General features: G+C 41.7%; 1 long non-coding RNA gene across 1 annotated transcript; it reads left to right on the top strand.

The window, feature by feature from the left end:
• Window positions 1301-48892, top strand: LOC108636645. The gene is made up of 3 exons (XR_001918506.1): window positions 1301-1407; window positions 3007-3069; window positions 48822-48892. It is a non-coding gene; the product is annotated as an uncharacterized LOC108636645 (long non-coding RNA).

The raw sequence follows: 72089 nt of genomic DNA on the forward strand, positions 1-72089 counted from the left end.
GATGATCCCCTGAGGAATTACTTACCAAACTCTCAAACAAAATAACTCGATAGGCAAACTACAGGCTGCAGTGGAAGATCTTCCCTCCAGATCACTGATGTGACTGGGGAGGAACAGGAAAAGATCTCAGAGAGACAACAGCATGAGGAAAAAAAAAAAAAAAAAAAGTATGTCACGGACTGTCTTTCTAAAAGGTAGTCATAAATCCTGAAAACAATTTATTCCATTTTGCAACAGCACACCCACAGACATTCTTTCCAGTTGACTTTTTGATTTGAGGGTTTGTGGGTCATTCACAGTGTGTGTGTGTCTGTTATAAGCTTGGTTCAACTAAAAATAAAGTGGGGTCAGAGTTAACAGTCTCACAGGCAGCCTGAGAGGCTGGGGCTGGAGCTTGTGATTAGTGGTCAGAACTGCTGTCAAAGGAAACTGACCAGGTCATCATCTCAGGAATGCAGATGCCTCAGTAGAAATAAAATGCAGGGCTTTCTCTGGCCTTTGGTATTCCTATTGTGTTAGGTTTTTTCTTAACCTAAAGGATATTTAATACAGTTGACCCTTAAACAACATGGGGGACTTGGGGAGGTAGGGATTGGCAGAGTGTAAGGGTACCAGCCCTTCACTCGGTTGAAAATCCTTGTGTAACTTATATTCAGCCCTCCCTATCCACAGTTCCACATTCCCAGATTCAACCAACCTGGGACCTTGTAATATTGTACTATTTACTACTGAAAAAAAACCACATGTAAGGGGTAGATCCACACAGTTCAAACACATGCTGTTCAAGATCAACTGTATTTACAGTTACTATTATCAGAAACTTCTAAAAGATTATCTTTTAAGCGATCAGCAAACTGGAGTATAAAGAAATATATTAACATGCTTCCACCTCAGGGGTTTGGTCCTCATTCTCCCAACTGCTGGAAATCTGCTTTGCACAGACATCTATTGTACACGGCTACCTGCAGGGACACTCACTGACTGTCTTTCCCCAGGTGTTTCCCATCCTCTTTCTTGACTTATTCTTTTTCAGAGCATTATTGCCACTTAATGCGTTCTATGGAAAATGTGCTTGCTGATTGCCAGCAGTTGATCTAGAAAATTTTTTTTTACAAACTCTGATAATATTCAAATTAAAAACCCCACCAGTTTCCTATCTGATTTGCTCCAGGTGGGAAGATACTTTGTACCAGGAGAGAGAGAAAAAGACTGAGAGAAGGATAGAAAAGGAAAGAAGGAAGGAAGAAAGGAAAAAAGAGAGAAGAGATATAATTGGAGAAAATACTTTCATGGGTAGCCTTGTTCAAGTCCTTCTAAATGAATCTCAGAGGACACCTTGGACCCAGGAAGACATCATGAATATTCTTGGAAGAGGGCAGAAAATATCTTAAAAGCTTTGCTTCTCAGGTATTCAAAAGTCTAATAACATTTTTCCTGCTCTGGGGTCATGTTAAGATATAATTAAACCAAAGAGCTTAGCCTGGAGGATAAGTGGTGGTCACTATAGTGAAAAGTACAAGGTTGTGTGACTTTGGAGCTAGCATGGGGGACAGGAAAAAGAACATATATTTTTATAGATCGGGCATAATTCTGGTTAAGAGGTGATCTAAAGAGCTGTACTTGAAAACATCCTTACTTATAAAAATGAATGAACTTCCAATAAACACAACAACATGCATAAAGCTCACGTGAATTATGCTGGGCGAATGAAGCCAGACACCAGAGGCTATGTACTATAGGATCTCATTTATCCAACACTTGGACAAGATGAAACTATAAGGACAGGGAATTTCCTGGTGGTGCAGTGGTTAATCTCTGCATTCCCAATGCAGGGGGCCTGGGTTTGCTCCCTGGTCATGGAACTATTAATAGATCCCACATGCCTCAACTAAGACCTGGCACAGCCAAACAAATAAATAAATATTTGAAAAACCAAACAAACTGTTCTCTAATAGGTCAGTGTTTTTACCAAGGTCAAGAGAAGGTGGATGTTGTTACTGCCCAGATTAGTGGAAATCTGTAGATGATGTGGCTACGGGACTCAAAATTAAGGAAACTCTGGAGTCACTGGTACAAGTACTACCAGAAACCTAAGAAATCAATGGTAGATATGCAAGGGTCTGGGGAACAAGAATGAATATGGGGCCCATGCCCTAGAGTTGGCACAAGGATGACAAGGCTTGGCAAGAGACAGATGCTGCCACTTACATGAGATTGTTGGGCCTCATCTTAAGATTGCTTATGGGTTTAAAACTGTGGTCTTAAATTCATGAAAGCCCAATCAGAAAGGATATTAAATTCTGTGGATTCTTGATTACCTGGGGCTGAGTTAATCATATGTGGATTATTCAGTGAGGCGCCTCTAATCAAAGCTGTTCTGCCACTGCCTAGTGGCATGTACTTCACTGCAGTCCATCTGCTCCTGGATAAGGGGCAGCAGTTACGTTTTCTGTCTGAACCATAATGCAGGGTATCTGTGGCCACCACCCCGTTCACGCGGCACCCTGGTCAGCAGAAAGCCTATGAGCAAGGGAGTAGAGAGTCTGAAGCAACTTCACCCTGACCTGGGGAGATTCAAGGTATACACTTGGCAAGGGGTGACTTTTGAGCTGAAACTTGGAAAATAATGTTCTGAGATGGGGAAGACATGGACAGAAGGACCTCCAGAGTAGGAAGCTGCATACTCTAGGGTAAACACGTAATTACGAGGCTAAATTTGGAGCACTTTGAGAGAGATGGTCTTCCCTGGTGGCTCAGAGGTTAAAGCATCTGCCTGCAATGCGGGAGACCTGAGTTCGATCCCTGGGTTGGGAAGATCCCCTGGAGAAGGAAATGGCAGAGAGATATCTTGTGTGTGCGTGTGTTTGTTCACAATGTAATTTTTAAAGAATATAAAAGTGGTGGAGAGATAGGGTACTTGGGGAGACCACGGGGGAACTTAATTACAATCCAAAGATTGCAGCTGTTTTTTTTTTCTTCCTTTCTCTGACACTTCTCTCATGGCAGGCAATAACATAATCAAAATTTTGCTGATGTTGCATGAGATGGAGCACCATCAGTTGTTCAAGGGTGAGTAAACTGCTAATCTAATGCTGAACAGCAGAAACTTGTTTTATGACTGTAATGGCCAAGAATCAGGCACACAAGGTAAGACATATGTTAACTGGGTGAAAGTTGCTCAGTCGTGCCCAACTCTTTGCGACCCCATGGACTATACAGTCCATGGAATTCTCCAGGCTAAAATACTGGAGTGGGTAGCCATTCCCTTCTCCTGGGGATCTTTCCAACCTAGGAATTGAACCCAGGTCTCTGCATTTCAGGAGGATTCTTTACCAGCTGAGCCACCAGGGAAGCCCAAACATACATTAAGTCAATGTCATTTTTTACATGGGCCAATTCTTAATCATAGCCACATTTTAAATGCCTATGTGTCTCTTCCCCAAGTTAATTAAAATAAGCAGTGACTCACTGACCATCAAAGGGATTCATAAGCTTTAAAAGATGAGCCATTAATTAAGGCTTCTCTGTATCAGCTTCAAATTGGTTTTTCTAATCTTGGCTCTTACATATGCAAGCATGAAGCAAGAGAATCACCATTTTCCTTTAAAAAAAAAAAAAATCCCCAAATCAGAACTGGTTTAATTCCAACATGATTTGGCAAATTAAAGAGAGTTAGAAATAAAGAAGGAGTATCACTGAATGTGAGGATAAGAAATTAACAGCTTGATTTTATTGAGGATGATTCCAAATTGGCTTATTTTAATCTTATATTCCAACCAAGGCAACAAGTCCATATGAAACCAGTTCCTGGTATGAAATTCCTTCATTTGGTGTTATTTCCAATTTCCAAGGGCCGTCCTGTGAAGTGTGGATGGGGAGTTTTCTGTTGAAGTGCTCTGAGTATTGCTTGTTACAAAATTATAACTTAATAAAGACTCATATCCAAATTTCAAAACCAAACTTAATGCTCATTACCTGAGCATCATCATAAACCTATAAGTTGAATCATTCCCATTTTACTGATGAAGAAACTGAGTCCTAGATTTAATTCTCAGTTATCCTAGGAGGACAATGTCCATTTCTCCTTCATAAGAAGTCTATGGTGCTGCTGTTCTGTTTGCTAATTTTTGGCATCTAGTCCTTAAAATGTATTTCCTAAAAGATCTGTTTACTGTCTGTCTTCCCCATTAACATAAGTATCCCCAAAGAAGGGCACTATGTCTGTCTTGCTCAGGGCTCCATGCCCAAAGCTTAGGACAGTGTCTGGAAAACCGAAGGTTCTCAATATCTGTTGAATAGGTGTATCCCAAAATGTCTTTTAAAATCAATTTGTTCTCTTCCTAGCTACTTCAGTTTTTCCTACTATTTGGACGTTTAGCATTAATCAAATGGGTCCTTATACCTAGATACCCATTAACAGGTTTTATCTCTAAAGAAAAGCAATATAAACAAAAGTCTGGATAGTTTTGCTTGCTCTCCACACTGCAGGAATGAGCAAATTGGTGTGTGTATTCTAAAGTTTCCATGAGACCTGAGTTTGCCTGGAGATGTAATTACTATGGTGATACTAGGCTCACACAGCTACAGCTGGGCTTATGGGAGGAGAGACTCTGAAAGTGTTGGTTGGATTCCACTTGTCTGAAGATTGCTGGCATGGCCCCACCATCACCTTTAATCCTCCCTTTGAGCTGATCTGTCTTGAAGGAGGAAAACTAAGCAAGGAATAACAGCTTTCTGTGGTTGAGTATGAGAAATAGGATCACAAGGCAATTGTGCATTTCCAAGTTGTAGAAAGAGACTCTATCTCATACAGTTAAGGAAACATAAGCCTGGAGTAATTAATTTTTCACTAGGAATGATCTTGAATCCTTTTATTATCAATGAAATCCCCAATCACAGTTGTGTATGAATTTAGCAACAAACATAAGTTTAGTTTAGTTTCGTTCTGTTTTGTTTTTTTCAGTCTCAGCTTTACTTTCTGAAACTGTCTTCCAAATGGTCAGAAAGGTCTATATGTGATTTTTTTCACGTACAGAAAGGAAAAAACACCGAAGGGCTTGTGTCTTGAGACAAGTTTAGTGCCTACTGGCTGAGTCCCGTAAAACACAGAGAAGCCACTAATGGTGGACTGAAAATATAGAACTTTGCACCTTTACTTCAGTTGGGTTCATGTATTTAATTTATTTAGCCATCTGGACAAGGGAATTTAATCTGTTTATGTGCTCACTCAGGGATGTGCCATGACCTAAATGCAAGGAGAATATTTCACCGATTAATTCATGTCTGAAGGCAACATTCCCCTTCCTTCCGGTGGTCATCTGCCTTCACTAGTGTAGACAATACACATGATACTCTTAACCCCATGCCAGGGACTTGCTAAGCACTTTACCAGTAATGTCTCACAACCACCTTCCAAGTTTTCTATTTTTATGATCTCAATTTTACAAATGAGACACTAAGGCCAAGAGAGATTAATTTCTCCCAAGGTCACCCACTTATTAAGTGCTAAAGCAGAAATTTCGGTGTGTTGAGTTCCAGAACTTGGGTCTATCATCATGATTTTGCACTGCTCTGTCTTTCTAAGCATGTATTGCTCAGAAATGGGGGCTTGTCTAGTAGCTGTACCAAAAGGACACTGGAGAGACGATTCTCTTTGGACAGTGACAACGATCTATCTAAAGCTTTTACTTCTGTTGGCTCATCATCATCTCTAGCTAATAAAACATGACTCCCCTCAAAATGTTCTGTCTCTCTGGCTCACCAAAGGGATAACTTATAAGATACAACTTATAAGATAACAGCAAATATGCCTTGCTAAGAAAAGTAGGGCTGTCAACACAATCAAATACACTCAAGTTGATAGCTTAATTTTGCTGTAAAAATTTAGAAGCCAAAATCCCTGCATTTGGGCTCAGGATACCTATATTTTGATTCTAGCCCTCTAACTTTAGGATCTTATCCCTCCAGAGCCTCAGCCTCATTTATTCATATGTGCAATGGGGAATAATACTTGTTCTGCCGATTTTCCTTTAGTTACTATGAGGGGAAAGAAATTCCAGCAACAGCAAACACCAAAGCTTAGATCAATGTGCCATTCACTCAGCCATTCACATAACAAATAATTTCACTGAGTGTGTACCCTGTGTGGGCACCATGCTATGTCTTGGGGCTACAAAGTCTTCACCCTGAGGGAGGGATATTCTGAACTGAAACTCAGTTTGGCTTGTGGAGTGGCTAATAGTATGAACTTTGTTGGATTTCTTTCTAGGACTAAGTATGTATTAATATAAACAGAAATGAATATTTTGGAAAGTTCTGGATCTCTCACCTTATATTTGGCTGCAGAATGCGTGGAAACTAAAACAGAAAACCAAGCAACCGAACAGGAATGAATGGAGCCCAGCCTGGATGGGGGGCACATCACAGGCGATCTTGGCTGTCAAGACAGCTGCAGTTCCCATGACAGCACCACGGTTGCTCTGTGATAAGAGAAGGAAAGCATTACACTACCTGAACTCCGTCCCAGTGCTATATGGCCCAGATGGTTCTGCGCTCCTTGAACACCTACTCAGATCTGAGACTAGCCAGTTGGTCCTAGTGCCTGGTGTTTATGGGGCGGTGGAGGGACAGGGGCAGGCATAGGCTTGCTCCATAGAAGGCGTTAGCTTCTGCCTCCCATAGCCCTTCTGGAATCCTTCTGTTTCCCCTCATTCAGAGGCATGCCTTTCTATGTGCTAGATGAGTTTTCTAATTTCTGTGAAGTTCGTGGGAAGACAACCACCACCATAAACATGTAGGTTGGCCAACTTAATTGGGAACAGGGCCCTGCTCTCAGGAGGGTTGCTCTTAAGAGTTCAATACTCTGAAGATGCCATCTTGCAATTCATAACAACGTGATCCTCGACTTTGTTTTATACAAGTCTGATGCCACAACGGGGCTTGTGTTGGATCTTGAAAGGTTTTTCACACAAGGAAGCTTCCTGCTTCCACTTTGCGACACACTCTTAGCCTTCTCCTCTCCACTCTCTGGAGCACTGGGTCTTCCCCGGCCTCTTCCAGCTCCCACCCAGCAAGTGCCTCAGGCAGGGAACTGGGTACAAGAATGGGGGCACCTGGGGTGTCACATGATGGCCAAGCCGGCAGAGGGCTCACCGAGGTGAAGGACAGGAGGAATTCCGCACGCAGTAGGCTGCGCATGCGCACGTGCATATGCATGCTCTGCGGGCAGGTCCCTGGGAGTCCCTGAGAGTCTGCGCCCAACTCAGGGCATTCAGGTGCCCAGGGGGCGTGCTGTTAACTGGGAAATTAACACCAAGGCAGATCGAAAGAGGCCAAAAAAGAAAGGAAACTTGCTGTTTTAACACCTTCCACGGCCCTGTTTGCAACAGAGCCTTGCACTTTCATTTTGTGCTCGGCCGCCTTAAACTATGGAGGGGCCCTGCTGGGAAGCTCAGATTCCAAGGGTAAAGGCTCACTCACTTTTTAACACTCACAGATTAAAACAAAAAACAAAACAAAGAGCTAACCAAAAGGACCCATCTCCCCAGTGAAGGGGAAAGGGAAAACAGAGGGAAAGTTACATTTACAAATGCCCTTCCCAGGCTGGAATGAGGCTAATGCTGTACTGACACCATCCTTTAAATCCCCGCAGAGAATCCGGTGGGGAAAGGTGGGGGAGGGATTAGCTTCATATTCAAGATGAAACAACAAAGGCTCAGAAAAGTTAACTGACTTGCCTAAGAAAATGCAGGGTCAGAATGCAAACCTGGGTTGCTGGGTGCAAAAGCCCACAAGCTCTGTGTTCTCAGACCTGGATACAAAGTTACTGTAAAAGGAGAAAAATGCCATGGACCTCAGCTCAAATCATCCTTATTATGATGTCACTTAAATGTGTAAGAACGTAAACCTAGGTATTAACTTTTTAGCTTTAATATAAAGTTTTCAGGTTAAATACAAAGGAAACTACACAATCAATTAAATTTGAATTAGCAACAGTAACATAATAGATGGTGTTTTGCTCAAAGCTAATTAAATTCAAATTAAATTTGAATTTATTAATATTAAATTTAATTGTGGAAAGATGTATGTTCATGGCTTATTCAATATTTAATTTCTAAATTTGACTTTAATTATCCATACATAGGGAATTCTTGAACACAAAAGCATATAGTATAAAATCATATTAATAATTCAAAGGTGTTTTTATTATTTTATTTTATTTCATTATTACTACAGTATTTCCAGTTGAAGGTTATCTGACCTTATGTTTAAAAATCACCTCTCTTGATGGTGAGTTGTTTGGTCACATAAGATCATACTGTTCATTTAAAGATAAATTTATCATGACAATATTAAGAAATCTGTTCCAGTTATTTCTGGACTAGGAATTAGAACACTTTATTGCACATTAACCACTACATTTTCTGCTAACAAAACGTTGTAAATAGTTGAATGGAAATGACAATGGCTATTAACCAATAGGTATGGAGATATTTCAATATTTTAACATCTGGTTGCACGATACTAGCTCAGTAGTAGCCATGACTATTACAGAAGCTTACTCTGCCCTTGGCCATGGCCTTTCCAACCATTGCTTATCAAAGAAAGCATGTAAATATGTGTTGCTTATGTTCCTATAGTGTGTAGGATTGTGTGTGTTGAGTACCTATGTACAGATCTATAAATATATGTTTGTGAATAAGTATATATGTACATGTCAGGAAATCTCTGCGCCTAGGGGGAAAATATGAAGCCTCATATTTTATCCTTGTTATTGAAGATATTTGCATATAATGTTGCATTGAGTTTAGTTCAGTTCAGTCTCTCGGTCGTCTCTGACTCTTTACCACCCCATGAATTGCAGCACGCCAGGCCTCCCTGTCCATCACCAACTCCTGGAGTTCACTGACTCACGTCCACCGACTCGGTGATGCCATCCATCCATCTCATCCTCTGTCATCCCCTTCTCGTCCTGCCCTCAATCCCTGCCAGCATCAGAGTCATTTCCAATGAGTCAACTCTTCACATGAGGTGGCCAAATTACTGGAGTTTCAGCTTTAGCATCATTCCTTCCAAAGAAATCCCAGGACTGATCTCCTTCAGAATGGACTGGTTGGACCTCCTTGCAGTCCAAGGGACTCTCAAGAGTCTTCTCCAACACCACGGTTCAAAAGCATCAGTTCTTCAGTGTTCAGCTTTCTTCACAGTCCAACTCTCACATCCATACATGACCACTGGAAAAACCATAGCCTTGACTAAACGGACCTTAGTCGGCAGAGTAATGTCTCTGCTTTTGAATATGCTGTCTAGGTCGGTCATAACTTTCCTTCTAAGGAGTGTCTTTTAATTTCATGGCTGCAATCACCATCTGCAGTGATTTTGGAGCCCCCCAAAATAATGTCTGACACTGTTTCCACTGTTTCCCCATGTATTTCCATGAAGTGATGGGACCGGATGCCATGATCTTCATTTTCTGAATGTTGAGATTTAGGCCAACTTTTTCACTCTCCTCTTTCACTTTCATCAAGAAGCTTTTTAGTTCCTCTTCACTTTCTGCCATAAGGGTGATATTATCTGCATATCTGAGGTTATTAAAATTTCTCCTAGCAATCTTGATTTCAGCTTGTGCTTCTTCCAGCCTAGCGTTTCTCATGATGTACTCTGCATAGAAGTTAAATAAGCAGGGTGCCAATATACAGCCTTGATGTACTCCTTTTCCTATTTGGAACCAGTCTTTGTTCCATGTCCATTTCTAACTGTTGCTTCCTAACCTGCATATAAGTTTCTTAAGAGGCAGGTCAGGTGCTCTGGTATTCCTATCTCTTTCAGAATTTTCCACAGTTTATTATGATCCACACAGTCAAAGGCTTTGGCATAGTCAATAAAGCAGAAATAGATGCTTTTCTGGAACTCTCTTGCTTTTTCCACGATCCAGCGGATGATGGCAATTTGATCTCTGATTCCTTTGCCTTTTCGAAAACTAGCTTGAACATTGGGAAGTTCACGGTTGACGTATTGCTGAAGCCTGGCTTGGAGAATTTTGAGCATTACTTTACTAGCGTGTGAGATGAGTACAATTGTGCGGCAGTTTGAGCATTCTTTGGCATTGCCTTTCTTTGGGATTGGAATGAAAACTGACCTTTTCCAGTCCTGTGGTCGCTGCTGAGTTTTCCAAATTTGTTGGCATATTGAGTGTAGCACTTTCACAGCATCATCTTTCAGGATTTGAAATAACTGGAATTCCATCATCTCCACTAGCTTTGTTTGTAGTGATGCTTTCTAAGGCCCCTTGACTTCACATTCCAGGATGTCTGGCTCTAGGTGAGTGATCACACCATCGTGATTATCTGGGTCATGAAGATCTTTTTTGTACAGATCTTCTGTGTATTCCTGCCACCTCTTCTTAATACCTTTTGCTTCTGTTAGGTCCATACTACTTCTGTCCTTTATTGAGCCCATCTGTGCATGAAATGTTCCCTTGGTATCTCTAATTTTCTTGAAGAGATCTTTAGTCTTTCCCAATCTGTTGTTTCCTCTATTTCTTTCCATAGATCACTGTGGAAGGGTTTCTTATCTCTTCTTGCTATTCTTTGGAACTCTGCATTCAGATGCTTATATGTTTCCTTTTCTCCTTTGCTTTGCTTTTCTCTTCTCTTCTCTTCACAGCTATTTGTAAGGCCTCCCCAGACAGCCATTTTGCTTTTTTGCATTTCTTTCCCATGGGGCTGGTCTTGATCCCTGTCTCTGCATATAATGTTGCATTATCTGCATATAATGTTTTTGTTCAGTCATGCTGACTCTGTGACCCCAGCATGCCAGGACTCTGGCAGCATGCCAGGCCTCCCTGTCCCTCATCATCTCCCGGAGTTTGCTCAAACTCAGGTCCATTGAATGAGTTATGCCATCCAACCATCTCATCCTCTGTCATCCCCTTCTCCTCCTGCCTTCAATCTTTCCTGGCATCCCAGTCTTTTCCAATGAGTTGTCTGTTTGCATCATGTGGCCAATGCATTGGATCTTCAGCTTCAGCATAAGTCCTTCAAATGAATATTCAGGATTGATTTCCTTTAGGATTGACTGGTTTGATCTCCTTGCTGTCCAAGGGACTCTCGTGAGTCTTCTCTAGCACCACAGTTCAAAGGCATCAATTCTTTAGCACATACTGCTACTGCTGCTGCTAAGTCGCGTCAGTCGTGTCCGACTCTGTACGACCCCATAGACGGCAGCCCACCAGGCTCCCCCGTCCCTGGGATTCTCCAGGCAAGAACACTGGAATGGGTTGCCATATCCTTCTCCAATGCATGAAAGTGAAAAGTGAAAGTGAAGTCGCTCAGTTGTGTCTGACTCTTCGCGACCTCATGGACTGCAGCCCACTAGGCTCCTCTGTCCATGGGGTTTTCCAGGCAAGAGTACTGGAGTGGGGTGCCATTGCCTTCTCCACTTCAGCACAAAAGAGGTACACACGAAAAAAACAGTACTGAATCTTATGTTACCAGAGCATCTGGTGGGAAAATACCTTATATATTTACTTCATTATTATTTATATTTTTCCAGTTTGTCCAAAAGTTACTTGGTGCTTACTGTGAGTAAAAAAAAGAGTTCTAAAGCATTTTATAATATGAATTACTTCATAGTTGCTTTAAGCTGCATTTCCCTGTGATGAGAATTGAAAAGAAGTAGTTTGTTTGGGAGGTGACTCCAAGGAGTTTTCTGGTTGGAGAATGGGATGGGGATGGGAAAGAAGCCAGGTGGGTGCATTCAGGAGCAGTTACCACTGTGGGAAGGTGGGCTTGATTCTGTTGGGGCTCTCTGAGAGAGGATGGAGAACACCTCAGAGTCTCCCCACAGGGGCAAGGAAGCTGGAGTATTTCCTACCCATCTCTTCCTTCAATAGTTAAAGGGGCAGCTCCCAGGTGCCATTAGCTCCACGGCACTTCTGGCCTGCCTCACAGGTGGCTGAGTGGTCAGAGAACCCCTTCCAGAGAGGCCCAGGAGGCTGCAGTAAGAGGTTGGTGATTAAGAGGCAACGTGCCCAGGGGCCTTAAACAGGCCACCAGCATCTGCTGCCATACTTGGAACAATACTCTTATTACACGCATTTGACAGAGAGGAATTGGAGATCCAGGGTGGTTAGGCACATTGCCCCCAGGTCCTAGAGGCAGTGAGTGCAGAAGCTGGGGTCCTATCCCCTGGTTTGGCCATAGTCTGCCTTTTCAGTACTATAAAGGGAATCAAAATTAATTTTATCCCTCTGGATATTTTTCCCTAAAATATTCCACTTCAAATCATAAAGAGGTCTTAACAATGCATATTTTCTAATTCACTGAAGAAGAAATCTGTTGATGATAATATATTCTTTCCTTTTCTATCACCTCTGAGCAAATATTTCTGAATGTGCTTCCCCTTTTTCTTGGCTGGTTCTTCAATGACTCTCCAGGATAAAGTCTGCAACTTTTCTATTAAGAAGGAAGGCAAATTATCTAAAAGGAAAAAACAGCAACTCTTTGAGAGAGATAGGAATGATGTTACAGTCAAGGGTGGAGTTATATGTCCCAGGGATCAGGGGATGGGACTGGGTAGCTCACAAAATATAAGTTGCACTATTTACTTACAACAGTTGCATAAAAGTAAGAGGGAGAAAGGCTCAGAGTCCAGGTGATGGGCCTTGATTGGGAGACAAAGTGGTCCTCCTGGGCTTTCTAGTGTCTCCCTCTCCAGGAACAAGGCTGACATGCCTTTTAGTGAACACCATCTGGAGTCATGTAACATAGAGACTCCATGGGTCTATGACTCATGGATCGAAGTCCTGGAACTAAATCACACATTTCAACCTGACTCAGACATGCTCGAAATGGGCCTAGCTCATGCATTTCACATCTGTTTCCTGCGTTCAGTGCTATTTGTCAGATGACGTGACAAAAAGGCACAACAAATGGCCCCAACTGCAAAGAACAACCCGCTATTGCAGGAAATGTATTGCGATATTCTTTTGAGTCTATTCTGACCACAATCCCTTTCCCAGCCCCTCCATGCTTCCAGAGGGACTCCTTTGCCTCAGTGGAGTTTTGTGGCAGAGCAGAAAACTCAAGCTTAGGAAAACAAGTAGTCTGCCTTTTCTGGCCTTTATAAATCCTAAATTGATAAATTTTCCTGGGTATCCTTGAGACAAAGAACTGAAAGGGGTGTATCTTCAAGAGCAAAAGGAGAGAAGCAGAGAGGTACTCGCCACCAACCAGGAAGCAACTGTAGGTATTGAGTTCTTGGGGAAACAGGCACCTGTAGGGTCTCAGCCTCAGAAAAGATTCTGAGCCTCATGTGTGGTCTCAAAACTCAGAGCCACCGTACTATATCACAATGATTGCAACCAAAGGGATATGAGAGACCCTTCCTTCCCCCTAAATTTCAAACAAAAGTGTCTCAGATTCTTAAAAAATCTGGAGAGAAGTCACAGTAGCATCTAAAAATTATGCTGCTCAGTAGGGTGAGGGTGAGGGTTAGGGCTGTTTTAAAGATATTTTTTACTGCTTGAATTTGTTGAGTGTTTCATATTTAATGTGCATTTCAGTGTTCTCCAAGCAGAGTTAAGTACTTTGCATGAATATCTCATACAATCTTCCCAGCAGCTCTGTGGATTTGATGATTTTGCTTTCCTCATTGCACAGATGAGGAAAATGAGGCTGAGAGAGTCTGTGACTTAGCTTAAGCTAAGGCCCCATTGAGTGAGATGTGACCCAGGCCAGCTGACAAAAAGTCTGTGCATTTAACTCAATGCTGTAAGTCTAGATTATAAAATAAATAGGGCATCATACCAGAGAGTACATGGGTAAAGTTTAAGTTCAGTGTTTCAGCTATAAATTTGCAGTACTTTGAAAGAAAGAGAGACCAAGGAAGGCTGCAGACAGGAATTTCAGCACCATGAAGGCTGAAAACTTGGTTGATTTTGTTCAACAGTGCATCCCAGGTGCCTAGAATAGCACCCGGCTCATAGTAGGAACTTAATATTTGACAAATGAATGAATGAATGAATGCCTTTTATGATGAGAGGGGCTTTGAGAATCCAAAGGAAAGTAATTTCGGGTGGGGTAAACCTCACTTTGCTAAATCACTTTGAAATGTTTAGGGATTTGTATGACTGAACACTTCACACATTTACAAAATGGGTTCATTATCCTTGCTTGTCTCCTCTACCAAGCCCTGATCACTTTAGTGAAGGGGAAGGAATTCTTCCTGATTCTAGAATGCAGATAGACTCCATCAGCAAAGTAGTATTTTGGGTAGAGTAGAGATAAGCCGAGGTAAATACCTAGATTAATGACAACAGATCCATATGTTTAGCATAGACTTATGTTTTGATTGTCCGTAAGCATAAAACTGCTCATTATGTCCTCATTAAAGAGTTTCAAGGGATCCCGGGGTGAATTACAATGATTAAAAATAATGCAAAGCAAAGAGCTTTTTGGATCTACCTCTCAGAACATAAAGACTCTTAGAAGGAGGTGGTGGCTTGACTCTAGAATTCTCATAAAACAATCTAAGACAAAGAGAAGTCTATAATAGGGAGTTTTTAGAGTAGAAAATACAAGGATGTGAATTCAAGATTCAGTTTTAATTAAAACTATAAGGCTATGTAGCAATATGTTTCAGAGATTCTGACAAGGTATTTATTTCTGTTTTACTACTGGGGCAAGTCAGCCCCAGAGCACTTTAAGGGATTTTCCCTAGGATAGCAGATCCAAGCCTTCTAATACCATCCTCAAATCTATGGAGAGACAGATCGAAGGAGAAATCACCTATTAATGTTCTAGGACAGTCTGCAACCAAAATTAATGGTGAAATGGAAAAGTATATACATACTGCTCATTTCCTATATGAACTCAAGCGACCTTCTGGCTGCTCTAAATGAGAAGTCTGATGTTTCCCTCGGCAATATTGCTGGGGAGATAAGATAAATTGGAATTCCTAAGATGATCTGGGATACTTATCAGTAGAAATGGCTTCAAGGGAAATGCCTGCTTTCTATCTCTTGAAAATTAAGAAACCACTGACAGGAAGAAATTTTGGTATTTGATAATAAGAAGAGGCAGCATGTTCCACGACATTCTAGGGCACATATGCTCAGTGTAAATAGAAATCGGTCTGCATAGCAACTGAGACTCACTGGAACATGACTGCCTGCCAGCTCTTACCTTAGCCACCTGCAGCTTGGCTCCTCTGTCTACCGAGAGCTGCAGTTACGTCAAAGGCCCACTGTCCTGTTTGTGTCCACTGGGGCCACTGTTGCTTTGATGTAAAGACTGGCGCTTCTCTGACATTTGCTCCAGCACCAAGTAGAGCAAGGGAAGGAAATATTGGTAATGACTCTCAGTATCTAGGAATATAGTTTACAATGACAGTGGATCTGTTCCACTTTCTGGACTTTAGGGTAATGTCCCCAGCTGCCCCCACTGGGGCTGCCTATGGGAGTGACATTGGCAGTGTTCCACACAGAATACGTAAACTTTTTGGTTCTTTCCCAAAGTCAAATTTAATCCCCAAAGGAAAACACTCATTTCACTTCCTCACTTTTCTAAGACTCTGAGCTAAAAATTCCAGCATGTTTTTCTGCTGTAAGATTTTAAACTTTTACTGGTTTTGGAGGTGTCAGGAAAGGTACAGAAGAACCCTTGCTTGCAGTACCAGCTTCAAAAATTTTGTGCTCAAAGCAGGAGACTCAAAAGCATCAAGTACAAACGCTATTTTGATTAAGACAAATCTTTTGCGCTTGTGTTTGCATGTGAATTCTGATGGCAGGATTAACATTAATTACACAGAGAAAGATCTCCATGGAGGTGAGATAACTCTACCTGTTTTCAGAGAGAATGGCCAGCATGTGCTGCACAATTGGGCAGTTACAGTGGCCTCTCTGAAACACTAATCTGACTGTGCCAGTCTCCTGATTAAAACCTTGCACTGGTTCTCTTTGACATTAGTGAATAGTCATCAGGATTCTATTGGTAGCAAGGCACAAAAACCTAACAAAACGGTTTAGGTAAAAAGTATGTCTATTGGCTTATGTGGCTAAAAATCCCAAGGTATGGGACAGCTTCCAGAAGGATCTGGGGGTTCAAATGATACTGCCAAGAATTCATCTTTCTCAGGGCAGGGGCAGCAGGGAGGGAAGCTCGGCATTTAGGGTGCAGGTTTGCAGACAACGATGCTTTTGAACTGTGATGTTGGAGAAGACTCTTGAGAGTCCCTTGGACTGCAAGGAGATCCAACCAGTCCATTCTGAAGGAGATCAGCCCTGGGATTTCTTTGGAAGGACTGATGTTGAAGCTGAAACTCCAGTACTTTGGCCACCTCATGTGAAGAGTTGACTCATTGGAAAAGACTCTGATGCTGGGAGGGATTGTGGGCAGGAGGAGAAGGGGACGACAGAGGATGAGATGGCTGGATGGCATCACCGACTCGATGGACATGAGTCTGAGTGAACTCCGGGAGTTGGTGATGGACAGGGAGGCCTGGCGTGCTGCGATTCATGGGGTCGCAAAGAGTCGGACACGACTGAGCGACTGAACTGGACTGAACTGAGTTGTGTAAGTGCTGACCTGGAGAGCCAGGGCCTGCTTACCGGGATTCGCCTTCTTACGCTCGCACCTTCGGCATCTTGCTGGTGTCACCTGTCAAGACCCTGGGACATCTCCACCTCTCAGCTCTTATTTTCACATTAACTTCTTTTTCATGTGAGTTCTTCCCCTGCAGTGACCATAAGGTCCAGGCACGATTCTGTCATTTTAGTAAACTTTTCCCTTTCCACATATGCCTCCTTCAAAGCGCTTTTCTTGTAAATTCAAGAAAGAACAATTCAAGAATTTGGCTCTGATTAACCTGGGTGTGGCAGAATCATTTAATACTATGTGGTCCCCCAATTATTTCCTTTTCTTCCTGGACATACAAGTTAGCTAACCTACATTTCCCAGGTCGCTTGCACCTCGGTTTGGTGATATATAGTGATCTCCACATACCCTCTGTCTCTACTTATTGACTGGTTGGAACAGATGACTTAGGAGATGGTTCCAGGGTCCCAGGGGCTTCTGAGGTCCCAGGATATGACAGAACCATTGTTGGAGGGAGCCTGGATCTCTGGGTCACCAGGGATGGAAGAAACCATCCTGATGAGACACTTGATAATGAATGCTTGTGTTGGGTTTTTGTGAGCGAGAAACCGAACACTGAAATTGCAGGATGTTTGGTACAAAAGTTAGTGATTCTTGTCCCATTTAATCCACTGGGTATGTGCTTGTTCATGAACATATTACTGTTGTCAGAAAGGATGGGGTATTCTGACCAGCTAAGCTTGGGTCATGTGTACATCTTTGGGGCTATGTGATAAACAGTGCCCTGCCCCAAACCACATGGATGTAGAGTGAGGAAGGAGCATTTCTGTAGAGGACAATCAAGATGCTGTTACCAGAATAGAGAGGGGAGATGTTGGACAAACAGACAAACCAGAAGTCCACTACAGACCTGCACAAAACCCTTAGAATTGCTTCTGTGATGTTATGCTATAAGAATGCCCAAAGTGGTTAGTCATTAATTATGTTATCAAAAACCATGAAATCCCTCAAAGCAGGGGTGGACGTCATCATCACTTCATCCCAAACACTGAGCATAGTCCTTCCACCTGGAGGAAATAGGCAGATAAATGAAGAGAGGAATATAGTCCATCTATCCAGCTATGAACTAAATTCACCTTCCCAGAGGATATTCATGGGATATCGAGATTGGCTTTTTCATTTATATCATTAAGTAAGAAATTTAGTAATCAAAAATGATCAGTAGCATGAATATTTCTGAAATCATTTATCTGTTTCACAAATCTTACTATGTTAATCTAAAGGATAACTTTTGAATGTAAGGTACTCATAAATTTATTTCAGAATAGAGGTATTATGATAACTTAGTTACATCAAGAACTTACCTGCCTTATTCATGTGTGCGTATGTGTATTTCAAAGGAAAAACAGGCTAAAAAACAAATTTTAAGTGAAAACTAATTTTGGAAGTAGAATTTATTCTTTGCCTTATTTTTCTTTCGTTTTCCCATTGTTTGGGTCTTTATAGAAAACCAGTATCCAACATATGGCTGATATGAGGATGAAACTGGGAGCAATGTCTCAGATTTTATTGTGATCTTTCTTTCTCTCTTAAAGATAATGTCCTCATTGTCTGATTGAGACAGAAACTCCCCACCTCTCTATTTAAAAAAAAAAAAAAGGCAGCCCTGACCAAGATGTTTCTGAAGCCTCCATTGATAACACACAATGGCCTCTTCTTACAGGAACATTTCACGGCCCTTAAGTAAGTCACTGTTGGCTCATACGATGAAAGAGCGAAAGATAGAAAAAGAGAACCTGAGGGCTCATCAAAGCCTGATCTTGGCAGGGGACTGTGGGTATTAGCAAGAATCCATAAATAGCTGCCTGGGCTAAGAGATGCCAATTTTGTACCTAAATGATGAGGAAAGACAAATCTTCAAAGTAAATATTTTCCTGCATCTTTTAGCTCGGGAGAGGTAAGGGAAGGGAAGGAAAAGGAGAGGACATGAATAAGCATTGCCATGAGTCAGAACCAGTGCTCTGGGTAGCTTTGCCCCTCCTCTCATAGGCTCTCTGATGCCAGTTCCCACTGTCCTGGGCCACAGCTGGGACCATTTTCCATTGCATAGAGGTGAAGGACACTATGAAGACGTGTTGTGCTGAGCTGTATTCGCTAAGCTCCATGCTCAGCATAAAAATAAGATTGCCACTTTCTGTCAGCTTGATTGTCCCCACCCTAATTCCTGAAGCCTGCTGTATTACACAGTTCACCAGAGCTTTTATTAATTCTTTTTTTTTTATATCAGAGGAGATTTATTATTAAATTGGTTATGGGAGATGAGAAATCCTACAATCTGCCATCTGCAAGCTGGAGAAACAAGCAATTTGTTCTTGTTTAGGCAATGATACCCCACTCTAGTACTTTTCCCTGGAAAATCCCATGGGCAGAGGAGGCTGGTAGGCTGCAGTCTATGGGGTCGCGAAGAGTCGGACATGACTGAGCAACTTCACTTTCACTTTTCACTTTCATGCATTGGAGAAGGAAATGGCAACCCACTCCAGTGTTCTTGCCTGGAGAATCCCAGGGACGGGGGAGCCTGGTGGGCTGCCGTCTATGGGGTCGCACAGAGTCAGACACGACTGAAGTGACTTAGGAGCAGCATAGTTCAGTCTGAATCCAAAGGTCTAAGAATAAGGAATTCCGGTGTCCAAGGGCAGAGCACGGATGTCCCAGAAGACAGAATTTTCTCCTCCTCTGCCTTTGTCTGAGCTCACAGCAGGTTGGGGAGGAAGATTTTCTTGCTCATTCTACTGATTTATATGTAATCTCTTCTGGAAACAACCTCATAGACACATCTACAAATCATTTTTTATCAACTTTCTGACAGTCAACTTGACATGTAAAATTAACCATTGTACCTGTGAATAAATTACCTTATATGGTACAAGGGGGCGCTTCCCTGGTGGCTCAGAGGTAAAGAATTTGCCTGCAATGCAGGAGATGCAGGAGACATGAAACAAGTTCAATCCCTGGGTCAGGAAGAGCCCCTGGATGCTGGCATAGCAACACACTCCAGTACTCTTGCCTGGAGAATCCCATGGACTGAGGAGCCTGGGGGGAGGCTACAGTCCATAGGGCTGCAAAAAGTCAGACACAGCTGAAGGGACTGAGCATGCATGCGTGACACAAGCCGCTTTATAGGTGTGCTTAAGGGAGGTGATTCTGGCTTACCCAGATCAGCCCAATTTAATCGTGCGAAAGCCTTTCCTAGCTGGGTCAGAGAGAGAGGAGACAACAGAGCAATCAGAGAGATGCCATGTTTCAGACTTTGAAGACAGTGGGAGAGGCCACAAGCTGAGGACTGTGGACAGCCTCTAGAAGCTGAAAAAAGGCAAGAAACGGAGTCCCTTCCCCCTCAGTCAGAGCTCACAGAAAAGAAAGCCGTCCCGCCCAAACCTTGATTTCCCCGTGTTGAGACCCCTGTCAAACTTCAAATTTGTGTTAAGTCTCTAAATCGGTGGTCATTTGTTATGGCAGCTGTGGAAAACTAGTATATTCTCTAACAACTCTTGAAAAGAACTAGTGACCAGAGGCGAGGGAAAGTTGGTAGTCTGCTTGTCAACCAAGCAGTGGTAGTCGGTAGTGGACACTGAGAAGCAAGCATTAAATTGTGCGTTCTGTGATTCTGCCTTCTAGTCTCATTCTGTTCCATGATAAAAATATGTAGCAAGAGGGGGGAGATGGGGAGAAACAGTCTGGGTATTTATTTACTGACTCAGAGCAGAAGAAGATGCTGAAGGTCAGTGTGAGAGGAGTTATCTCTGACCACTTAGGACGAATGTAAATCTGGACATTCACAGAGTTGTGAAAATTATATCTTAAAATCAAAGTTGGGAGGAGGGAATCAAGGTTGGATTACTTTTGTTCAAGCTCTAGGATTGTAAATTTATAAGATGACCAAATAAGATGCATTTGAAACCTCTTTAAACGTTATACAGTACGCGGTGCAATGAGCTGGATGGTAGCTCTCCAAAAAGCTTTATCCATGTCCTCATCCCTGGAACTTTTGCAGGTTTATTTCAAAACAGTTTTGTTGTGTTTTTTTTTTTTTTTGCCAAGGTGATTAAATTAAGGATCTTGATAAGAGACGCTCATCTGGAATTATCCAGGTGAACCCTAAAGGCCATCACATGTCCTTGTAAGATAAACACACAGAGAAGAAGACACCCATCCAAAGAGGAGCTTGTGGATATGTGACCACAGAGGCAGAGACTGGAGTGATGCGACCGTAAGTCAAGGAATGCCAGCAGTCTCCAGAAGCTGGAAGTCAAAGAATAAAACCTCTCCTTGAGCTCCAGAGGAAGTGTAGCCTTACCAACACCTTGATTTTGGTCCTCTGGACTCCAGAACTCTGTAAGAATACAGTTCTATTGTTTTAAGCCACTCAGTCTGTGGTAATTTGGTATGACAGCTTTAGGAAACTACAACATGTAAGCTTATGGACTAAGCTATAAAGCATAAGTATTGGTAGAGATTACAGCATATACCTTTATTAGTGCTATTATGTTGTCCAGAGACATCCCCATATCACAGAATGATTATCAGCATATGAGCCCCAATCCAATCAATTATAAATTCATGATTAGGTGGTAAAATCCTTAAGGATTCTTATCACCTCCTGTTGCCACCCCCTGCCGTAGACCTGGGTGCCAGAAAGGTGCCCAACAAATATTTTCTAATCTGTATCACATACGAGGAAGGAATTCATCCAGTGAGGAACTCCTTGGGAATGCAGAGAAGTCATATTGCCAAGACAAGAAGTGACTCAACAGGATCCCAGTCCCCCATTTCTCTTGGAAGCTACTGAATTCTCAGGAAAGACCTAAACCAGGTCCAGGGACTTCAGGGTCATCTAAGAAGCACAGTGAGCCCTCTGTAAATGTTTTCCTGTAGCTCCTGATAAGAGGAGTTTCTGGTTGGAGGCCAAAGACAAATTGGCCTGGTGAACCCACATAACAGAAATGAATGGAGGTCAAGTTACTATGGTGATGTGGTCTGAAGCCCCCCAGCCTCAAGGGTGTACCTACCAGGGTCGTTTCTCATTGGCCTCTACCAAACCTGAGTCGTACTGCACTGTGAATTTGAGATGACTTCTCGTCCCCTTGGTGCTGCCTCAATTCTTTTTAGGAATCTCTAGGGAGTATCTAGAATTTCCTTGAACATTTCTAGAAATGGTTGCTTTCTATGGAAATATTCCAGGGTCCTGTTCTGGTTATCTCTGGCTCATGCCCTTCCTCCTGTCATAACAACTCCCTTCTAATCAGCATGACAACCATCTGCCCTTGAGACTGAGGCCAAAACAAATATGATTATCAGGCTATCTTCAAAGTGTTGACAGCACCCTTTGTGCTGGATGAACTTGCAACTCCGGTCACTGTGCCAAGTTTGGTTCCCAGGGACTGCAGAAACTGCGAAAGGAGAGAGAAAGCTATATGCATTTGAATGAGAAACATACTTCCATCAGCCCCTGTTTCCCCTACCCAATTCAGCTGTATGAGAAGTCACTAAAGAAATCTGCATTTTTCATTCAGTTCAGTTCAGTCGCTCAGTTGTGTCTGACTCTTTGCAACCCTATGAATCGCAGCACGCCAGGCCTCCCTGTCCGTCACCAACTACCGGAGTTCACTCAGACTCATGTCCATCGAGTCGGTGATGCCATCCAGCCATCTCATCCTCTGTCGTCCCCTTCTCCTCCTGCCCCCAATCCCTCCCAGCATCAGAGTCTTTTCCAATGAGTCAACTCTTCACATGAGGTGGCCAAAGTACTGGAGTTTCAGCTTTAGCATCATTCCTTCCAAAGAAATCCAGGGTTGATCTTCAGAATGGACTGGTTGGATCTCCTTGCAGTCCAAGGAACTCTCAAGAGTCTTCTCCAACACCACAGTTCAAAAGCATCAATTCTTCGGCGCTCAGCCTTCTTCACAGTCCAACTCTCACATCCATACATGACCACTGGAAAAAACATAGCCTCGGCTAGATGGACCTTAGTTGGCAAAGTAACGTCTCTGCTTTTGATTATGCTGTCTAGGTTGGTCATAACTTTTCTTCCAAGGAGTAAGCATCTTTTAATTTCATGGCTGCAGTCACCATCTGCAGTGATTTTGAAGCCCCCAAAATAAAGGCTGACACTGTTTCCACTGTTTCCCCATCTATTTCCCATGAAGTGATGGGACCAGATGCCATGATCTTCGTTTTCTGAATGTTGAGCTTTAAGCCAACTTTTTCACTCTAGTCTTTTACTTTCATCAAGAGGCTTCTCAGTTCCTCTTCACTTTCTGCCATAAGAGTGGTGTCATCTGCATATCTGAGGTGATTGATATTTCTCCCGGCAATCTTGATTCCAGCTTGTGTTTCTTCCAGTCCAGTGTTTCTCATGATGTACTCTGTATATAAGTTAAATAAGCAGGGTGACAATACACAGCCTTGACGTACTCCTTTTCCTATTTGGAACCAGTCTGTTGTTCCATGTCCAGTTCTAACTGTTGCTTCCTGACCTGCATACAGATTTCTCAAGAGGCAGGTCAGGTGGTCTGGTATTCCCATCTCTTTTAGAATTTTCCACAGTTTCTTGTGATCCACACAGTCAAAGGCTTTGGCATAGTCAATAAAGCAGAAATAGATGTTTTTCTGAAACCCTCTTGTTTTTTCCATGATCCAGTGGATGTTGGCAATTTGATCTCTGATTCCTCTGCCTTTTCCAAAACTAGCTTGAACATCTGAAAGTTCACGGTTCACGTATTGCTGAAGCCTGCCTTGGAGAATTTTGAGCATTACTTTACTAGCATGTGAGATGAGTGCAATTGTGTGGTAGTTTAAGCATTCTTTGGCATTGCCTTTCTTTGGAATTGGAATGAAAACTGACCTTTTCCAGTCCTGTGGTCGCTGCTGAGTTTTCCAAATTTGCTGGCATATTGAGTGCAGCACTTTGACAGCATCATCTTTCAGGATTTGAAATAGCTCAACTGGAATTCCATCACCTCCACTAGCTTTGTTCGTAGTGATGCTTTCTAAGGCCCACTTGACTTCACATTACAAGATGTCTGGCTCTAGATTAGTGATCACATCATCATGATTATCTGCGTCATGAAGCTCTTTTTTGTACAGTTCTTCTGTGTATTCTTGCCACCTCTTCTTAATATCTTCTGTTTCTGTTAGGTCCATACCATTTGTCCTTTATCGAGCCCATCTTTGCATGAAATGTTCCCTTGGTATCTCTAATTTTCTTGAAGAGATCTCTAGTCTTTCCCATTCTGTTATTTTCCTCTATTTCTTTGCACTGATTGCTGAAGAAGGCATTTTTCATTACCAGTTTGGTAATCTTTCATTTATCACCATAGAGTCCCATCCTACCCAGAATATACTTGAGTCGAACTCCCAAATCTTTTGTCTCTCTCATGGGTGAGATCCATAATTTCTTCAAATGAGATTTTCTGTGCCATGTGGCATGGCCACTTCCTTCCGCCTTTAACATTGGCACTCACCCTAGTGTATGGTAAGGACCCTAATGTCTCACTGAAGTAAAAGAAACTGTTGTCTTCCTTTCTCGGTTGAGGTCTAGGACAGCTATATTGTACCACATAGTAGCACCATATCCTGAAGTATTTGAGCTGATCAGAACTAGAACCATGGCTAGCTTCCCTCTCCCCATCGCCACCCTTCTGGGATTTTGGACCTTAGTAAGGAGCAAGTCTTCCCTGGACAGTTTCTTTTCAACTTTTCAGCTAGGTTTGACTTTCAGGTTGCTTTGTGTCTTGAATTCAGCATTTACTGTCTTTTTTTTTTTTTTTTTTAACTTTTTATTTTGTATTGGGGTATAGCTGGTTAACAATGTTGTAATAGTTTAAGGTGAACATCGAACGGACCCAGTCATACATATACACGAACCCATGGACTGTAGCTGACCAGGTTCCTCCTTCCATGGGATTTTCCAGGCAGGAATACTGGAGTGGGTTGCCATTTCCTTCTCCAGGAGATCTTCCCGACCCAGGGATTGAACCCTGGTCTCCCACATTATAGGCAGATGCTTTACCATCTGAGCTACCAGGGAAGCTCTCATACATGTATCCATTCTCCCCTAAACTACCCTTCCATCCAGGCTGCCACATGACATTGAGCAGAGTTCCATATGCTATATAGTAGGTCCCTGTTGGCTATCAATTTTAAATATAGCAGTATATACATGCCTGGAAAATCCCATGGGCGGAGGAGCCTGGTGGGCTGCAGTCCATGGGGTCGTGAAGAGTCCGACACGACTGAGCGACTTCACTTTCACTTTTCACTTTCGTTCACTGGAGAAGGAAATGGCAACCCACTCCAGTGTTCTTGCCTGGAGAATCCCAGGGATGGGGGAGCCTGGTGGGCTGCCGTCTATGGGGTCGCACAGAGTCGGACACGACTGAAGTGACTTGGCATACATGTCTATCGCAAACTCCCCAACTATCCTTTCCTCACCATCTTTCCTTTCAACAACCATAAGTTCATTCTCTAAGTCTGTGAGTCTTTTTCTGTTGTGTAAGTAAGTTCATTTGTATCATTTCTTTTTAGATTCCACATATGAGGGATGTCATATAACATTTCTCCTTCTCTGCATGACTTACTTCACTCAGTATGTCAGTCTCTAGGTCCAGTGCTGAGACTCATACGTAGTGGCACTGTGGTCCTTGAATGGGGTAAGGTGTGTGTACTGTTGGCCATCCCTGCACTGTGTCAGATGACATCAGGGTACTCATGCAGGGTGCCCACAAAGTTCAGCAGACCGTGGAGGAAGACAGGAACAGGCAAGGCGAGCTCTTCTCTAAGATAAAAGCATCACTCCAAAATGAGTCCTGGCAAACTATCTAATCTCACTTCACCTTCCAAACAGGGCTGTGGTGAAGATGGAATAATAAGATGACATGTAAAAGCATGCAGAAACTTATTTATCAGTGAAAGTCAGTGTGTGCTCTAAGTACCTGCTTTATTTTACTGGTCTCTTTATTTTTCTGCAAAACGTGGACAAGTTGCCATATATAATGTAATATAACATAACTAATCTGGGATATATTTGCTAATTCCCCTCTTTCAGCCAAATGGTTTGCCCAGATGGACATGGAACCAAGAGGCAGATCCAATATCGACTGTGCCAAATGAATAAATGGAAATAGATTTGAAAGGTGGGAACTTTGAATGGAAAATTTTTCCCTTTCCTTACTTTGCAACCTGAGTTCTGCTGAGAAGTGTTAGAGAGCTCTTGAAATTCCACTGCGGGAAAGCAGGATTTCAAATGGAAAATTTTATTTTAAATGCCAAGAGCTTCTCGTCTCTAGGATAATGTTTTGTTTTTTCTTTCTTGAATTCTCTGACTTCTTCCTTTCCTTTGATGAACTATTTCCAGCCAGCTTACTAATATTTATCTATTGTAATGGACACATTTTGCTTTGGAATTTTTACAGGTTTTTTTTTTGTGTATGTGTGTGTGTGGGCATGTAAAATAAGGTTAAATCTTGTACTTTGTAAAATTTATCCATACATTCCACAAGAAGAATTTACCACCACCCTCAAGGTTGGTGGTAGGGAAAGGGAGGCTGGCCTTGGTTCTTATTCTGGTCAGCTCTAATGCTTCAGGACATTCTCCTTTTCTGGGGTTTGGAGCCTTGGACATTTTCTTTACCACTTTTTGACTAGGTTTGATTTGCCAGTCATTTTGTGTCTTAAACTCAGTATTTACAGTAAGTAGTCACAGTTGTGCTGAACACTTCACATTGGAGTTCAAGTTGTAGCTCTCTTGTGTAGTTACTGGATGTGTTTATGAAATAATTCATGCTGAACATTATATATGCAGCTGGTTTCAAATTAGCTAGCCTCACACAAAAGGGCATGGCTATGTAAATATGAGAGAAACAGGAAATCTTTAAAGTTAGCACTGGTGTCCAACTCACAAGATTGATACACTGGAAAGAATATCCATGCCAAACTAATCTTTAGACCCCTGGGAGAAGATCTTCTCTTGTGGGCTCTGATATATGACCATTTGTGACTTCCCAGAGGGAATTATCTGGATGAAATGGTGATCTTCATATAGATTACCAGGCAGTTATTCTAGTGATCATGTAAGGAAAAGGCTCACAGACCAAATTAACATCTTTGAATCATACAATACATTAAATCAATTTAAAATATACAGCCAGAAACAAGAGATGGGGTAAGAATTTAGCATACTTATGGTTAAGGGCAGAAGGACCACACCTCCAGAATCTTCTGTTATGCAGTGTTTTTACATCCTGCCTCTCTCTTCCACTTTGCTGCATCAGCCTTCCCATGACAGGCATGTTATAAAGGCCAGAGTTAAGGCTTCAGTGAGGGGGCCCAATGAATGGAAGGGCCCAGAGCCAACAATATACTCTTGATTTATTGAAGAGATGCAAGCTATGCAGTTAGCCTGATAAGTGACTTTGAATTTTATCTACCTTTCTTGGGGACAGGACATGTGGGGTCATGTAGGATGTCACTAACAGGTGGCTGATGTAAGACTGAATAGTGAGTGCCTGTGTGTTTCATGTATATTTAGTATATTGTAATTATGCAAAACTTTATATATCTCATGAATTTATTTGATGTCTCTTAGTCCTATTCCACCTTTCTATCTTTATTGAGTATACATACGCTCTTCTCATTACATATACATCCCAGATTGCCATCTTACCTATATTTAACACATTTCATGAGTTCCATATATTTCTCATGAGCCCATACATTCATCCCACTGATTTTCTTTTCTTCTATAGTGTAGTGAAAGTTGTTCAGTAGTGTCCGACTCTTGGTGACCCCCATGGACTATACAGTCCATGGAATTCTCCAGGCCAGAATACAGGAGTGGGTAGCCTTTCCCTTCTCCAGGGGATCTTCCCGACCAGGAATCGAACCTGGGTCTCCCGCATTGCTAGCAGATTCTTTACCAACTGAGCTATGAGGGAAGCCCTGTAGTGTAGGGAAAAAGCAAATTAGCCAAGATGGTGGTGGTCAGGCTCTCTCACCTCATGTCCTCTCACTCTCTCCCCACATTTTGTAGCTAATGATGTAACAGCTGAGATCATTTATAGCACGGTGCATGCGCCTCATGACCTATATATGCACACCTGAAAAACCCCTGTGGCTGTGTCTGTGGGGTCAACCACAAGAGAATGTAGCATATCTGCTGCTGCTGCCTTGCTGCTATGCCAGCCAGAAGAGAATAAATATGTTTTCAGTTTACAGCTCCCCGCATCTTCTTCCAGCTTGCCTACTGTGGGTTCAGTGAAGAAGGAGACATATAGCAAAATCAAATATTCTCAAATACCATAGCAAACACAAATTATAGCAACATTCAGAATTGGTTGAATGGTGTAGTAGGAAAAAACAGAATTAGTAGACATTCAACAAAACATTTATTGGTAGGAGATTTTTTTTAGACAAAAACCTTCCTATTTCCCACAGAAACAATGGAATCCCAGAAATCTCTGAAAACAATTCTCTCATTTCGGTTAATAGCACTATTATTTTCCCACTGGCTCAAAGCCCAAATTGTTGTTGTTGCTCAGCTGCTAAGTTTTATCTGACTCTTTGCGACCCCATGGACTGCAGCATACCAGGCTTCCCTGTCCTCCATGTTCTCCCACTAATTTTGGAGTTTGCTCAAACACATATCCATTGAGTTGCTGATGCCATCCAACCATCTCATCCTCTGTCATCCCCTTTTCCTTCTGCCTTCAATCTTTCCCAACATCAGTGGGCAGGCACTGTTTGAGCCAAAGCATTGAAACTTCAGCTTCAGTAACAGTCGTTCCAATGAATACTCAGGACTGATTTTCCTTAGAATTGACTAGTTTGATCTCCTTGCTGTCCAAGGGACTCTCAAGAGTCTTCTCCAAAACCACAATTTGAAAGCACCAGTTCTTCAACACTCAGCCTTTAAGATGGTCCATCTCTCACATCTGTACCTGACTACTGGAAAAACCATAGCTTTGACTATGTCATCCTTTGTTGGCAAAGTGATACCTCTGCTTTTAATATGTTGTCTAAATTTGTTATAGCTTTCCTTCCAAGGAGCAAACATCCTTTAATTTCATGGCTGCAGTCACTGTCCCTGTGATTTTGGAGCCCAAGAAAATAAGATCTGTCACTTCCTCCACTTTTCCCCCTTCTATTTTCCATGAAGTGATGGGACTGGATGCCATGATCTTAGTTTTTTGGATGTTGGTTTCAAGCCAGCTTTTTCACTCTCCTCTTTCACTCTCATCAAGAGGCTCTTTAGTTCCTCTTTACTTTCTGCCATTACAGTGGTATCATCTGCATATCTGATTGATATTTCTCCCGGCAATCTTGATTCCAGCTTATGATTCATCCAGCCCAGCATTTTGCATGATATACTCTGCATATAAATTAAATAAGCAGGGTGACAATATACAGCCTTGTTGTACTCCTTTCCCAATGTTGAACCAGTCAGTTTTTCCACCTCCAGTCACAACTGTTGCTTCTTGACCTGCATACAGGTTTCTCAGGAGACAGGTAAGGTGGTCTGGTATACCTATCTCTTTAAGAATTTTCCACAGTTTGTTATGATCCACACAGTCAAAGGCTTTAGTGCCATCAATAAAGCAGAAGTAGATGTTTTTCTGGAATTCCCTTGCTTTCTCCATGACCCAATGACTGTTGACAATTTGATCTCTGGTTCTTCTGCCTCTTCAAAACCTAGCTAGTACATCTGGAATGTTGTTTGGCCATAAAAAGCAAAGAAGCTCTGACATATGCTACAGTATAGATGAATTTTGAAGACTTTCTGTTAAGGGAGACAAGCTAGTCACAAAAGACCACACATTATATAATTCATTTATATGAAATGTTCAGAATGGGCAAAGCTATTTATCCAGAAAATACATTAGTGATTGCATAGAGCTGAAGAGGTGTGGATGATGTGTGGACAAAAGGGAAGCAATAAAGACAAGGTTTCCCATTGTGTAAATGAAAATGTTCTAAACTTGACTGTGGTTTGTGCATATCTATCAATATACTAAGAGTGAATTCTGTACTAAAATTGAGTAAATTGTATGGTATAAGAATTATATATCAATAAAAATGCCTGTTTTATTTATTTTTTTTTTTAAAGTATGGTCAGTGGGCAGGCACCATTGAGCTATCTGGGAGTTTGGAGAAATGCAGACTCTCATTTTCTCTCCAGATGCACTAAAGAATCTTGTTATGAATCCCAGCAACCTGTGATTTAACAAGTCCTCCAGGTGACTTTTATGTGCAAAAGTATAAGAAATACAGAAATAAATTAAAATGACAGTTCCATAGTAGCAGGTTTATTAGACCCTACACAACCTTTTTTCTCTCTCTGACGGCAACTCTCATCCCAGCCACACTACCTCTCCTCCATGTCATCAACAGGCCAAATGACTTCTCCTCTTTGGGCCTTCGAACACTCAACTCCCTCTACCTGGAGGACCTTCCCTGAGACCTTAATATGTCCAAATTCTATTTGCCATTCAGTTTTCAGCTTACATGTTATTCCCCCAAAGAAGGCTTCCTGGACCATCCTAGCTTAAATTGGCCTTCCATTCATCTGGTCACTTCCCCTGTTATATTTGTTTCATCATACTTATAACTGTTTGCTATTTTCTACTTTACTTGTGGGCTGTCTGTTTGCCTTCCTGGAGTATAAGCAGGTCCATCTCTCCCAGTCAGTCAGTTCAGTCGCTCAGTCGTGTCCGACTCTTTGTCACCCCATGGGCTGCAGCACTCTAGCTTTCCTGTCCAGCACCAACTTCTGGAGCTTGCTCAAACTCATGTCCATCGAGTCAGTGATGCCATCCAACCATCTGATCCTCTGTCACCCCATTTTCCTTCTGCCTTCGATCTTTCCTAGCATCAGGGTCTTTCCCAATGAGTCGGTTCTTTGCATCAGATGGCCACAGTATTAGAGCTTCACCTTCAGCATCAGTTCTTCCAGGGAATATTCAGGACTGATTTCCTCTAGGATGGACTGTTTATCTAGTAGGCATTCAATCACTGTTGAATGGATGAGGTAACACACCGAACCCAAGTGTCCTGGAATACACACCTTACCATTCACTCCCTATGACCCATGCCTAGTTTCAGAGCCCTGTGTATCTTGCCAACAGACTGTGTTGGGAATTGTTCCATCAAAATTAGTAACATTTTCTGGTAACACGAAAGGCCACCCTAAAGACTTAGTTATAAGCTAAGGATGGCAGACAGAGATAAGTGAAATGGATGAGGAAACTATTCTTCACCAGACTAAAAGTTCCTCAAGAACGGCTCCAGTGACTGCTATAAATTAAATGTCCCTAATATATTTCCCAGGGGCTTCCCACGTGGCTCAGTGGTAAAGAATCTGCCTGTCAATGCAGGTGGTTCAATCCCCGAGTCAGGAAGATCTCCTGGAGTAGGAAATAACACCTGCTCCAGTATTCTTGCCTGGAAAATTCCATAAACAGAGGAGTGTGGAGGTGCTACAGTCCATGGGGTTGCAAAGAGCTGGATATGAGTGCGTGACAGGGCACGATATATTTGCCCAACTCTTGAACTAAAAACTTGGGAAGTAAAAAGTATTTCATTCTTGCTTTATACCAAACCAGACCCTTAAGAGATGCTTCCTAGACTCCTCCAACCCCTTGCAGAGTCACCTAAATACCCTGTTCCCTGCCCCCTTTTCTCATCCTTTCTATTAAACGAGATATTTGTGTTTTAAATGAAATCCATTGTTGACCTATCACTAGTAGAAAAGGAACGGTGTGCATGCGTTCCTCAAGTAATAAGAAATAAATCCCTTAAGCCTATAATTTGCTCCTACTGGTATAGGATTTTGAAGCCCAAGAATGCATCTGCCATCGAAGAGGTTAATTCTGGGGCTGCTGGCTCTGCAGCTATGTATGTGGCCATTGTTCACGATGGAGGAACGGTCTGGAGGAGATCAATGCTCTGTTCTCATAATGAACCTTATGTTTCTAAACACAGGTGCGTTGGGATTATAGACATTTGTGTCATTAAATGGGGTAGGGGAGAGAAAGAGCACAAAAGCAGCTCAGAAACAGGCCCCTTGGAAATGCAAGATGGTATTATTGTAGTAGCTCTTATCAACATGATCGTTGTTTCTTTGATGATGTATCATGGTACAGAGATAGTGGTGAGAAATCCAGTCTCTCACCACCACGTTTTCACCATGCCACCTTTTACTAAGGGGTGAAGGGAACTCTTGCTAGAATTCACCCTATTGAAAAGAGTTGTCAGAGGGTCCCTATTCCATTCTGCAGTCATTTCAATATGCTTTTTATTCCAACTTTGTGTTTCATCTTTGCTGTTTGATGCATAAAAATGAAAGAGCTCCTGGGAAATGCTTGCTCCTGATGACTCTGATAAGACAGATGTCCTAGGAAACTATCAGAAATGTGCAGGGCAAAGAAAGGAGGGCTATCCAATGACTCATCATCATTCTGTTGCTCCCATCCACCACTAATTCAGCATATATGTGTCCTGCATCACAGTCCCAGGATTCCTGCAAATCAGACATTTATAGGTATTCAAGACAACCCAACTATCATGACAACTAACGTTCTTTGCCATGTTACAGTCACATATGCAGTGGGAATTTTTGAAGTTAGTCATATGACATGCTTTCATTTGCCCTTATTTCATCTTGATGAATATTTTAAAAAATTATGACAAAAGTCTACTCCAATATCAGTAAACAAAGTCAGGTTTAAAAAGATATCTTAGATGGGCTCATTTGACTAAAACAATCTCCAAGATTTTTACTATGTGTAAGACTGTGAGTGCATATAATGTCTCAGTAAGTTGTAAATGTTGTGGTGACATTTTACTGACTGCCTCAAACTTTGAGCTGGAGCTGCCACTAATAGTCATCTGATCTAACAAAACAGAGTTACAGAGAAGTTGAATGATGTGCAAAGTGCACAGCCAGGTGACTGTGAAGCATCCAGGTGGCAGGGTGAGCATCCGGTCTCCTGACTTAAAGTTTCTTGCTCTTGAACCATGTGTATCTATCAGGGTGCCATTAGGGAAGCAGAGCCACCAGGAGTGATATGGACTGAGGTTCAGGCCCTCCACAACAGTGTGAGCTGGTGACTCTGTGTCCAATTTGTGCCTAAAAGGACTGCAGGTCAGGATGACTTGAAGTTGGGATGGAAAAACTGGGTGTCAAGTGCAGAAGACCAAGAGCAAACTGGAGTTCATGAGGACAACTCTGACCTGCAGCTCATTCCCCACTTCCAACCTCAACGATGTGGGCGACATACAGGAAGAAGTTGGCAACCTTCTACGCCCAACTGCACATGTACTTGGTCGAGGCCACAGAGCGGGGAAGAAGAGAGGAGCAGGAGCCGAGACATCGGAGGCCCAGCTGCGGCCTCTGACACGGTGGCGAACGAGCAGATCTGCACCCGCAGGTCAGTTGGGCCCCTGCTGTGGCCCTGTGGGTGTAATGGCTCTCACTTCACTGCTGCTTTCCAAACCACACAGAAATGTCTTTTGCAGTCAACTCTATCTAACCCAGATTATTAATAGATAAATTAAAAGCCTAACTAAGCAAAAAGCCACCATAGCGCGTTATAGCCTGGCAATGTATTTGCAGATGCCTTTGATTTTTCTTTATGACACGAAATGTAGAATAATTCAAATATACAAGAGAATTTGAATTCAGAAAGTTTCTATGGTTTCTTTTATGGAATGGGTGATTTTCTTCTGCCTTGAGTACCCAGTCATTTTGGTTTATTTTCTTGCCATGTACTTTTTGAAATGAATTAAAATTACTGTAAGAAATAATATTTATATATTATATATATGAAAATTTGGATCTATTGATTATCCTTGCAACAATAGCAGATACTCTAATGTGATGTATGTCATGTAAATGAGAGTTAGGCAAACTTCAAGATCTATTTGTCACTATTATCTCTACATCTGTGCGCATATGTATTTATGTATCTGGGTAGTATATTTGTGTTTGATCTATCTATCTACCAATTTCCTTGGAGAAGGAAACGGTAACCCAATATTCTTGCCTAGGAAATCCCATGGACAGAGTCTGAGTCTGGTGGGCTACAGTCTATGGGGTTGCAAAGAGTTGGACACAACTTAGCAACTGAGCACACATCTGTCTATCCATCTGTCTAAGCAGGTAGTGCTATAGAGACTTAATAGTTTTGATGAGTACACAGACAGATATTCTAAACACTGAGAGCTGAGACTGAAATACTGGTGTTGTAACTTCTGAGTAATTGTTTCAACCACTGAGCACCTGTCATTAATCCAGAAGTTAAAAGAACTGACAGTTATGTAAACTGTTTCTTTACTTGGCTTCTTGAGATAGCTCTATCCTAGTTTGGCTTCTAAGATACAGACAGGAAATGCAGAAACAGTTAAAAAATATCTAACCACATATGAGTTTTGAGAACTTGCCGTGCTCTCAGACTTTCAGCTTCTGCTTCTCTACGTACTTCTTAGATTCTTTAGCCTTGTAGTTTGTTTTACTTCTCAGAGTCAAGCCCAGCAGTGCTGCTTTCCTCTGCTTTTGCTTTCAAGGGGGGAGAAAAAAAACAAAGTTAAGACTATGGGGGAAAAAATTCAACAAATAAATACAACTTTGTAAATATGTTGAGATAATAATCTTTCCAGGCTTTACCATCAACCCAGGGAAAGAGGTGAGACAAGTGGTTTCCAAATATTTGATAAAATACAGAGGGTGTTTGGGGGTAGAAAAAATTCTGGTTTTTGGATCTAGAAGAACTGGATTCAGCCCATTTATCCATCTGTGTCCTCTTTAGTATTATTTAACTTATTAGCATTTATTTATGTTTCCTCTGCTGCAAAATGCCTGTCCTCTATTTGCTTCCCCGAGAAGTTCCAGGGTTGAACTGTCCACCTTCTATCTTCCTTCACCTTACCTGCCATGACTCCATCCATCTCATATGACTGACATATACAAATGGTATTATGAGTGGGGTCACATTATTTTTAAATGTTAGAGAATTAAGTCTTTATTAATAAACTTTAACTTTATTGAATAAGTGGAAATGTTAAAAGAACTTATATTTTAGTCTGAAGACCACTGTTTTTCTTGCTTAACTGAAAAAATTGAAGCAGCCAATTTTTTTCTATGTCCTGAAAAAAATGTAAAAGACTTTGAAATGGTGAAAAAGATCACTGGGTGTTCTGTATAGGTAACCCTTCTGGGTTAGTTATGACTTTTATTGTCTTGGAGCTTTTCTACAACTTGTAATCTGCACACAATTAATGCTAATGCTAATGCAAATGATTCTTCTTGAAAGACAAACACAGTCAAGTCTCATTAGTCACGGTAGTTATGCTCTATAAAGTGGCCGTGAACACTGAATTAGTGAACACAGAGCCATGGCTTTCAGGGAGAATACAAGTTTAGGCTTCTGAGACATTCTCATCACAATATTTTCATCAGCCATCAATACATAACCTTGACTTCTGTGTGTTTCTGTTAAAGACAGCTTCTTTAATATAGCTGTGATTTTGTTAACATTGAATTCAAAGTCCACAGTATTATAGTTCATGCCTAAAAGAGCTGACTCATTGGAAAGATCCTGATGCTGGGAAAGACTGAGGGCAGGAGAAGGGGGCAACAAAGGATGAGATGGTTGGATGTCACCACCAACTCAATGGATGTGAGTCTGAGCAAACTCAGGGAGATAGTGAAGGACAGGGAAGCCTGGCATGCTGCAGTCCACACACAGGGTCGCAAAGAGTTGGACACAACTAAGCAACTAAACAACAGCAGATCAGCAGATAATGAGAATGGACTATATGGTGTCCAGTGGATACAGAATTGATTTATCTCCCCACTTTCCTAACAAGAAGCCAGTTTTGCAGCTATAATGCAGATTTATTTTGGCCATTTCTGACCACCTATGAACTACTAAAAGATAAACTGGGGCTGGGGCACATTAAAATTTACAAATGTTTATTTGAGCAAACAGCACTTTCAACCAAAAGTGGTTTGAGGCACTTCACCAGCTGGAGCTAGGGGAAAGACTTTTATGAAGAAGACATGGAAGCAAAGCAAGGAGCATCATTTGATTGGCTATAACTTAAGTGGTTGCCTTATTTGGGCTTTCCTAAATAAAGGCTGTTTGTGATTAGCTGTTCTTAAGTTTCAATTTCTTAACTTTGAGGCATTTCTAGGAATTGACTTTGGCTTAGGGTCTAGTTTGCTTACATAGGTGCAGAGGTAGGAGAGACACCTCAGTCTAATATCCTTGTGTTTCCTTATTCCACATGTTCCACACTTTAGATTTTCCTTTGAACTGGTTGTCCCATCTGACTGGTTCCCTCATTAGTAGTTACATGAAGGTTTTAGCCATGCATTCTTTTTAACTTTATATAAGTTGCGATCTTACCTTTGACATTTTTTATTCCTTAACATTTGAAAAACAGTTGAGACTGAATTATCATCTTCAACTAGGGTAGTTTTATGTAATTCTATGAGACCACCTTCTCAGAGAACACTTCAGAACATTACCTTCAATGAGTTATAATTCCTTTTGGGGAGTCTTGTATCTGCTACTCTATGGATTCAGGATGTAAGAAAGTGCTTTTACAATCTATTTATTTATGAATGAGTATCTTATTTAATCACGACAGCCTGTGAGGAGTTATTGTTCTCTCTATGTCAGGCTGAGGAAATTCACACTCAGGGAGCTTCTGTGACCTGCTCAAGATCACACACGCAGAAAATCTTAGTTTGACGGTTGCCAAGAGTTAAGAGGTAGGAGTTTAAATAATATCAGATTCGGTGCCCTTCGTGTAAATTATACTGAACTCAATGCCAAACACCACAGGGACTAAAAAATTCTCCCACTTTTTGGCATTTAAAAGAATAATGTCTGTACCTGGGCTTTGTTATGCAGATCATGGGAGTGGGCACATTAGCTGGGGTGGGAGGTGCTGAAGGTATCAATCTTGACTTGCTCGATTTAAAATGGGAAGAGTATAAAGTTGCTGGAAGAAAACAATGGATTCTCACTCAGAGCTAGTGAAAGGAGTGGAGAACAGACCTCGAGAAGCCCAGGTTCAGTGCTCCTGATTGACTGGGAGTCATGAGAAGGGAGAAGGGGGCAGATGGGCAGCTTTTCCTATCATAATGAGAGGGGCTTTGAGAAAACAGGAGACAGAGGTTTTGTATTCTGCTGAGTTTGAGAGACTTCAGTAACACTCTAAAATACGTTTAGGGAATGCTGAACTTTTTTTTTAAGTACAGCATCTTGCTGAAAGACTGAAGGGGCCTGGTTTTGTCTGGGTGGGGATTATTACTTTCCTATGAGTGGAAGATCCTTATAAAGAGAGATGAGGGAACTCTGGCCCAGGACTTAAAATCTGGCTAAATGATAAGATGTTAGCCACTGACTCTGAGCTCCTATCTTCAAAATATCACTTGATCAGCTGTTATTATTATTTACTACTTCTTTGTCAAGGGTCGTAGAATAAGATCAGCAGGAAATAAATGAGAAGAAAGAAAACTTTATTGGCTGTAATAGCAAGAGGTTTGGTCTGGCAGGTAGCACAGATTTTATATGTTACAGGCACTTAGGCTGGTCTTAAGACCAAAAAAAAAAAAAAAAGCACTTAATATGTGGAGCAAAGCTGATTCTCTATTATTAGTTCTTAAAATAGCTAAGCCTAAGGTGGCACAGTGTTAAAGAAATGAAAGTTGTTCAGTCATGTCTGACTCTTTGTGACCCACGGACTGTAGCCCACCAGGCTCCTCTGTCCATGGCATTTTCCAGGCAAGAATACTGGAGTGGGTAGCTGTTCCCTTCTCCAGGGGTTCTTCCCAACCCAACCATCTGCAATGCAGGAGACATAAGAGACATGGATTCAATCCCTGGGTCAGGAAGATCCTTTGAAGTAGAAAATGGCAACCCACTCCAGTATTCCTGCCTGAAAAATCCTATGGACAGAGGAGTCTGGTGGGCTGCAGTCTGTGGGGTAGCAAAGAGCAGGATGCGACTGAGAGATTGAGCACAGCAAAAAGCCTAAGGCAAAGTACATCTGGGAAAGTACTTTATTAGGACTTCTGACAATGAAAATGGTTGCTTTATTCATGTAGGACACACAAAAATCTTAACTTTTTATCCTTTGACATACATATATGTCCTCTCTTCCTCATTTCTACAATGGAGTATTCTCTAATTTTCGTGATATGGCAGGTATTTGGTAGATCAATCAGAAAAGTCAATTATGATAGAGACTCACTAAAAAGTGATACATGCTTTGAATAATTTATTTTAAATAAAAATGTATGCATTACCTTTATTGGCCAACATTTGATTTAGGACCAAGGGTTATTCTTTGAATTGAGGACATCTGGTTGAAATTCTGCATTATCATTCATGCTTCCCTTGTGGCTAAGCTGGTAGAGTCCACCTGCAATGCGGGAGACCCTGGTTCTATCCTTGGGTTGGGAAGATCCCCTGGAGAAGGGAAAGTACCCACTCTAGTTTTCTGACCTGGAGAATTCCATGGACTGTATAGTCCATGGAGTCGCAAAATGTCGGACACTACTGAGCAACTTTCACTTTTTCATTATCTTTCATACATGAGTCATAGCAATTAAACATATTCTATCCTTACCAGTTTTCATTTCTTTTTAAAGGGAGCACTGTCTTAAATTAAAACCAATGACACAATCAGCACACAAAATCCTTTAAGACTTTTAGGATTTTTTTCCCTTAAACTTTATAGCTCTCCTATAATTATTCAAAACATTTAATTTTCATAGAGAATATTCTCTTACTAAATTCATCTTTCACTTATTTAGATTACATCTAATATAATTAGACAGTTATAATAATAAAGACAACTGACATACACAGGTTCGGGATCCAAGCCTCTATGCCCCTATCTCATGTGGTAAAGGAATCATTTACAGGATAGTTCAGTAACATCCAACATGGCAAATATTTAGCATGCTGTGGACAGCAGTTAATATGCCTAGAAAAGAAAATGAAAATGGATCAACCATGGTAAGTTAGGTTGGTCAGGAAGAGTCAGGTATAAGTTCAACTCTAGGGTAGAATAAACCTTACTGGCATATGGAGATCTGAAAGCTAAGACACCTGGATTTCCAGAATTTCCCACCCTTCCCACCCCACCCAAACTAGCCTGCAGGGCCTGTGAGCAGCTGGGAAGCCCTGAGGGTTGAAGGGAGGAGCAGGAGGAAACACCATGTCAGCTGACCTTGTGGCTTGGGAGCACCACTCACACCTCGGCTACTGCAGCTTTCTCATCTGCGAAAAGTGAAGTTTGAATCAAAACAAAACCACATGGATCCATTTCATCTCAAAAGTCAATGATGTCTTTGTTTATTTGTTCAAGCTGTTGTTTGTTTCAGTTTACTTTGTAGGATACCAAAAATTAAAGCATTGTTTATATACAGCCGCAATAACAGTGTTGAAATTAAATGGATGCTTTATAATTCACTTCCTGGCCTCTGGAGTGGAAACCATTGCTCAGGGCCTCTGACAAGAGATTTTATCAATTGCTTTTGGATATTGCATAAATGAGCTTCCCAGGTGGTGCTAGCGGTAAAGAACCCGCCTGCCAATTCAAGAGACATAAGAGACACAGATTCGATCCCTGGATGGGAAAGATCTCCTAGAGGAGGGCACGGCCTGGAGAATCCCATGGGCAGAGGAGCCTGGCGGGCTATAGTCTATAGGGTCTCACAGAGGCAGACAAGACTGAAGCGACTTAGAATTCATGCATTGCAGCAATGGGGACTTAGGCTGGCAATCTCTGGCAAAGGAGACATCAAGGGAGAGCCAGCAATGCCTGCCCAGTTCCCAGCATCACCCCTGACCCCTTTTCTGATGGAGGAAGGAATTCTGAGGTTGAAAACCCCTGACTTCCCTCTCTCACTTTGAGGTCCAGTGTGAGCACCATCAAGCCTCAGGAGGCCTCTTTCCAAGGCTGGGAGCCAGGGGCTTCCCTGGCACAGGGAAGTGAAACCTGGCAAGTCCTTTTGCCCTCTTCCCTGGGCTGAGACAGCAAGGAGGGGGCAGGCTGGCAGTTCATTTCTATTGTGCCTGCTTTCTGCCGGAGTCCCTGCAACTGGAGAGAGACTCTCAGATCCAACCTGCTGCGCTGATGGAAAGCTGAATGGACCCAGGCACTCTGTGCCTGACTGGAGAAATCCACTCTGCTTGAAGGAGAAACAGAACAGGACAAAGTCCGAACAGACTGGTTAGGTCACTGTATGTCATTTAGGATAATTCATCTGAATAACCATAATTAACACGGATGATCAGCTTATGAGCAAAGAAGGTACTTCGTTGTCTCATACCTATATCTTGTCTCCTTCAGGTTTTTTGGAACTATGAGCGTAGAATTAATAGTTCAAGGGAAGAGCCCAAGCTTCTTCCTCCTCGTCAGCCTCCTTCTCTCCACCCTCCCTGTCTCTCTCCTCTCTCTTCCTCTAGTTGGCCATTGCATGAATTGAAGTGGATTTTGAGTCCTTATTTGATTTTTTTGGAAAAGCTTTTTATATTCCTTGTTTGTAATTTTAAAAATCAGTTGAGCATGACATTTCAGATATCTTTCTCTCACCAAAACAAAACAGAAGAAAATGGAGTTCAGTTACTTTTCTAATCCCACGTGGTTATGATTTTCTTTTTAAGCAGGTCAGTTACTTTTGATAAAAACTTTCCCAATTCCTGTTAAAAAAGAAAAGAGAGGAGTGTTCCAAACATAACAGTCTAAGGTAGCGCAGAAAATAGATAATGCAAAGCTACATATGTAACTTTAAATTTTCTAGTATCCATGTTTTTTAAAAGAAAAACAGGGAAATTTAATTTAGTGATATATTTATTTAACCCAATATAATAAAAATATTATTATTTTAACATGTAATCAATATTGAAAATCAGTAATGAGATATTTTACCTTTTTGGTAGAATTATGTCTTCAAAATGCAAGGTGTATTTTGCACCCACAGCACATCTCAGCTTGCACTGGATACGTTTCAGGTACTCAACAGCCCTTAAGTGTGTAGTAGCTACTATATGGAGCATCGTTGGTGTACAGACTCTTTTTAATATGCTGACAACTAACTTTTCTTTCATTTCCATTTACTGTTGTGTTTTCAAGCAGAGAAACCATTTAGAATCCAAGTCTTTTGTCAAATGGGGAACTATCAGAGCAGTTCCCATGAGGTATAAAATTTGCTCAAGCAGCAGCTATTTCTAGTTACTCCACTTCTTCCTGCTTCAGCAGAATGACGATTGGTGTAGAGAGTGAGCAGAGAATGTCAAGCAAAACTACTTAATTTCTCTTACTTCAGTTCAGTTCAGTCGCTCAGTCGTGTCTGGCTCTTTGTGACCCCATGGACTGCAGCACTCCAGGCTTCCCTGTCCATCACCAACTTGAGCTTTAAACCTCTGAAAAATCAAATTATTCCAATGAGAAATATCACCACTCATTACCCAACAATGAAAAAATTGTATGCTGTCTTTTGCAATGTTTCTAAAAGTGCATAGCCCTTCCATAATTTATGCCATGCTATGCTTAGCTGCTCCGTTGTGTCCGACTCTTCACGACACCATGATTTTGCAAACTGATACAAGCCAACTTACTAGGTAGAATTCTCCAGGTGAAGAAAACAACATACCCTATTAGTTCCTGACATGTAAATGTTGAAGGCAACACCACCCATCATTGTTTTCCTCACCTCCATTGTGACTGGGGACAAGGCCTCCCCATGCATTCCCCACATTACTGACAGAATTTCTACTCTTGCTGACAAAATCTGGTACCTGCACCATGTAACCATCTCATTATCTTTATTATACCATTTTTCATACCTTATCTCTATGTTAGGATTTGTTCAAGTAAAAAAAAAAAACCCACTAAGATTCATTACATTGCCTCTCCCAATAATGTATGAGCCAGTCAGGACAGAAAACATTCCTGATTCTTCACTGTGTCTAACTGAACCTGAGCAGCATTGCCTGGTGCATTGTTGATGCTCAGTACTTTTTCACTGAAAGCAGGAAGTTTTGCCTTGTTCATTGACCACTTTCCCTTGATTGTACACTTTCATCAAAGACCTGAGACCACACTGGTATTTCACACTGATTTTCATTCATTTAACAAATGTTCATTGAGTGCCTGCTTGAAGCTAAGCACTGTGCCAGAGGAGGGAGGTGAGAAACACAGACAAGCTTCTTAAATTCAAGGAGAAGAGGGAAGATGTGGAAAAGATAAATGTCATGGGCACTGCGGTTTTGAAATACCTTCCAGTGAATTTTCCCTTGGGTAGTCTGCTTTGTTTTGTTTATGTGTTTTCCTCCCCTGCAACCCATTCCTCCATTCAGCCTGAAGGCTCAGAGTTCTAGGAAGGAGATCCAGGTACTACTTGGAACAAACAAATTTAAGGGTAGGGAAGAAGGAGAGGTCCCCAGGAGACAAGGAAGAGAAACAGACCCTCTCTGCTCTCTTAGTGGGGCCATTGTGGAGGGAGTGTGGAATTGAGAGAGGAGGTGGGAGGCAGAGAGGGAGGAAAAGGGAGGGAGGGAGAGATCTTGCCCTGCTTGCCACACGCAAGGTCTATGAGCTTCTTTCAAGTCTCCTCGGTGCTAGTTGGAAGGGAGTTCTGAGTCTCAGGATTTAAACTGCACTGGACTAAGTTTTACAATATAAAAGACTAAAGAGTAACCAGCTATCTATCTCTAAGCTATTGAGTTGCCTGCTACCTGTAGATGGTGACCAGCAAAGAAAAATGAATAACAGTACTGTACCCGGAAAGCTTCAAACAGATCTGTGTTTGTACAGTCCTGAGTTAGGAATGTCAAACCCATGATGGCAAGGGATGAAATTCTCAGCCAACTACTCCTCTTATAATTCTTTCAGAAATGACTACTTCTTTTTTGGATACATTGTTGGAAGTTCAACTCAGAATGTTTCAAATGTAAGACAACAGTCAATTATTATAAGAAAACTAACACATAGTATTTGATCTATAATACTTTGTGAGTGGGTGAATTTATAAGTGGTCCATAAATGAAGAGAAAATGTCATTTTTTAAATTTCATAGCTTCAAAAAGTTCTCAACAACTATTGTAATTCATTACCTAAAACTTCAAAAGCAGAAATGCCAGTAATTGATGTTTTTAATACTTAACCATTAAAGAACTTCTGTAACTCTCTGTTTTAGAACAGCCTATGCTTAGATGTTCACCTTCTTAAAAGCATTTTCCAGACATCTGTGCATATTTTTAAAAGCTTTATATCTTCCAAGGAATACAAGGGAGAGTATATGGCTTTTGGAATCAGACACATCTGGGCTCAAGTCACAGCTCAGTTATGGTGTAGCTGTGACCATGATCAAATAACCCAGCCTCTCAGAGTCTTGGTAGTCTCAGCTGTGGAAGAAAAAAGAAAGAAGGAAGGAAGTGGGAGGGAAGGGAGAAGGGGGAGCAAAAGAAAGTAAGAGAGAAAGAAGGAATAGAAAGGACAAGAGGAAAGGATAAAAGAAAACAGGGGCAGGGAGGGAGAAACAGAGAAACTGGAAAAGAGAGAGGTGGGAGGGAGCAAGGAAATGTCCTTCTTTCCCAGTTGGTGTTGGTGAAAGCATGGGTTAGAGACAGCATAAGGATATCTGGTATGGGCCTTGGCACAAAGTGGATATTCAGAAATTGGTAATTATCATTAGGGCTTCCCTGGTAGCTCAGCTGGTAAAGGATCTGCCTGCAATGCAGGAGACCTGGTTCAATTTCTGGGTTGGGAAGATTCCTTGGATAAGGGATAGGCTACTCACTCCAGTATTCTTGGACTTCCCTGGTGGCTCAATGGTAAAGAATCCACCTGCAATGCAGGAGACCTGGGTTCGATCCCTGGGTTGGGAAGATCCCCTGGAGGAGGGCATGGCAACCCACTCCAGTATTCTTGCCTGGAGAATTCCCATGGACAGAGGAACCTGGTGGGCTAGAATTTATGGGGGTACAGAGTGACCACTGGCTAGATTATCACCCCTGAAATACACAACTGTCACCCCTTTCTGAAAACATACAATTGCTTTTTGTCTCTGGTCACCACCAAAGTTACCCCTCTGTTGCACTTCCTGTGAGGATGATCTGAGTGACATTGGCACTCCCTCGTCATGTGACTCACATGTTTTTGAGCAATGGTTCAATGACTTCCCATTGTCCTCTGCAAGAACCTCACCTTCCAAGAGATGGCCTTGGGAGAGGCAGAGAGTGAGTGAGCATGCAAGTCAAAACCTCACAGGATATTGTGAGGATTAAAAATAATCATTGAATAACATGGCTCCAAGTTCTTCATAAATAGCATCATTGAATAATATTGAATAATTAGTCAGGGTGTTGGCCATCCAGTGGGCTGCTGCAGCTAGCAACATCAAAAATGGCCACGGAGATTGATGGGGACTTTTTCAGATCCTGAAACAAAGGATGAAAATCCAGAGCAGGGCAAGAATGTGAGAGATAACCCAGAAGAGCAGGGCTGACCTGGACAAGGAAGAAGAAAATGAACCCGTGGTAGGTGCAAAGATGGTTCTCTTAGACTCCTGGCCTTCTCACCAATTCTTTCATGGAAAGAGTCTCCCATCTTGATCTCCCTTCTTCACAGAATCATTTTCTTGTTTACATGGTTGTGCTGAATCTAAGTTCTAGCAAAATGGTGATAGTTATCCTTCCAAAATCCAGATCAGACTGTACTCAGCAAAGCCCCTAACTCAGATCTTTGTGAAGATAATGCAGAATAGCATTAGACACTCGTAAACAAGCAAACCCGGGTGAAATGGTCATTACCTGAAGATTTGTGTCAATGTTTCAGTGCCCAGAATATATGCATTTCACCCTGGGTCCCTCCAGAAGATGATGCTGAGATAAAAATTCAAGTGCAAGCAGTTTGTTTGGCAGGTAAAAACATGATACCCTAGAAAGGGAGCAGAGAATTGACACATGGAGGGGAAACACAGAGAGTGTTATTAAATGTTCACAGTGGGGGCCCCTGGAGCTTAATCCTGCTGGGGAAACTCCAGGAGCCACCACTTAAGGGACTGGGAAGCTGGAGTATTTATACACCAACTCTAGCTAGTCATCAGTTGACAGCTGTTCCCAAGGAACTTCATATTTCTAATTTTTATCTTAAATGAAGTGAAAATTGAGTACAAGCATAGGGAAAGAAAGAAGAAAGTGAGTGACAAGTAGGCAGCAACTAAAACAAAGATGCCAGAACTCCCTAAGGCCCCCTTCCTTGCTGCTAAGCGATGTGCGCACGTCTTGCTCTCTGTGTCAGGCCCCACTCTGTACTATTAGGGCCTGCGACACATACTGCAAAAGCTCCCTGAGCTCCTCAGACATGGCTTTTTTTTTTTTTTTTTCCATCCAAGGAAACCAGCTTCCATAAAGGAATAAAATTTCTGAAAGATCTGGACACAGTATACATATTTCTTTTAATTTTTACAAATCAAAATCTAAATTACAGTGCCCAGGTAAGTAAAGAATACTTATATAACAAAGTATTTATAAACATACTGCTTCTTTCTTATTATATGAGATTGAACAGAGGTCTTCCCTGTAGCAGTCAAGCACCTAAAATTCAAATTCTGTTCCAGAAATGCCTTCCATTCCCCTGACAGCCACGTGATGCGCTCTGACCCCCAGGTGACCCCCATGTAGCTCAGTCTCCCCAGATGCATGTTGTCCAGTCCTCTTAGACTGTCCTCTCCCCCATTCCCACCCTTGAGAGCTCTTGGACACTTTGGGAGCCCTGCCTTTGGCTACTGTCCAGGGAACAATCACTTCCTAAAGCATGCTTGTGACCCCAGAGAGTTCATGGGAGCCTCCCAAAATAGGTTCGTTTATTCCCGGGTCCAGCTTTTGTCTGTGAGACCTGAAATACATAAAACTTTAAACTCAGTTTCCCCTTTGAAAAGGGAAAATGAGTGATTTACTGAAATTACAGGCATTGTCTTGCTGCCTGCAGAACAAGAAAAAAAAACACTCTCTGGCTACGCTGGAGTATGCAACCTGGGGCTTTGGCATCCCATAAAGTTTGAAATAAGGAAAACTTCTGAGCTCACAGAAGGGATCCTTTCTTGTCTGACTTGAACTACCTGTCTCTTGTGTGGAGAAATTCAATACAACCACGAGGGCGCAAGGACTCAGATGGGCCATTGTAACTGATGGAGAGTTTGGACTGAGACCAAGGCAGAAGGATCATCTTTGTCCAGGTGAGGTGCTGAGCTCGGGTGTAGGTCTCATAGACTGGCAAGACTTCTCCTCAGAATAACAACACTTAGTCTAAAGAGAAGTGCCATTGAGCTATCTTTAATGGCAGACTTCTTGAACTCTCTCAAGTATACACACACTCACACATGCACACACACTGAGCGGAAGAGAGAGGGTGATCTTTAATTTCTCATATTTGGTTTCAAGCTAGAAGGCAAATTTTTGTTGGGGAGAAAGATGACAGATAAACCATCAGTGTTTGGGAATTTCAGCACTTCTTAAAAATGATAATGTCCAGAGGGAAGTTTTTTTCTTTACTGTGTTTCAGTTTTTATTTTTTTCCCTCATCTGTAAGAGAGGTCCTATAAGAGAGATTGTCTTTGTACAAGGTCAAACTTTTTATGCATTTAATTTTCATGTCAGATTGTTGAGAAATATAAAATTCTGGATTTTGTGGAGGTCCCATATTTTAGGGAAACACAGACAGAATCCTATATACTTTTGAAACTAACATTTCTAGGGGGAAAAAATGAGTTATCATGACTTAGGCCATAAAACATCAGGTTGGGAAAAAGAGATTTCCCTTGTGAACATAAAGTTAATTACTGACCAAAGAGCTCCACATAAGTGGTTTAAAAGTTTCCCACTGTTGCTTAAATAGTAAGTCATACAAAGATGCACAGAAGACTGGATATTTGTTTTTCATCCTAAAATATTTTCTCCTTGTCACTTTTGACCTTAAATGGAGTTTTTACCCTTTCTTTCTGTTTCTCTTGTGATCACTGAAGCAATGTGTTAGATGGCTCACATGGAACTGTCATTTTGTTTTAAACATCCGAGTGCTGAAATGCTTATTGTATTGAGTATTCACACACTCCATACCCTTTTTTCCCAGTGCCCTTATGTCTTAAATACGTATCTCTTAAATCTTTTTTATCCAAAAACCTAGAAAATGATGAGAAATGCATGGAGAGAGGCGATCACTTACCTAATAGCCCACTTTGGCTATTCTACTGCAAGACTATTTAGTAAATCCCTTATTTACCACCCAGTCTTTTATATCATGGAGTCAACTCTCACTAATTCCAGAGAGTTCTGTGCAGAAATGGGATATTTCAAAAGGGGAGGCTGAAAAACACATGCATGAAAACAAGACATGACTGAGTTTTAAGACTGGCAGGCTTGACAAAATTGTTTAGCCCAGTCCAAAACTTGCATCTGTCTACAACATGCCTGGTTTTGCCTGAAAGCTGACACTTAAGCACAAAGAACTCTCTACCCTTCTGAAGCATTGTGAGCCAGATAGACTGCAATACAGTGAAGGAATCATTTTTCTTGGATTCTGTAAACTTAACATCGATCTGATCTCAGATTCTTAAAGAATAAGTTTAACTCCATTCAACATCGCAAGTTTACCTGTTGAAGAGATTACTCAGTCTGTCCTTGGGGCCCGAAGTGAGACATAAGCAGAGTGACTCATGCTGTTCATTGATCTAGCCCATCACCTACATTAGTCGCTCAATAAACACCTGTGGAAAGGACCCTGAGATGTTGAAATGTTTGAAATCAGCACTGGCTGATTTCAGAGGGCTTCAGCTCTAGGGAACAACTGCTTGTGATCTCCGTGTCTTTTCCCTCCTCTTGGTGTAATCATCAAAGGGTTCTTGACAGCTCTTCTGGACCTTGTTTAGTGTCTCCTCCCCATCTAGTTATTTTCTGCTGATTGCTTCTTCTCTTTCCTCCTTCTATTTTCACCTTCCTCTTCTCTTGCCTTTTTTTTTTTTTTAGTTCACTTTTCCTCTTCTCTTTATTCTTCTTCTATGAGGAAGAACTAGATAAATAGATAGCTGAATGATAGCTCATTCAGGAATGACCCCAATGGCCCTATCTGTTAGTCCTGAGGCTTTGGTGCTGGTGGTTGTGATACACTGAAGATGTCAACTGCGCACCAAACGGTTCCATTGCTGCCACACCTTGGTCTGCAGGTCCACTGACCTTTTAGGTTCTTAGCTGCACACCCCTGGAAATTTTGGCTCAGAAAATCCCTCGTGGAGTTCGGGAGCTTCATCTGAAAAAATTTTTTTTTCCTGGAAGATTCTGATTCACAACTGGCTTTGCACTGATCTTACTAATGTGAGCACTAAAAAGCATTTTATCAAATATAATCCTAGCCCTTCACCTGCATGATAGGAGGAGTCCCCACTGCCAGGCTTCACATAGACTCTGTTTATGGAAAGAAAGGTAGATTCCTAATGATACAGGATGCCTTTGATCAGAGGCTGAATCTAGCCTGAAACCTGACATTAGCTAGGATCTGGAGTCACACATTTTCTTGCCTGTAGGGGCTAGGCAGCTCCCTTAGGTGAGAGGAGCTAGGTAAGTGGAGATGAAGCTGAAATAAAGACCCTTGGCCCCATTCCAAGGGAGCAGTCATCAGTCATTGATTGATGCCAGGTAGGAATGTGGGACCCATGTTGTTAAACCTTCTAAATTTTAAATAAGAAGAAATCCAAATGTTTATATGAAATTACTCAGCTTTCTGATGTTGGCAATTAATGCATCTTAAAAAAAACCAAAAATCCTGACTTGTTTTTGGATTCAGCCTGCAACCTGATGATTTGCTACCTTTGGTTTAGGCTGCCTGTATGAATAAGTTTCTGAAAATTATACTTTGTTACTGTAATTATAAACATTTATCAAGCATTATAACAGTTAGGATGAAGTTCAGCTACTAGTAATATAAACCTAAAATGACAGTGGCTTAAAAATGATAGAGGTGTGTTTTTCTTTCACATAAAAAGTCTAGGGGTAGATGGCCCAGCAATAAAATGGTGGTTATGTGGTTATTCTATCTTTCTGCACTTTCTCTGTTTCTGTTCACTACCCTTAACACATGACTTGTATCTTCAAGGTTAACTCCAGGTCACAAGATGGCTGCTGGTACTTCAACTATCATATTCAAATTCTGAACAGGAAGACAAAGGAAAGGGGAGAAGGGTGTTTGCCTCACAGGTGAGTGGGCTCTTTTAAAAAATTTTCCTGAAAATCCTATCCAAAAAAATCCACTTGCACATTTACCTCTTTTATATAGAATGAAGGAATAGGACACATAGTTTTATTAATAAGGCATAATGACATATTCAACATAAGTCTATTGTTGAAGATGAGAATTAATATTCAGTAGGCAATCATCACTCTCTGCCACAGGTGTCTGCTGGGAGCAAGAAGACTGAAACTTCAGGTGAATATTTAAGAGTACTTAACAAAGAAGCACAAGCTGGAATCAAGATTGCCAGGAGAAATATTAATAACCTCAGATACACAGATGACACCACCCTTATGGCAGAAAGTGAAGAGGAACTAGAAAGCCTCTTGATGAGAGTGAAAGAGGAGAGCGAAAAAGTTGGCTTAAAGCTCAACATTCAGAAAACGAAGATCATGGCATCTGGTCCCATCACTTCATGGGAAATAAATGGGAGACAGTGGAAACAGTGTCAGACTTTATTTTTGGGGGCTCCAAAATCACTGCAGATGGTGACTGCACCCATGAAATTAAAAGACACTTACTCCTTGGAAGAAAAGTTATGACCAACCTAGATAGCATATTCAAAAGCAGAGACATTACTTTGTCAATAAAGGTCCGTCTAGTCAAGGCTTTGGTTTTTCCAGTGGTCATGTATGGATGTGAGAGTTGGACTATGAAGAAAGCTGAGCACTGAAGAATTGATACTTTTGAACTGTGGTGTTGGAGAAGACTCTTGAGAGTCCCTTGGACTGCAAGGAGATCTAACCACTTCATTCTAAAGGAGATCAGCCCTGGGTGTTCATAGGAAGGACTGATGCTAAAGCTGAAACTCCAGTACTTTGGCCACCTCATGCAAAGAGCTGACTCAGTGGAAAAGACTGTGATGCTGGGAGGGATTGGGGGCAGGAGGAGAAGGGGACGACAGAGGATGAGATGGCTGGATGGCATCACTGACTCGATGGACATGAGTTTGAGTGAACTCTGGGAGTTGGTGATGGACAGGGAGGCCTGGCATGCTGCGATTCTTAGGGTCGCAAAGAGTCAGACACGACTGAGCAACTGAATTGAACTGAACCTCAATACATAAATCCAGTGTATGAGAAATCATGCTGTGTTATAGTTAGTTGTGTCTATGCACCTGAGTCGCATACTGATGACATAAAGTGAATGCTATAGGAATACAAAGGAGGAGATAGTGAACTTGCTTGAAGGTGATATTCACTAATCTAATTCATAATGACACTGTAGCTGGGGATAAACCATCCCAGGCACTTGCTATGAATCTTATTTCTTGATACCTAGAAAGATGTACTGGAGGACTTTGAAAAAAACGGTAATATTTGGCCTAGTAAAGAAATGAAAGGCTTTTCAAAGCATAGGGATGGCTAAAAAAAGTGTGAACATCTCATGTTCATGAACATTAGTACCTAGGTAAGGAAGAATGGAAGCCATGTCTATGTCAGCTGTCAAATACATGTTAAAAATCACATAATATGAGCATTTTAAAAGATAATCTTTATGCACAAAGAAGTGCAAATATTTTTTGGAGGTACAGAGGATGGTTTTAAACTTTTTCACTTAAGCAATTACGTCTGAGTCATTTCTGTGTCACTAGTACTTGGCAAAGGTTAAAATCTCAACAAATGTTTGATGGATGTTTACCACTTGGGTGTAAAGATGGTCTTTTCTGCTTGTAATGAATGAGGCTGTGTATAAATTTGAGAAAATGAGAGTCATTATTTTGGGTCCAGAAGAGGCATTTTAGAAGAAGCCAAAATGCATAGTAGGGCAGATCAAAGCTGAAGATTAAACCATTCCTGGTTATATTACTGAGTGGTTAAATTGGGATTATCCTAAAGTCAAGATATACGTGTAGCCAATAAATTCCTTTGATCACTTTATTTCTTTCAATTTTATTATTGCATATTTCAAACCTTCAGAAAAGAATTTGTTGTTCAGTTGCCCAGTTGTGTCAGGCTCTTTGTGACCCCATGGAGTGCAGCACACCAGGCCTCCCTGTCCCTCATCATCTCCCAAAGTTTGCCCAAGTTCATGCCCATTGCATTGGTGATGCCATCCAACCATCTCGTCCTCTGATGCCCTGTTTTCCTTCTGCCTTCAGTCTTTCCCAGCATCAAACTTTTTCAGTGTTTGCATCAGATGACCAAAATACTGCAGCTTCAGCATCAGTCCTTCCAATGAGTATTCAGGATTGATTTCCCTTAAAATTGACTGGTTTGAAAGAATGCTCACACTACCACACAGTTGCACTCATCTCACATGCTAGTAAAGTAATGCTCAAAATTCTCCAAGTCAGGCTTCAGCAATACATGAACTGTGAATTCCCTGATGTTCAAGCTGGTTTTAGAAAAGGCAGAGGAACCAGAGATCAAATTGCCAACATCCATTGGATCATGGGCAAAGCAAGAGAGTTCAGAAAAAACAAAAGCCTTTGACTGTGTAGATCACAATAAATTGTGGAAAATTCTGAAAGAGATGGGAATACCAGACCACCTGACCTGCCTCTTGAGAAACTTGTATGCAGGTCAGGAAGCAACAATTAGGACTGGACATGGAACAACAGACTGGTTCCAAATAGGAAAAGGAGTATGTCAAGGCTGTATATTGTCACACTGCTTATTTAACTTATATGCAGAGTACATCATGAGAAACGTTGGTCTGGAAGAAACACAAGCTGAAATCAAGATTGCCGGGAGAAATACCAATAACCTCAGATATGTAGATGACACCACCTTTATGGCAGAAAGTGAAGAGGAACTCAGAAGCCTCTTGATGAAAGTGAAAAAGTTGGCTTAAAGCTTAACATTCAGAAAACTAAGATCATGACATCCAGTCCCATCACTTCATGGCAAATAGATGGGGAAACAGGGGAAACAGTGTCAGACTATTTTTCTGGGCTCCAAAATCACTGCAGATGGTGACTGCAGCCATGAAATTAAAAGACGCTTGCTCCTTGGAAGGAAAGTTATGACCAACCTAGATAGCATATTCAAAAGCAGAGACATTACTTTGCCAACAAAGGTCCGTCTAGTCAAGGCTATGGTTTTTCCAGTGGTCATGTATGGATGTGAGAGTTGGACTGTGAAGAAAGCTGAGCACTGAAGAATTGATGCTTTTGAACTGTGTTGTTGGAGAAGACTCTTGAGAGTCCCTTGGACTACAAGGATATCCAACCAGTCCATCCTAAAGGAGATCAGTCCTGGGTGTTCATTGGAGAGACTGATGTTGAAGCTGAAACTCCAATACTTTGGCCACCTGATGTAGAGAACTGACTCTTTTGAAAAGACTGTGATTCTGGGAAAGATTGAGGGCAGGAGGAGAAGGGGACAACAGAGGATGAGATGGTTGGATGTCATCACTGACACAATGGACTTGGGTTTAGGTGGACTCCGGGATTTGGTGATGGACAGGGAGGCCTGGTGTGCTGCAGTTCATGGGGTCACAGAGTCGGACATGACTGAGCGACTGAAATGAACTGAACTGAACTGATCTCCTATTGTCCAAGGGACTTTCAGGAGTCTTCTTCAGCACCACATTTCAAAGGCATCAATTCTTTGGTGCTCTGCCTTCTTCATGGTGCAGCTCTTACAACTGTATGTGACCATCGGGAAAACCATAGGCTTGACTATATGGAACTTTGTCAGCAGAGTAATATCTCTGCTTTTCAACACACTGTCTAGGTTTGTCATAGCTTTCTTGCCAAGAAGCACTCACCTTCTGATTTCATTCACTGTGATTTTAGAGCCCAAGAAGAAGAAATCTGTCACTACTTCTGCATTTTCCCCTTCTATTTGCCATGAAATTATGGGGCTAGATGCCAGGACCTTATTTTTTTTCATATTTAGTTTTAAGCCAGCTCTTTCATTTTCCTCCTTCACCCTCATCAAGAAGCTCCTCAGTTCCTCTTCACTTTCTTCCACTGAGTGGTATCATCCACATATCTGATGTTGCTGATGTTTCTCCCACCTATCTTGATTCCAGCTTGTAACTCATCCAGCTCAGCACTTCTCATCCTCAGAAAAGAATAGGAAGTATGTAACAAATATCAGTGGATCAGAAGATCTTCAACCCAGCATCTTAAACTGATATACTTCCTTCAGCTTTTTAAAAGAAAAACAAATGTAAAGATGTCATTGAAGACCTATAGCACCATGAGATACAATATCCTTAACTGCCATCCAGATGTGGTGTTTATTGTTCCCATGTTGCTGGTTATGGTAAGGCCAAACTGCTGGAACAAAAATGCACAAATCTTCAGCAGTTTCAAGAATATATACTGTTATTTATTTTTTTTATCACTTAACCCTGAGGTGAGCATTCCAGACAGGAGGGGAAGTTCTGTTCCACAAGATCTATCAGAGAACATAGTTCATTCCTTCCTATTGCTCCATCACTGCTCGGACAACCATCATCTATAAGGCTGAAGCTAGGTCACTGTCACTTCCTGGTGCCAGCCATTGGGAAGGGACAGAGAGTTTGGAAGGGGCACACCCAAGTCTTAAGATGCAGGCCGACATAAAATACATATCCCTTCATTTTGTGGTCCATTGCAGAGAACCTAGTCACATGAAGACACAGAATAAAATGGGATGTGGAGAAATATGAGCTAGCTGAACTACCAAATGCTTGACTGGGACTCTATGACAATGGAGGAAGATAAGCCTACTTACCATCTGCATGCATGTCTGCATGCTCAGCCGCTTCAGTCGTGTATGACTCTTTGCGATTCTGTGGAATGTAGCCCATCAGGTTACTCTGTCCATGGGATTCTACAGCCAAGAATACTGGAGTGGGTTGCCATTCCCTTCTCCAGGGGATCGTCCTGATTCAAGGGATTGAACCCATGTCTCCTGCATCTCCTTCACTGCAAGCGGAGGATTCTTTGCCCACTAAGCCACCTGGGAACCATCTGCATATGCATACCTAAACACTCTAAGGGAAAATGGCAAACTGGCATAAGCCACCCAAACATGGACATGCCGAAGAAGTAACAGTGCAAGTCTCTTCTCAATCTGAGTTGGGGAATTTCTAAAATTCTATTAATGCAGATGATGTTTCCTGTTGGTGTTTGATGGGCACCACTTATCAGATTAAGGGGGCTTCTTTTCAGTCCTTCTTTGCTAAATGCTTTTAATTTTTTAATCAGGAATGAAGAAGAATTTCTACTTCATGTTTTTGGGGCATCTATTGAGATGATCATATAATTTTTCTCCTTGAATCTATTAATGATATGTATTGCACTAAGAGATCTTCTAGTATTGATCCAGACATAATTATTGGGATAAACCTTACTTTGTCATTGTATATTTTTAATAATTACTGAATTCAATTTGTTGTATTTTATTTGGGATTTTTGCATTCATGATTATAAGTGAGATTGGTCTATAATTGTTTTTTCTTGTACTAATCTATCTAGTTTCCATATCAAAGTACTACTAGCCTGATAAAATTATGTGGGTGGATGACCCTTTTAGATCTAGGCTCTGAAAAGATTTATACAAGATGGGACATGCTTGCTTCTTGACATTTCCAAAATCTTGCCAGTAAAACTGTCTGGGCTCATTGCTTTTGGCAGGAATTTTGATTCCTGATTCAACTTGTTGTATTGAATCAAGTTGTTTTAAACATTCTTTTTTAAAAATATGTATTCACATGGGCTTCCCTGGTACCTCAGTTGGTAAAGAATCTGCCTGTAATGCAGGAGACCCCAGTTTGATTCCTAGCTCAGGAAGATCCCCTGGAGAAGGGATAGGCTACCCACCCCAGTATTCTTGGGCTTCCCTGGTGGCTTAGTTGGTAAAGAATCTGCATTAGGCTATAAATTTGCCTCTAGGTATGGTTTTTGCTGCATTCCACTAGTCTTGATACACGTGACTTGTCATTCATGATTCTCACTATAATTTTTCTCTTTCATCCATGTAGTAGACTGAATAATAGCCCCTCAAAGACATCCAGGTGGGCCCTAAATGTCATCACATATATCTTTCCAAGCCGGAAGTGGAGATTTCACAATGACAGAAAGAGAAGAGGTGATGTGACTACAAAGGCAATGATTGGAGTGATGTAACCAAATCCTTGGAATGTTCAGAGCCACCAGAAACTGGAAGATTCAAGAAACGAATTCTCCCATATGGCTTCTAAAGGAAACGTGGTCCAAACAAAATTGATTTCAGTCCAGTGATGCAAATTTCAACCTTCTGGTCTCTAGAACTGTGATAAACTATATTTCTATTGGGTTATGCCACCAGGTTTGTGATAATTTTTTACAGTGTGTTTGTTAATTATTGTATAAGAATCTAATACACCCATGAATTATTTGGCAGCACATTTTTAAGTTTCCCAATGCACGTATTTATTTTTATTCTCTTTTTTGTTAATTTCTACTTTCAGTTCAGTTCAGTTCAGTCGCTCAGTCGTGTCCGACTTCTTGCGACCCCATGAATCACAGCACGCCAGGCCTCCCTATCCATCACCAACTCCCGGAGTTTACTCAGACTCACGTCCATTGAGTCGGTGATGCCATCCAGCCATCTCATCCTCTGTCATCCCCTTCTCCTCCTGCCTCCAATCCCTCCCAGCATCAGAGTCTTTTCCAATGAGTCAACTCTTCGCATGAGGTGGCCAAAGTACTGGAGTTTCAGCTTTAGCATCATTCCTTCCAAAGAATCCCAGGGCTAATCTCCTTCAGAATGGACTGGTTTGATCTCCTTGCAGTCCAAGGGACTCTCAAGAGTCTTCTCCAACACCACAGTTCTAAAGCATCAATTCTTCGGCGCTCAGCCTTCTTCACAGTCCAACTCTCACATTCATACATGACTACTGGAAAAACCATAGCCTTGACTAGACGGACCTTAGTTGGCAAAGTAATGTCTCTGCTTTTAAATATTTCTACTTTAATTACAAAACTATTATTCATATGATATTTTCTATTTGAAATATGCACACAATTTCCTTGTGACATATACATAGTAACTTTTTATAAACACCTTATGTGTAATTGAAAATAGCGTACTTCTTTTTATTTTCCTATCCATATTTTCTATATTCCTATCCATTTGAAGTTGCTCAACCAATCATCATTATTTTTTATATAAATTAAAATGTCCTAGTGGGTTTTAGGGGATGAGTCAAATTTCCCTTATATCAGTTTTTGCTTTTTGTATTTTGAGGCTATATTATTAGATGCATACAATTTTCTGACTTCTATATTTTCTCTCCCTAGTCTTCTGAGACCCTCCACGTCTTGTTCTGTATCATGGGTTCAGTCATCAGATGAGGGTGAATTCACTCAGATGCTGGTCAAGTAGCTAAAACGTTTATTTACCATTTCTTCCTTCTGTAGTCCTATAGATTTTAGCTTTGTGTTCCACCCAGGTCCTAGTGTCAAGCATCAGTTTAACTTATACTTCCTTTCTCTTTCTTTCTTTCACATAGTAATGCTACCCAGGCCAAACTCCTGGCCAATACTGCCTTCTTCTGGGCCTGAAGCACTTTGTATCATTTTTGCATTTGTGGTCTTTAGATAGATTTATTTGGTTTTGAGCCTCAACTATGACTTTTTCTTATTCATTATCTGCTATATGTTTAGAGGAATGTCCAGAGCCTTCTTGCCTGGAAGTACTCCTGTATTGTATAAACTAGGTTGAAGAGGGTATTCTGTTATTTGCTACTAAATGACACAACATTATTCTGTCCTTACAGATTAGAAAACTGAGGCATAGAAGTTAAATGAATATCTCAAGGCTCAGAAGCAAAGGATCCAGAAATTCAGTTTAAGTCAACTGCATGAAAAATCTAGGTTCTTTTGTTTTTGCTATACTGCTTCCAAAAGAACATTTCTGGAATCTGAAAAATAAGAGGCTTTTTTCCACACTTAGGCCAACATAATTTTGCCCCATCCTCCACCAGCCCATCCTGCCTCTTCCCCTCTCTATGCCCATGGTTTCAGCTTGTTTCACTGATGGCAACACCAAAGTCAGACTGAACTGATATTGCCATCTTGGGGTTTCCCAATAATTCTTACTTTGCTGGCTTTGTTTGGATTTCAGGCTTCGTGTGTGCTGCCATGGTGTGGGCACAGGCTCACTGTGAGCCACAGCTCCTTCATGCCAGCAAACCAGCCATAAAACAAACTCCAGTCAGTGGAGTGGGGCTCTTGAAAACCAGCTCTTCTGAAATGTCTGAATCTCTTCTTGCAAAGGTGACTATACACCCTCCATCACCAGAGAAAATGAATACTCTTGCCTCTTGTTCTCCATCGTTACTTCCTTCTTGGCCTCAACATTCAGCAGATTACAGTCATTTCAAAGGAACACACTTCTATTTTCTAATCCTTTTGTTTAATGAAACTGTCCCCAAATTTGCACATGGCAGTGCTCTTTCGTTTGCTTCTCTTCTCTTTTTCCCTGCCACTGAGCTAGATAAGAAACTGCTGTGTATTCTTTTCCTTCTGTATTGGTATTTACCGCATCAGCCACATAAGCTAGAATGGAAATACCTCATACCCCAAGAAATCTTCCAGTTTTCACAGCATGCAGTCAGCAGATATGAATACAAATAAAGTTAGAATTGAATCAGCTCCAGGAATGTGCTTTCCAGTATGCATAAACCATTTCTTTCAAGAATGAAATCTCTCTTGACTTAGCATTTTAAAAGGCATGGTAATCTATTTTGTCAAGCCTGATGATTGACAGAGACCCCCAAAAACAGAATTGAGGGAATACATGATGATACCAGGAAGCATAAAGTAGCATTAAGCAAATTCACTAAGAAAATAACATATCAGAGCAATTTAACACTGAAATTGGTTTCTCAAAGAGCCTTCCATGAAGCAGTTGTTTTGTGGGATGTTCTCCCATAACAGGTCCAGGAGGAAATCAGACACGTCTCAAGTGCACCTTCAGATTCTCTTGGCTTTAGCTGATCCCAAGCCAGTGACTGTGATGTGTTCCCTTCTGTACAGGCTCTGACCCACTTCTGCAGGTGCTGCTGCTGCACTTACCCAAAGACAGGGAATGCAGGGAGGACCTCCTAGGCATTTAGATATGCAGAGCCTGGGAAAGGGACACCTTGACTAATGGTGGTAGAAGACAGTGAATAACTGCTGCCCACTCCCTTTCCCTAGTAGAGGGACCCAGATACATTTCCTCAAGCTCTTTGAGCTGTCTCCTGGGGTCAGGCCACCAACAGTTTCAGAGGTGGCCAGATCCTGGACACCCCTGGCACTGCCCTCTGTCTGTGACAAGCCCTCTCCTTCACTCTGCGTCTTTGGAAAACAGTCCGCAGTGGAAAGCTTGCAGTTGAGCCTTGGGTTAAGCTTTGCTTTCTAGGAAAGTCAGACAAAACATACTTACCTGGGAAATGCCATGCATCACATCCCAGTGGAAAGTCATGATGTCCATCAGCTTCTTAAAGGTCTTGAGAAGTCCCACATGTAAACAAAGAAACAAAACAAAGGCTGCTTACTGCTTAACTTTGCTCTGCCAAATTGCCAAATTATCAAAATCATCTCCTCATGAAACTAATTTTAGAAAATAAGTCTTTAAAACCAGGTACAAGAAAGACAAATATAGACTTTATCATATTTACACTGAAGACTTAAGGCTATTTCTGAGAGTGTATTTACATGAATACTGTAGTGAGTTAAATGGTGGCCCTCAAAAATATTCCCATGTCCTAACCCCGGACTGAGAAAGTGACTTTAATTGGAAAAAGAATATTTGCTGATTGTAATTCAGCTTAAGGTCTTAAGACGAGAAAATCGCCTTGGATTAGGTGAGTTGGCCTGAAATCCAGCGGCAAATGTTCCTGTAAGGGAAAGAACAAGAGGAGGTGCAGTCACAGAGTAGATGGCCATGTGACCACGGAGGCAGAGACTGCACTTACGCAGCCACAGGCCAAGGAACTCCTAGAGCCACCAGAAGTTTTAGAAGCGAGAACAGATTCCCCTTCAGAGTCTTTGGAGGGAGCATTTCTCTGCTGATACTTTGATTTTCGACTTCTGGCTTTTCCAACTGTGAGAGAGTAAATTTCTGCTGTCTGAAGACACCCAGTTAGCCATACTTTGTTAGGACAACCATAGGGAAGTAATACAGAGACCATCTGGCTTAATGGAAGAGACACATGGAAGGGAACTTCCTTGTCACCTGGACACCTGCATTTGCAGTTGGCCAAGGGCTTTCCTTGGGGGTTCACTCTTATATAGGGGATTCTGAAGACTATCTTCTTCCTGAGGGCAGAAGAGAGGGGAGGGTCAGCTAGGAAGGCCCTAGCCCCTGGAGATTGGGCCCAGTCTGCCTACCACCAGGTGCACACCCCAAGTCCCAGCTTTTGGTTTTCCTCATTTGTGAAAGGCATCGTGTGGTTGCTAGATTCCCTTCCAGCTCCACAGTTCTGGGGTTGTGTACAGGAATCTTTCAATGACAAGGTCTCCCAATGCCTTTTAAAAGGTTGTCAACATATGAAGCAAAAAAGAATCTGCTTGCAATGCAGGAGACCCGAGTTTTATCCCTGGGTTGAGAACATCCCCCAGAGAAGGACATGGCAACCCACTCCAGTAATCCTGCCTGAATAATCCCATGGACAGAGGAGTCTGGCAAGATGCCGTCCATGAGGTCACAAAGAGTTGGACACAACTAAGCAACTAACGCACACTCATAAAGAGGGAAAATAGGGGAGGGACCAAGCCTGTGCTCAAATTATCAGCAACATGGTTCATACACAACATTTATTCAAACTTAGGCTCTTCTAAGTACAAATACCTAGGAGAGGCCTTTTCTTTTTCATTTTGATTGACTTAAAGTTGGGAGAATTTTACAGACTCTAGGTGCATTTAAACATTGAGTTAACAGTGATTGAATCATCCTTGGTCCATTTAGAACTCACTCATTAAATGCCTTCTGAAGTTTCAATTCCTTGGCTTGTTTCAGAAAGAACATAAGCAGCAACCTCTATTGCAAACCCCTTTGTAAATGTAGATTTTTCTGAAGCTTCTGCAAAGCTGACACTCCTATCATCATCTTGATCTTTTCTGACTGGGTCTTTGAAGTTCTGTGAATGTGGGGCATGTGCTGTGCTGTGCTTAGTCACTCAGTGGTGTCCGACTCTTTGCGACCCCATAGACTGTAGTGCACCAGGCACGCCGTCCATGGGGATTCTTCAGGCAAGAATATTGGAATGGGTTGCCATGCCCTTCTCCTGGGGATCTTCCCAACCTAGGGATGGAACCCAGGTCTCCCGTATTTCAGGCAGATTCTTTACCATCTGAGCCACCAGCGAAGTCCTTGGGGACATATGGGGCAGCTCAAACTCTGTCCTACAGAGGCTCATTCACCATTAGTCTTCTTTCAGAAGTCTCCTTTCTTCTTATTAGTGTTGGTTTTCAAACCCGTGGCTGATGACTGTTTCAAGAAAGTCAAGGTAAATTTTTCTCCATAAGTTGAATTATATTTTAAAAATTCACTGAATTCATTCATTATTTAAAAGATTCATGACAAAAGATATATATATATATATATATATATGAATCACTGCACTATACACCTGAAACTAACATAATATTGTAAATCAGTTATACTTCAAATTTTTAAAAAGTTTTCAAAGTAAATAAGTAAGTAAAAGCTGCATGACAAAGCAGCAGGTAGTTATCTGCTTTGAAAATGTTGTCTTTCTCCAGGCCCCTTCTCTGTCCTAGACTGAGTTGTACATAGCGGGGTGCACCTGCACACCCCACCAGCTTTTTCTATTTTGAGGCTCTCTGATGTCTGCATTCCTGCCTCGGTCAACCTGTCAGGGGCGCTGTATGTAGTTCTGTGGGACCACCTCCAGGAAGCAGCAAAAAGATTTTTGAAAACATGCCAAACGGAAAACACAGTGACAGCTCTGGATCTCTTCCAGGGCCCAGACAAGAAGCACTGCAGATAGTCATTTCTTCCCAGGGACTTGAGAAAACACAAAAAGAAGTTACTAATGTCTCTCAACTCTTTCCACAGGGTCAGAAGTAAACAGACCTAGAAAAAAGCATGTATTTCATATGGAGACTTTCACAGGACATTTGCCGGAAGTCAGACTCATGGCTTCGGTGGCGTGAAGAAAGGCCTGGACAAGAAACCAGGAGGCCTGGTCTGCAGTCCTGATGGTGTCACACTGTAAGTGATCCCTGGTTGCCAGGAGCCTTAATTCCCCCACTACAGAAGGGAGGGGGTACCCACTTTTCTCAGTTCCTGCGAGGACAAAATGAGGTTGACTGAGATACACATCATTTGTAAAGATGCTCTCAGTCATATATATGTAAAATATCATTAAGAAAGGTCTCACAAGGCATTTTCCTGAAAGGGACATCCAACCATTCTCGGAAGGTTACATAATTCTCTACCAAGTAGGAAAGTGTTGACATTCAAAGTTTTTCTCTTTCCTTTTTGAAGAAACAAGTTAATTGTGAGAGTCGTCCCCTTGAGATGCCCATTTGTTGTGGCCCAACCAGAGACTTATGACTGCACATCATCACTGGAATAATTCACAGCTATGGGAGCAGTTCTAACTGTTGCTTCCTGACCTGCATACAGATTTCTCAAGAGGCAGGTCAGGTGGTCTGGTATTCCCATCTCTTTCAGAATTCTCCACAGTTTATTGTGATCCACACAGTCAAAGGCTTTGGCATAGTCAATAAAGCAGAAATAGATGTTTTTCTGGAACTCTCTTGCTTTTTCCATGATCCAGCGGATGTTGGCAATTTGATCTCTGGTTCCTCTGCCTTTTCTAAAACCAGGTTGAACATCTGAAAGTTCATGGTTCACGTACTGCTGAAGCCTGGCTTGGAGAATTTTGAGCATTACTTTATTAGCGTGTGAGATGAGTGCAGTTGTGCGGTAGTTTGAGCATTCTTCGGCATTGCCTTTCTTTGGGATTGGAATGAAAACTAACCTTTTCCAGTCCTGTGACCACTGCTGAGTTTTCCAAATTTGCTGGCATATTGAGTGCAGCACTTTCACAGCATCCTCTTGAGAAATCTGTATGCAGGTCAGGAACCAACAGTTAGAACTGGACATGGAACAACAGACTGGTTCCAAATAGGAAAAGAAGTACATCAAGGCTGTATACTGTCACCTTGCTTATTTAACTTCTATGCAGAGTACATCATGAGAAACGCTGGACTGGAAGAAACACAAGCTGGAATCAAGATTGCTGGGAGAAATATCAATCACCTCAGATATGCAGATGACACCACCCTTATGGCAGAAAGTGAAGAGGAGCTAAAAAGCCTCTTGATGAAAGTGAAAGTGGAGAAGTGAAAAAGTTGGCTTAAAGCTCAACATTCAGAAAACTAAGATCATGGCATCTGGTCCCATCACTTCATGGGAAATAGATGGGGAAACAGTGTCAGACATTATTTTTGGCGGCTCCAAAATTACTGCAGATGGTGATTACAGCCATGATATTAAAGACACTTACTCCTTGGAAGAAAAGTTATGACCAACCTAGACAGCATATTCAAAAGCAGAGACATTACTTTGCCGACTAAGGTCCGTCTAGTCAAGGCTTTGGTTCTTCCTGTGGTCATGTATGGATATGAGAGTTGGACTGTGAAGAAGGCTGAGCATCAAAGAATTGATGCTTTAGAACTGTGTTGTTGGAGAAGACTCTTGAGAGTCCCTTGGACTGCAAGGAGATCCAACCAGTCCATTCTGAAGGAGATCAACCTGGGATTTCTTTGGAAGGAGTGATTTTGAAGCTGAAACTCCAGTACTTTGGCCACCTCATGCGAAGAGTTGACTTATTGGAAAAGATTCTGATGCTGGGAGGGATTGGGGGCAGGAGGAGAAGGGGACGACAGAGGATGAGATGGCTGGATGGCATCACGGACTTGATGGACGTGAGTCTGAGTGAACTCCGGGAGTTGGTGGTGGACAGGGAGGCCTGGTGTGCTGTGATTCATGGGGTCACAAAGAGTCGGACACAACTGAGCAACTGAACTGAACTGAAGGGACCAGTGGTGCTTTCATGGGATTATCTCCCCAAATTAGGGTGTGCAGCTTGGGTGACAGAACTAAAAATGTACAACTTCAGAATATTTCCAGTCATTGGAATGTTATGAGCCTACAAATTCCAGCATTTTCTCCCTCACCCCATATGTCTTGGAAGAATACAACCTCGAGAGAAACGAGGAAGCTGGACAAATATTCCCATAGAAATGCATGTAATTATGGGGTCTCTTCCTATTCAAGAACTTGGCTTCAAACAGACCATTGATATACGACAGAAATAAAACATTACAACTTCGAATTACTATACTTATTTAAACTAGGGACATTATGTTCCTAGTGGACATAGAGATCTCTTCTATGGAGATAAAAAAATTATTTATAAATGATATTGCCTATGTAGGGAGACCCTAAGTAACTACATCTATATTAGCAGGTTTATGAAAGTGAAAGTGAATTCGCTCAGTCCTATGGGACTCTTTGTGACCCCATGGACTGTAACCTACCAGGCTGCTCCATCCATGGAATTTTCAAGGCAACAGTACTGGAGTGAGCTGTCATTTCCTTCTCCAGGGGATCTTCCCAACCCAGGGATTGAACCCGGGTCTCCTGAATTACAGGTAGATGCTTTACCATCTGAGCCACCAGGGAGGCAGATTTAGTGGATGATAAATTTAGTTTTTAATACAAGCCACCAATTGTTAGAAATTCTTGCTGAACTCCATCGCTGCCAGGCTGATCAGCTGAAGAGACTGAGCTTTCCCGTGTCTCAGAATGAGTTTGGTTTGCAATAGAGCTGCAGGTTTGAGAGGCTGCTTTGCACATCCTTTGCAAAGGACAAACTCTGATAAACTTCTTTTAAATCCTGGCTTCTCCATTTGCTACTCACGTGAATCTTGTTTTTTTTCACCTGTAAGATGGAGGTAATGATGGTAATGATGACAACTTTCAATATGGCTACTTGGTTCAAATAATACACATGAAGGTGATCTATAAAGATAAACTCCAGAGGGTTGAACCATCACTGTGAGCTGGCTCAGTGAGAGCACAGACTGAAGCCATGTTACCTGGGTCTTCCCCTTGTAACCATACAACCATGAGCCTCTCCAGGCCTCAGCTTCTTTATCTGTTAAGTGGGGATGATAACACAGGTTGTAGTCAAGGTGAAATGAGTTACTATATGTAAAGCTTTCAAAATAGTTCCTGGCACATGGCATCACTTTTACTGTTTTTTCATGTGTGCCCAGAAGAAAGGTGTCTTAAAAAGGAAGCAATCTTAAAGATGATCTGGGCCATTTCTCATTTTGGGAAAGACAACTGAATCCTGAGGTGTTTCCTTTGGTCACAAAGCTGGCTCACCAAGGGCCTCCTGGCTTCCAATTCTACATTTCTCCCATATACTTCTCTACTTTGGGGATCTGGCCTCTGTGAAGACTCTGTTATCCCCACTGGCTAGCCAAAAAGAATCATGAATTGCATAAAACTGCAATTTTTATATATGAGAAAAATAATAGTGTGACTATAAGAAGCATGCTTAAAGTGGCATTGGTCTGAACCATCTGCAAAAGGAAATGGCAACCCACTCCAGTGTTCTTGCCTGGAGAATCCCAGGGACAGGCGAGCCTGGTGGGCTGCTGTCTATGGGGTCGCACAGAGTCGGACACGACTGAAGCGACTTAGCAGCAGTCACTGGAGTAAGCACTAACTAGTGACATAGTGAAGCTGACCACTTTCTCCATTCCCTAAAGGCTCAAAAGAGTGCTCTGTGGATCGGAATCGCCCTGGACCTTGTAGAAGGGTAGACTCTCAGGCCCTACCCCAGACCTTACTAAATCAGAACCTACATTTGAAAGCCATGAAATTAAAAGACGCTTACTCCTTGGAAGAAAATTTATGACCAATCTACATAGCATATTGAAAAGCAGAGACATTACTTTGCCAACAAAGGTCCGTCTAGTCAAGGCTATGGTTTTTCCAGTAGTCATGTATGGATGTGAGAGTTGGACTATAAAGAAAGCTGAATGCAGAAAATTGATGCTTTTGAACTGTGGTGTTGGAGAAGACTCTTGAGAGTCCCTTGGACTGCAAGGAGATCCAACCAGTCCATTCTAAAGGAGATCAGCCCTGGGATTTCTTTGGAAGGAATGATGCTAAAGCTGAAACTCCAGTACTTTGGCCACCTCATGTGAAGAGTTGACTCATTGGAAAAGACTCTGATGCTGGGAGGGATTGTGGGCAGGAGGAGAAGGGGACGACAGAGGATGAGATGGCTGGATGGCATCACCGACTCGATGGAAGTGAGTCTGAGTGAACTCTGGGAGTTGGTGATGGACACGGAGACCTGGCGTGCTGCGATTTATGGGATCGCAAAGAGTTGGACTGAGTGACTGAACTGACTGACTGACTGACTGAAAGTTCCTTTTAGAAAGATTCCTCTTTTTTGCTCATCTATAAAGGAGGCCAAGAAACAAATGGCATATTCTAAGACCCTCCTTTACAGCTCAAATATGCTCTAAACTCTTTTCTCCTTGCCCCTCTACACCTCCCCACCTGCAACCTCCCAAATTTAAAGAATATTTGAAGGGGCAAAGAGGTTACAAAGGCAGCCTGAAGGTCAAGGTTGAAGGCAAAATGGACAGGACATATTTCTGTTCATCAGGGATGCTAGCTTCTGGGGATCAGGAAGTCTCTGCAGGATGTTTGGATCAAATGATTGATGGGGGTAAAGCTTCTTTAACAAGAGTCTGGAAGACCCAGGTGCTGGCCTCATCTCTATCCCCAGAAGAACTGGGAAACTGTCAGGTAGGAAAACCTAAGTCACTGACCCAGTGCCCCCCTTTCTAAAATGAAGGAACTGGTTTACTAAATATTTTTAATTTACATTATCAGTCTGTGAAATTAGTTTTTCTTTTAAATTTCCCTATTATCTAACTTAGTAGTGATGTATTGGTGCGAGTTTCTACTAGCTTCTCCAGCTTGAACTCTGGACTCTGGCTGCTGAGCAGGACAAGTGTGCTCTGGTTAAAGTCTTGCAGTCACTACCAGGATTCCCATAGGCGTGGAGACCTGAGTGATCTTTGTACTTATTTCCATCATCTTGTGTTAAACAACTGATGGAACATATTCACTTTGAGCCTGAACCTGCTTAAAAGAGCCATGTGTTTTCAAAGACTGTTCACTCTGGGAGCACACACCTGAGCCATTGTCCACTGACCTCCCCACTGTGCATGTGCGGTGACCAGCCCAAGGTGACAGAAAGAAATCTTGTTAAATTCATCTTTAAGAGGCTCTGCCTGCTTTTCTCTGGATTTAACCCCAGTTCTCTGAGGCTCCAGACAAGGTTCATGGCTACAGAATATAAAACCCCGATTCTCAGTCTTCGGGTTCAACCTGTGCGCACAGAGCACCACGGAGCTCTTGGGAAGCATCGGCTGCATAAAGGTTTTGCGTTCTCATAACCATGGAGGTTTTAGGAGTCCAAAGCAGACTTTCAAAAGAGTTACACAGAGCTTTTGTTGTTAGACACTTGCAAATCATTCTCCCTCCACAAAAACGTATAAAATGTCAGCCCGTGAGCATCTCTGCCCATGGGGCTGCCCCTTCCATGGGACTTGGGTAGTAATTCACTGCTGGGGATCTATTGGCTCCTGGACCCCAGGAAGGCTGTGCATGTTTATCACCCTCCAGGCAAAAATTTTCTGGAACTCTCTGGGAGAAGCGCAGGTCCTTCTACTTCCTCTATGGCACTGAACCATACTTCTGTGAAGGCGTTTTTATTTTTTAAGTAAGTGAGCTCAACACAGAAATATTAGTGAGAGCTAGTGAAGCACCTCAAAATAAAGCAGAGTGAGTGGAAAAAAAGAGCCTTTGGATAATAAGATTCTAGTTTTCCTTTTTTTCCCCCCTTCTTTTTTGGAGGAGTGAGAGCATGGAAAGCAGGCATCAACCTCTTTTTCAGAACAGTTCTGTGTGTGAACTGTAGATCCATGTGCTGAGAACAGCCCGAGAGAGGCGGTGACAGCATGGACCTCATTTCCCTGCAGCTACCACGTGAAGGAAACAATTTGTCCTCTTGCTGCACCAGCCCTAATCAAGGCTTCTGGAAGACTATCATGAGTTATCAAGAGAGAAGTAGAATTTATTTTTATTCATAAATGGGCCAAAGAGGCATATGGTCAAGTTCAGAGGAGATTAACGCAAAATGATTGATGAGAGGCACATCCAAGTTTTCCCACACTCATTGCTCCCTATTTGACTAACACAATATTCTCAAAAGCATTGGAAGGACTGATGCTGAAGCTGAAGCTCCAACACTTTGGCCATCAGATGCAAGGAACTAACTCATTGGAAAAGACCCTGATGGTGGGAAAGATTGAGAATGGAACGACAGAGGATGAGTCGGTTGGATGGCATCACTGGCTCAATGGGCAAGAGTTTGAGCAAGCTCTGGGAGACAGTGAAGGATAGGGAAGCCTGGTGAGCTGCAGTCCATAGGGTTGCAAAGAGTTGGACATAACTGAACAACAACAACAATATTGCTCCCTATTTGACTAACACAATATTCTCAAAAGCAGATGAGGAAAAGAGCACATAAGTTTTCCTCTAGAAAGGGAACTCTAACCTAGATCACTCTAGTGTTTCAATTAAAGTGTATTCCAAGTGTAAGTTCAGCTGAGAAATTCACTCCTGCCTCCAGCCTCTGTTCTCTGACTTAACCACATTTTCCAGGCACTAAACACGGAGAATTGCCAGGTGACTGCTTGGTCATGTGTCTCTCTGAAGTTGCTTTCCCAAGACTTACTGCATCTGAGTCTACAGGTAAAAAAACTGACAGTGATCTTCAACAATGAAAAGCTCTTATGGAATTTTGGGCCATAGTGTTGAACAACGGAAAGAATGTGGTGGCTGTAACTAGATGTTATTTTACTTTTACATTGAATGGGTTAAAAGAAAATTTTAAAAAGTAGAAATTTTTAAGCCTAGAAAATGTTCACAGATAGGATGATGGAGAACATACAGGACTCCCAGAAATAGATGGAAATGAATTTAAAATCTAACTTTTCTATGTGTTTCCTTCTTTTAAAGCTGTTTTTGCTTTACGGTTCCCTGCAGTTTTCACATACAGGGCGAACATTTGTAAAAAACTTAAATCCCAAAGGACTTCAAACAGCTATAACATGTCAAAGGCAGTTTCATTTCTAGAAATCTAAATAAACTTATTTCTTTTAAGGCCAGGGAAATGACAATAGCATAAAATAACTGGCTTGCTGTCCACACTACATGAGCAAGTATAAAGGCTCCTGTACACATACACATATACACAAAGACATGCACAGATCTCATTGAGCCAAAGTCAGAACAAAATAAAAGGGCTTACTTAATGACTTGGAAGATCATTAGTTTCACTTGGCATTGGACAAAAAAGAGAAAATATAATCAGGTCTTAAGTACCAAGGCCAGTAAAAGAAAAAGAAATGCTGTGATCAAGGATTTTTAAATCTTGCTCCTTACGTGGATTTAGGAAGCCTCCCACATCTGTCTCCCAAAAGATGACAAAAAGAGAATTCTTCATGGGGAAGTCCCCTTAGTGTTCCTCAATTTTACGTGGATTTTATTTTCTTTTATTGAAGTATTAAATATATTAAAATACACAGATCTTACAGCTCAATGACTTTTCTTCCGAATATCACCCATATCAAAACAGAAAACATTGCTGTCATCTCAGATATTCCCCACATGCCCATCCCAGTCAAACTGCTCCTCACAGAGGTCCCTACCAGGCTGTAAGTTTCATTTGTACAACACCGAGATAGGAACAAAGATTTCTGAAATGTATAGGCCATTTGCTTTCTGACTCCAGAATGGATTACTGTCCCACAACAATTCAAGCATTCATTCAACAGATATTCACTGAGCACTGTGTGGCAGTCACTAGTTTAGATACTTGAGATAGATCAGTGTACAAAATAAATAAAATCTCTGCCCCCTGTGGATGTTATAGGCTACTGGGGGTAGATTAACAATAAACAATAAATACTGGGTTGGCCATAAACTTTGTTTGGGTAACATTTACAGAAAAACCCAAACAGACTTTTTTGGCCAACCCAATTTAGTAAATTATAGAGTATGTTAGAATATTTAAGCACTGTAAGAAAAAGTGTAACAAGGCAAGAAAGATCATAACTACCAGGAAGGGTTAACAGGCATTTCTATTCTGTCCTATCCATGATGTCCATAAGACGTCTGGTCCATGCCGAAAGGTATGGATGTCCAGGAATGTATTTTGTCGATACCAAATGGTTCCAGGGGCTTTCCAGGTGACTCAGGGATAAGGATTCCACCTGCCAATTGAGGGGACATGGGTTCAATCCCTGAGTCAGGAAGATCCCCTGGAGAAGGAAATGCAATCCACCCCAGTATTCTTGCCTGGGAAATCTGATAGAGGCCTGGCAGGCTACAGTCCATGGTGTCACAAAGAGTTGGACATGACTTAGCAACTAAACAGCAACAAATGGTTTTGGACAGGACAAATATCAAGGACTGTGTGGTATGGATCAAATGTCTTACAGACATTTTGAAAAGAACCAAATATCCAGGACAATTTGGTGTGGACCAAATGTCTTATGAACTTTGGGGCGGGACCAAGTATCCTACAAGGCTACAAAGTGGTAAGGACTAGTGGTCACAGTAGGCTTCCCTGAGAAGGTGGAGCACAGACTTAAGAATGTGAGGGAGTTAGCTGTGTCAATATCCCAGGAAATAGAGTTTCATGTGGAAGATGACCAGTGCAAAGCCCCTGAGGTAGGAACGGACTAGAGAGTTTGAGGAACAGCAAGCAGGCCAGGTGGCCAGACCACAGGAAATGACAGAGACAGTGAGGTCAGAGTCAAACAAGGCAACATCCTGCCTTCCTGCTTCAGCTCTCATACTATAAGCAAGTGTTGTTTTGTGGTCTATTTAGTGCCACTTTCTTTCACATTTTTATGGTTTGTATCAATAATTCTATGGTTTAAAATGGCTCCAGCATAATAATACAGTGCTTTCTGGTGTTCCTAAGAGCAAGGAGTTTGTTATATGCCCTACAGAGAATATGTGTGCATTAGATCAACTTCCATCAGCATGAGTTTCAGAGTGGTTGGCCATGACTTTAATGTGAATGAAACCACAATATGTATTAAATACAGTGTCTTTAAACAGAAACACACAGAAAACACAGTTATATATTGAGCAGTTGATAAAAAAAAAACTTGCAGCCAGGCACTTGCATTTTTCCTAGGAGCAATGGTATTTGCTAATTCAGTGTTCACAGCAACTTTATAGGCCATCATTACCAAGTAAAATGAGAACTGACTTTACATGATGGATACACAGTTCTCCTCTGAAGATACTGCATCCCTCAAAACCTTCTCAAGTGGTGATTTTTTTTATTGACTTATTAATTTTTAAGTGAGGATTTTAATATCCACATAGAGAATTTTTCAATAACTTCATTTCTTAGTCTCCCTGCTTCCTACTTCGTATGAGCTTTCCCTCCATCCCCACCCTCATCTACACACCTTCTGATTGAATCCAGATATGTTGTGCCTACTGTCTGATCATGATCTAAATTCTCAACCAAATCTCAATGGACTGCGAGTGCTGATCAGAAATTCTACACATTTCCCTGGTCAATTCTCACTATCAGTCCTCAAATCTACTATTTCATAATTTCTTTTCTATCCTTAGGCTTCCCTGGTGGTTCAAATGGTAAAGCATCTCCCTGCAATGTGGGAGAGCCGGGTTCGATCCCTGGGTTGGGAAGATCCCCTGGAGAAGGAAATGGAAACCCACTCCAGTACCCTTGCCTGGAAAATCCCATGGACAGAGGAGCCTGGTAGGCTACAGTCTATGGAGTTGCAAAGAGTCAGACATGACTGAGTGACATCACTTTCACTTTCATTTTTTTCTATCCTTAAACCACCAAAATGTATTCCCCATTCCTTTCTCTCAGGTAAAGACCTTCTTATTTCAAGAAAAACTTATTCAAGAAGTTCTTCTTATTTCAAGAATCAGTAATAGAGAAACTCAAAAAGTTCCCACCTCCAAATCTGCCAACTTGCTTGCATCTGGACCCATATACCTGATCCCCTTCCTGTTCCTATGAGTGACTGTCCCTGCACCTTCTTAAGGCTACTCCTCCCTCAGACACTTGAATTCATTCTCTCCAAAGTCATCAAAGGCTTTGCTCCTACAGTTTTGCCCTCCTCTCTTAAAACTGTCAATTGCTTTATCACTTTGATTATTCCAACGAGCATCATGTAATTAATTCCTGACATCACCTCCCCCACCCATTACTTGCCACATTTCTCTACCCCATTTCAGCAAAAATTCTCCAAAGAATTTTCTAAATTCATTGACCCCATAATTCTCTCTTGAACACTTTCTAATTATGTTTTTGTCTCTATCCACTCCTTGAAAATGCCTGTCAATCCAATCCAATGTTGATTTCTTAGTCTTCTTTCTTGTTCCATCAGCAGAATTCATTCCAGTTGATTATTCTCTTCTGGAAGCAATTTTTTTTTTTTTTCATTTGGCTTCCAGGGCATCATTTCAGTCCAGCTGCTCAGTCATGTCTGACTCTTTGCAACCCCATGGACTGCAGCATGCCAGGCTTCCCTGACCTTCACTAACTCCTGGAGCTTGCTCAAACTCGTGTCCATGGAGTCGGTGATGCCATCCAACTATCTCATCCTCTGTCATCCCCATCTCTCCTCACCTTCAATCTTTCCAAGCATCAGGGTCTTTTCCTATGAGTCAGTTCTTCGCATCAGGTAGCCAAAGTACTAGAGGTTCAGCTTCAGCATCAGTCCTTCCAATGAATATTCAGGACTGATTTCCTTTAGGATTAACTGGTTTGATCTTCTTGCAGTCCAAGGGACTTTCAAGAGTCTTCTCCAACACCACAGTTCAAAAGCATCAATTCTTCAGTGCTCAGCTTTCTTTATAGTCCAACTCTCACATGCATATATGACTACTGGAAAAACCGTAGCTTTGACTAGATGAATCTTTGTTGGCAAAGAAATGTCTCTGCTTTTAAATATACTGTTTAGATTGGTCATAGCTTTTCTTCCAAGGAGCAAGAGCCTTTTAATTTCATGGCTGGAGTCACCATCTG

Source organism: Capra hircus, chromosome 8 (assembly GCF_001704415.2).
Source record: "Capra hircus breed San Clemente chromosome 8, ASM170441v1, whole genome shotgun sequence".
NCBI lineage: Eukaryota > Metazoa > Chordata > Mammalia > Artiodactyla > Bovidae > Capra > Capra hircus.